This window comes from Pristis pectinata, chromosome 20 (genome assembly GCF_009764475.1).
Source record: "Pristis pectinata isolate sPriPec2 chromosome 20, sPriPec2.1.pri, whole genome shotgun sequence".
Lineage (NCBI taxonomy): Eukaryota > Metazoa > Chordata > Chondrichthyes > Rhinopristiformes > Pristidae > Pristis > Pristis pectinata.
In genome coordinates this window covers 36,905,323-36,966,270 of record NC_067424.1, presented here as the reverse complement: position 1 = coordinate 36,966,270, position 60,948 = coordinate 36,905,323, and the positions used below count along the sequence as shown (strand labels likewise).

At 44.5% G+C, this 60,948-nt stretch overlaps 1 protein-coding gene across 1 annotated transcript; it reads left to right on the top strand.

Annotated features, from left to right (window-relative positions):
• Nucleotides 1–10,388: 10,388 nt before the first annotated feature.
• On the top strand, nt 10,389–47,957 carry shisa4 (shisa family member 4). Its single transcript, XM_052035115.1, has 6 exons — nt 10,389–10,686; nt 23,819–23,996; nt 41,142–41,275; nt 42,259–42,366; nt 46,735–46,842; nt 47,619–47,957. Exons 1-6 carry the CDS (start codon nt 10,389–10,391, stop codon nt 47,633–47,635), a joined length of 843 nt encoding a protein of 280 aa, XP_051891075.1. The 3' UTR covers nt 47,636–47,957.
• The last annotated feature ends 12,991 nt before the right edge of the window (nt 47,958–60,948 follow it).

Below are 60,948 nucleotides of genomic sequence, written 5' to 3'. Positions count from 1 at the left end.
ATCAAACCACAGTAGGACTTTCACAGTGAAATGTAGGACCCCGGAGAGTGTCAGAGAACAGAGGACCTAGGAGTACAGGTTCATGGGAAAGACTTAAAAGGGAGCTGAGGGGCAACTTCTTCACACAGAGGGTGGTGCATAGATATGGAACGAGCTGCCAGAAAAAGTTGTTGAGGCAGGTACAATAACAACATTTAAAAGACAGAAACATGGATACGAAAGGTTTAGAGGGATAGGGGCCAAACATGGGCAAATGGGACTAGCTTAGATGGCATCTTGGTTAACATGGACGAGTTGGGCCAAAGGGCCTGTTTCCATCCTGTATTACTCTATGACTCTAAGTGAATGAATTTGTCACAAAATGCATTCTTAGCTAATACTCATGAAGTAAAAATCAATATTGCATTCATTTAAATATTGATCTCAATGAAAGACATGGCTGTGTTTAGCTCATAGCATTAGTTCTCCATGTATGAACTAATTTCTTCATAGTGAATCAATTGGATATCTCTTGTCTTGAAGTAAAATTCAATACTGCATTCATAGAACAGTTTATCACAATGGAAGCCGTGCTCTGGCTTAGTTGACTGCAAGCTTGGTAAGAAGTGCCTTTTCTTATTTTATTGGGTTGGAAGAAGAATATGAAGCCATTCGCAATTTATGAGCTCATTTCCAATGTATGAACTATTTTCCACCAAAATGAATTGATTTTTGTAAGAAGCATTCCAATCTACTTCTCATGAAGTAAACATCAATACTGCATTAATTAGTGCAGTTTATCCCAATGCAATATATGCTCCAGTTTAGTCAGTGAACAAATGAGGTAAGCAGCACCATTTCTCATTTGATTGGGTAAAAAGATCATATAACCATTGTGAAAAACTTACCCCTCAGATCACCATTAAATTTCTCCCCTTTAACCTTCAGCCTGTTCTAGACTACCCTGCTCTGGCAAAACGACTTCTGACTATCTACCTTATCTATGCCCCTCATAATTTTATAAACCTACAGAAAGTCACCCCTCAGCCTCCTATGTTTCAGTAAGAGTAAACTCAGCCTATCTAATCTCTCCTTATAATTATAGCCCTCCATTCCAAGCAACATCCTGGTGAATCTCTTCTGCACTTTCTCTATCACTACCACATCCTTCCTGTAGTGTGGTGACCAAAACTGTACACAATACTCCAACAACTTTCCTACCATTGATGTAAGGCTCACTGGTCCACAGATTCCAGGATTACTCCTCCTGCTCTTTTTAAAGATGGGAAAACATTAGATATCCTCTGGTCTTCTGGTACCTCACCTGTTATAAGGATAATGAAGATGCAAAATCTCCATCAGGGCCCCAGCAATCTCCCTCCTTGCTTCCCTTAGCATTCTGGGATAGATCCTATCAGTCCCTGGGGTTTTATCCCTTGTCTGGTTCTACTTATCACCCTCCTTACTTATCGGATTCCAGCATCTGCAGCCTCTTGTGTCCACATCACCTTTAAGCTTCTGTCTCTACCTCCATCATTCCCTCCCCCCACCTGGCTCCATCTGCTGCCTTTTTTCTCCTCATCTGTCTCTACCTGTCACCCATCAGCTTCTACCTCTCAACTCCATCCCTTCCTCCTGCCACCTGGCTCATATCCTCCTCCTCACCTTGTTCCACCTATCACCTGTCAGCCTCTGCCTCACCCCTCCCTCTCACCTCTGTATACTGGCTATATCTCCTCTACACTCTCAGTCCTGATGCAGGGTCTCCATATGAAATGTTGACTATCCCTTTGCTTCTATAAATGCTGATCGACATGCTGAGTTCCTCCAGCGGTCTGTTTTTTTGCTCCAGACTACAGCATTTACAGTCTCGTGTGTCTCCAAGATATCACTCCATTTACTTCATTTCAAATCAAACAGGAAGTACCCAATTGTATTTGATCAGGACCGAAGGAGATTATATAACCACAGGCAAAGCTCCTTCTCAATGTTTGAAGTAGTAGGCATCAATTTTTAATTAAAAGCATTTTAATCTTCTCCTCCTCAAATAAAAACAATGCTTCTTCTCCACATATGAAGTAAATTTCATCAAGTGAATTGATTTGTTATAAGGGACATTTGAATCTTTCGTCTCTTCAAGGAAAGATCAATACTGTGTTAGGAAAGTTTATCTCAATGTAAGATGCAACTCTGTACAGTTAACTGCAGATTTAGTATGACACACCCAATGTTATTTGCTTGGGTCTAAGGGAGTCTATATTACCATTGGCAAATCTCATTCTCAATGAATGAAATAATTTCTACCAAGCGAATAAATATGTTACAAGTATTCTGATATACTTCTCTTCATGTACAAACCAGCACTGCATTATTCAATACACTTTATCCTAATGCAATACATGGCTCCATTTTGTTCATTGTAAATCTAGCATGAATCATCCTATCTTATTTGATTGAGTCTAATGAAGACAGTACACACATTGGCAAAATTTATTCTCCATGGATGAAGTAATTTCCACCAAGCAACTCACTCGATTGTTGAACGCATTCTAGTCTTCTACACTAGTAAAGATCAATTCTGCATTCACTATACTTACTTATCCCTATGCAAGCTGTGGCTCTCATAGAATGATAGAAACGTACAGCACAGAAACGGTTCACCTCATCCATGCTGACCACAATGCCTATCTATGCTAATCCCATTTGCCTGCATTAGGCTTGTATCCCTCTACGCCTTTCCTATCTAAATACCTGTCCAAACGCCTTTGAAACCTTGTAACTGAAACTGCCTCCGCTACATCCACTGGCAGCTTGTTTGAGATATTCAGCACCTTCTGATTACCCACTGGATCGGCTTTACAGTTCTCCCCTCTCACTTTAAACTTGTGCCCTCTAGTTCTAGTTCAGTTGCCCTGGGAAAAATACTCTGACCATCTATTCTATCTGTGCCTCTCAATTTTATAACCCTGTATATGGTCATCCCTCAGCCTCCTATGTTTCAGTAAGAATAAACCCAGCCTATCTAATCTCTCCTTTTAACTACAGCCCTTTTTCCAGGCGACATGCTGGTGAATCTCTTCAGCACTCTCTCTATTGCCACCATATCCTTCCTTATGTGGTGAACATAACTGTATATAGTATTCTAAGTGTGCTCTAACCAATTTTTGTACAGCTGCAACATGACATCCCAAATCTTGTGCTCATTGCCTCGGCTTGTGAAGGCAAGAATACCAAATTCCTTTTTTACTACCCTATCCACTTGCATCACAATCTTCAAGGAGCTATGGACTTACACCCCAAGGTCTCTCTGTAGCTCAACACTCCTAAAGTCCCTGCAATTTACTCTATATTCCTACCAAAATTTGACCTCCCAAAGTGCATTATCTCACATTTATCTGCATTAAGTTCCATCTGCTGTGTATTAGATTTGGGATTCAATACCATCTGCTGTTCAGTTAATTGCAAATCTGATTGGGTCTAAAAGAGATAATGCCCATTGTAACAGTAATTTCCTTCAAATAAATTGATTTGTAATAGAGCAGTTTATCCCAATTTAATGTGTGGCTCTGTTTAATTCTTTGCAAATCAAATATGAAGCACAGCATCTTACTTAATTTGAGTGAAAAAGTTTCTGAGGCGATTGGCAAAGCTCATTCCCAATGTATGAAGAAATTCCACCAAATGAATCAACATGTTGTAAAGATATTGTAATCTACTCCTCTTCAGGTAAAGAGCAATACTGCATTAGCTGGAACTTTAAAACTGAATGTAAAATGTTGCTCTGTTTAGTTCATTACAAATCTAGCACGAAGTACTGCATTTTTTTTTAAAGAGATGCCTATGGCAATGCTTTTTTGTCAATTTGGTTTTTGTTTGTCAGTTTATCACTTGTCAATGGCACCACTGGCCAAGCTAATTCTCCAAGTGTGAAGTAGTTTCCACCAAATGAATTGTTTCTTTTATAGAAGTGTTCTAATATTTCTCAATTACACAGCAATACTGCTTTATTAAGAGTTTATCACAATGCAAGGTGTGGCTGTGTGCAGTTCAATGCAAGTATATTATGAAGCAGTCTATCTTATGTGGCCTCCTCTGCACTGGTGAGACCAAACGCAGATTATGTGACCGTTTCACAGAACACCTGCGCTTTGTCTGTAACCACGATCTGCATCTCCCCGTTGCCAGTCACTTCAACTCCCCCTCCCACACCATCACTGATATGTCAGTCCTCGGCCTCCTTCACTGCCAGGAGAATTCCAAGTGCAAACTGGAGGAACAGCACCTCAGTTTCCATCTTGGAACCTTGCAGCCTAACTGCATGAACATTGAATTCTCCCACTTTAAGTAACCCCCACCCCCATCATGCTTCTTCTCTTCTTCCCTTTCCTAGCCTCTTTTTTATACCTTTTTTCCTCTTTCTCCTTACCTTTGACCCATTCCCTGTTGGATCTGCTCTCCCCTCCTCCCCCACACCTGCCTATCGCTATCTCTTACCTGCATCTATGTATCACCACCTTATGCCCACCGCGCCTCTCCTCTTTTGTCCACCTATCACTGCTCTGCTTTTCCCTCCTATATACTGGGCTTCCCCTTTTCCTATCTTCATTCCTGAAGAAGGGTCCTGACCCAAAATGTTGACCGCCTGCTTTTCCCCACGGATGCTGCCTGGCCTGCTGAGTTCCTCCAGCATCATGGTGTTTTTCATCTAGATTCCAGCATCTGCAGTCCTTTGTTTCTCTATCTTATTTCATGGGGTCTAAAGGAGACTAAACTGCTATATGCAGAGTTTATTTCCTTTGAAAATATTTACACCAAGAGAATCCATTTGGATAAGTAGACTTCCAAACTTTTCTTCGAGAAAACAGCAATGCTCTTTAGTTAGAACAGTTTATCTCAGTGTAAGATTGCAGCAACTAGACTAAAAGCAATATCTTAAATTATTGAAAGGCCTGGATAGAGCAGATGTGGGAAGGATGTTTCCAGAAGTGCGAGAGTCTAGGACCTGAGGGTACAGCCTCCGAATAGAAGGATGTCCCTTTGGAACAGAATGGAGGAGGAATTTCATTATCCAGAGGGTGGTGAATCTGTGGAATTCACTGCCACAGGCAGCTGTGGAGGCCAAGTCATTGGATATATTTAAAGCAGAGTTTGATAGGTTCTTGATTCGTAAAGGAGTCAAAGTTACGGGAAGAAGGCAGGAGAATGGGGTTGAGAGGGAAAAAACAGCCATAAACGAATGGCAGAGCAGACTCGATGGGCTGAATGGTCTAATTCTGCTCCTATGTCTTATGTTCTTATGATGGACCTTTAATTGCAAATCTGTTGTGTTAGAGACCAGTGCAGTCTACCACTATTAGCATTGCCTATCCTGAATATATTTATTAATTTTCCTCAACAAGACTTTGTGAAATCATGCTTTGTTAAGCTACTTCCTTTCACATGAGGAACAAGTCTATGTTATTTAGAAGAATCATCATAATCTGCAATGTTGCTTTGTTGTAATGATTCAGATCATGGTACATAGCACTCGCTGTGATAAACAAGGTAGTTCTTCCTCCTGGGTTTACCTAGATTTCATTAAATCAATCATTTAGACAAGTAAAGATTGCCAAAGTACTTGGATTTGTCTACGTTGCAACATGGTGTTATTTGAGATGCCTTATCGCACTGCAATTGTTGTTTCGATCGACATTCCAAATGTGGTATGCTGGAGCATATCTTACTTGGTGAGGACTGATAGAACCACCAGCAGAGATTGTTCTCATTGTACAATTTCCCTGAATGAAGTCACATTTTATAAGCTGCTTCCTTTCAAATGAATAGCAAGGCTGCATCATGATGCGTGACGTTGCTTTGGTGTAATTATTCAAAATGAGAAAAAACATTCCACTGTTTGAGATGATGGAAGTGTAATTCACTATCAACAAATAAGCTTTTCCTTGTTTTACTTGTTTCCGCCAAATCATTTGTTTAGTCAAATGAAAGATTTGCAAACTGCTTGGATGGATCTACATGATAATACTGCTTCATTAACAAACCTGTCCACAATGCACATGCTGCTTTGATCCTCATTACCAATCAGCTCTGTTGTAGTCTGATTTATTTGGTGGGAGATAAAGGTACCTCTACCGCCTGTGCTCAATGCTTGTAGCAATTTCCCTCAAAGCAGTTTGCGATGCGAGGGTTTCTCAGGAGATTTGTTTTAAATACAGAGTAATACTGCATCAATTGCAAGTATTATTATCGTCTACGATGGTGCTTTTATGTCGTTATTCAAATTTAGTTATCCTGTTTTATCACAAGGAAAGCATAGTCTACCATAACGGAAAGAACAATTCCTCATTGTTCTACGTAGTTTCCATTAAATCAGTCAATTTGTCCTACATAGTTTTGTTAACTATGGATTCATTTGTATAGTAATGTTGTTTTGTTTAAGAGACAGTCAGAATGTAAGTTCTGCTTTGATTGCAATTGCAAATTTAGGATGCAAGAGTCAAACTTAATTAGTGGGGAATAAAAGGATCCCTGTCAAAGCTTTATCACAATGTTTGAAGGAGTAGCCCTCAAATAAAGCAGTTTGTTATATTAGGATATCTAACCTACTTTGTTTTAAATAGAGCAATGCTACATTTAAAAAAAAGTTTCATCATTGTTTCTCCTTGGTATTACTATTGCACTAAATAAAAATGATTAGCCAAATGAAGGTTGCAAAATAGTTGGATTGATCCACATGCTCCATCTTATTACAATGTCAAATGTTGCTTTGATCATCTTTCTGGTCAGAGTACGTTTTATTTGTTTGACATTAATACAGTCTGTACCATCAAAACCAATGCTTATTCTCAATTTATTAATCCATTTCCCCCAAAATGAAAAAGATTGTGATGCCAGGATTTATAACCTACTTCCTTTCATATAAGATCAAGACTGCATTGTTTTAAAGGGACCATCATAAGATATTGCTTTTAGTCTAGTTATTCAGAATAAAGCACACCAGCTCTTTAGTGACAATGAAAGAGGAATCAAGTGTCAACTACAAAATTTCCTTTTGGTATTACCTTGCTTCTGACAAATCAATCAATATGTAGTTTAGTCAACTATGTGGATTCATGTACAGAGTAATACTGTTTCATTGAAGACATCTTCTCACAATTTGGCATACGTTGCTCTGACTGCCATTGAAGATCTGGTATATTGGAGCTTAAGTTCTCTGTGATGACTAGAAGGATCTCAACTACTACTGGCAATGCTCATTTCCAATGCCTGAAGGAATTTCCCTCCAATGAAGCAATTTGTGATACGAGAGTTGCTGAACTCTTTTATTTTATATAAAGGGTAAAATGCATCCTTTACTAGTTTCATCATTATCTAATATGCTGATTTTGATGAGATATTCAAAATGTGATAATAAAGAACTCCATTGGTTTGGAGATGGTAAAGGCACAATTTATCATCAAACAGAAATCTTTTCTTTGGTGTAGTCATTAGTTTGCATCAAATCACATATCCCCAGTGATATGAAAGTTTGCAAGCTAATTGGAACCACTTACCCAGTAATACTGCTTCATTTGGGGCACCTTATCACAATGCAAGATGTTGCCTTGTTCATCATTCCAAACGGGAGATCTCAATTTATGGATTCATTTGCTTCAGTGAAACATTTTGTAAATCGAGGCTTTGGAAGCTGATCCTTTTCAAATGCAGAGCAAAACTATTATTTAAATGGTCAATATTAAATCTAAAATGTTGCTTTGGTGTAGATATTGCAAACGTGGTATAAAGTACTCCATCATTTTAGCAACAATGGAAGCATAAACAATGGTCAACAGAAAGCATTTTCAATCTTCCATCTAATCAATTTGTCATATGTTGTTTTGTGGATTTCAATCAGTGCCCCTTAGTCACCTAATCTCAGCCAGAATCTGTCACCTAGTATCATCTCCTCTACCCCAGTGACTCATGCCTTTTCCATCAGGGTCTCCCACCTAGTGTTAGCCAGTGTGTCTCACCCAGATTCACCCTGTGCCACTGAGCGTCTCACACACAGTTCAGCCCAATTTACCCAGCATCTCTCATCCCAACTCACCCAGCATGACACTGTATCTCTTACTCAGAGATACCAATATTACCCACCCAGGTAGTTCCAGTATCCCTCAGACCCAGTGCCATCCAGGATCTCTCTCCCATTGTTACCTGGCATCCCTAAGCCACACTCGCCAAGTGTCACTTGGTATCTCAGACCCAGTGCCATCCAGGATTTGTCACCCAGTTTCTGTCACCCATTATCACCTGGCATCTCTAATCGAGACTCATCCTGTGTCACTAGTACAGACATTTCAGTTTCATACCCAGTGTCTGTCACCCACATTCTGTCACCTACTCACACAGCATCTCAGTGAAGGTTCAACCCAGAGTGTTTGAAGATATCACAGCATCCAAAAAATATCCATCCCTAGAGTACTGCTCATGTATCCAAAGTTGTGGCTGTGCATGTGTTAAATTGAAGCTATTGACCTGAAAAGTTTCAGACTCAGCTAAATACAAAAGTTCTCATGTGGTTCTCTTCTTTCCTCCTTGAATGACTAGGTTTCATATTCAATCTTTCAATCCTTCATCAAATATTAGCCAATCAATGTCACCCAGTCAACATCAAACTTGACTCATCTGATATCACCCATTCACCAATGCTCACCCAGAGCCACTCTCCCAGTATCTCCCAACCAATATCACTCATCCAAAGTCAACTGTTGCTACGCTCTATCCCTGAGCCAGATTTTCTCACTACTTCACATCTTGAATCACCCGGCATTACTTACCCTGCATTGCTCACCCAGTATACTTTAGACTCAACAAGCATCTTTCATACAATCCCTCTCATCTAGCATCTCCCAGTATCTCTCACTCAGTGCCATGCTGCATCTTTCACCCAGGTGCTTTCACCAATATCACTCACCCAAATGCATCCAATGTCTTCCAATTCTTCAGCAAATGTCAAACTGTTCTCCTCCTGTGTCATCTGTTCAGGGTCATTTGTTTAGAGCCTCACTTCAACCTCATTTACACAGAGCCACATAACAGATCATGTATCCAGACCTCTGATCTAGAATTGCTCACTGAGAATCCCACACCCATACACACTCACCTCAGGTCTCTTAAGCAGACTCAGCCAATATCTCACACTCAGTACCTCTCAGCCAGACTCTCCCAGGATGTCTTACCCAATGTTTCTCAGCCAGATGCACCCAGTGTAATAGAGTCACACCAGTGTAATCTGGTATCTCTCACCCAGAAATACCTAGTGCCAAATTGTGCACCTCAGCCAGATTCAACCACCATCTAGCATCCAACATCAAAAATGTTACTCACCCAAAATTGCTCATGTGGTGCCTCTCACACTTTGTTGTTTACCCATTTATTTTATATGCAGAGAATCAGCCAGTATCTCTCAGTCATAGTTAATCAAAATCTCTCACACACGTGTCTCTCACTCAATCTCATCCTCTATCCTTCTCAGACCCTCACTCTCTTACACATCCTGTCTTCCACCCAGAAACACACACAAACCTCACACAATTTCTTTTAGTGTCTCTTACTAGACTTGATCCAATATCCCTGTGTCTCCCTTGTCCATTATCCCCCACTCTGTGTCACCCTGCATCTCACATTTAATGCCAAACAATATCACAATGTCACACAATTCTCCTCTCACACTCTCTTGCACCCATATTCACCCTGTGACGCACAGCATCTCTAATCCTAATTCCCCAAAATTATATTCATCCCTCATCAATACTGCTCACCCAGTGCCTGTCACCTGGTGTAGCCAGGTAACTTTTACCTGTTTCAATCAGCAACCCCAAGACTCGTCCGGCATCTTTCATACAAAAAACAGAAAATGCTGGAGGTACTCAATACCTCCGACTGTGTCTGTCACCCACAGTTTGTCGTACAAACTCACCTAGCATCTCTCACCCAGTTTCTTAAACTCCCACTCACCCTGTCCCTCTCACCCAGACTAACACTTGTGTCAGCTAGTGTGACCCAGTGACTCCCTCACAGCATCTTTCACTCTCCCCCCCCCCCCCCCCTTAGTAGTCTCTCTCCCCCAGCTTGTGTCACCCGGGACCTCCCTCTTTCTCTTTCTATCTGGGCGCAGGGGTCAGTGATGCCGCTGATTCTGACTTTAGGTGCCGTCCGTCTGGAGTTTGCACATTATCCCTGTGACCATGCAAGATCCTCCCCCACTCCCCACCACCCCCGGGTGCTCTGGTTTGCACCCACATCCCAAAGACCTGCAGGTAGGTTAACTGGCCGCTGTCAACTGCCCCCACTGTAGGTGGGTGGCAGGAGAACCGAGGGTTGATGGACCTGCGAGAGGAAATGGCCAGTGGGGCTGGGAAAGGGGACCAATGGGAATGCTCCCACAGCCAGCGTGGACCCGACGGGCCGAATGGCCCCCTCGTACGTCGGGAGGGGAGTTAAAAATACTTGCCGCTCGCTCGCTCCCTCCATCGCCTGCAGGTCGCGCGCCGCCGCTCTCGGGCACGCGCTGGCGGGCGGGCTCCCGCGGGCGGGTGGGTGGGCGCGCTCCGTGGCTTCGGGCACCGTTTCCGCTGCTCGCGCGGATCCACGTCTTCCGTTGGGGGGAAATGGGCCTGGTCCGGGCCGGCGGGCCGCTGCTGGCGGCGCTCTTCGTCGTCGGCCTAGGTAAGGAAAGGGCGCGGCGCCTTGAGCGGACACAGAGGGAGAGCAGTGCAGCGCGGACACCGGTCCTTCGCTCCACCCATGTCCAGGCCGACCACGGTGTCCACCCATCTCATCCCAATTTCCTGCGTTCGGCTCATATCCCTCCAAGCCCCACCCTCCATCTACCTATCCAAGTGCTGAGGTGACAGCATTATATCTATCCAAGTGCTGCGATGCTAGTATTATACCCACCCAAGAGCTTAAATGCTAGTATTATACCTCCTCCACCACTTCCTCTGGCAGCTCATTCGTATACTCAGCACCCTCTGGGTGAAAATTTTGCCCCTCCCCTCCCCTGACCTTTTTTAAATCTTTCCCCTCTCACCGGAAAGCTATGTCCCCTACTTTTGGACTCCCCTACCCTGGGGAAAGCACTGTTACCATCCACCTTATTGATACCTCTCATAATTTTATAAGGTTGCCCCACGGTAGCGTAGCGGTTAGCGCGACGCTATTCCACCGCCGGCGGTCGGGGTTCAATTCCCGTCGCTGTCTGTAAGGAGTTTGTACGTTCTCCCGTGTCTGCGTGGGTTTCCTCCGGGTGCTCCGGTTTCCTCCCACATTGCAAAGATGTACGGGTAGGTTAATTGGGTTTAAAATGGGTGGCGCAGACTCGTTGGGCCGGAAGGGCCTGTTACCACGCTGTAAATAACATTTTTTAAAAAATTTAAATTTAAAAAGTTCAAAGGAATAGAGACTTAGCCTGGCCAACCTCTCCCGATAACTCAGACCCTCTAGTCCTGCCAACGTGCTGGTATTAGTATTGGTTTATTATTGTCACTTGTACTGAGGTACAGTGAAGAGCTTGTCTTACAAACCGATCGTACAGGTCAATTCATTACACAGTGCAGTTATGCACTTTTCTTCCAGTTTAACCACATCTTTCCTATAACGGGGTGACCAAAACAGTACACAGTACTCCAGGTGTGGCTCCACCAACAACTTATATAACTACAACATAGTGTTCCAACTCCTATACTCAATGCCCTGACTGATGAAGGCCAGCATGCTAAACACCTTTTTCATCACCATCTACCTGTGATGCCACTTTCAACGAACTATGCACTTGTACTCCTGGATACCTCTGTTCCATTACACTCCCTTGTGCCCTACCGTTCATAGTACAAATCCTACGCTGGTTTGACTTTCCAAAATGCATTACCTCACACTTATCTGTATTGAAATCCATTTGCCACTCCTCAGCCCACTTCCCTAACTGATCAAGATCTCCCTGTAATATACAGTAACCTTCTTCACTATCATCAACACCTCCTAATTTTGTGTCATCTGCAAATTTACTGATCAAGCCTTGTGCATTCACATCCCACTCAATTATATAAATAACAAATAACACCGACCCCTGTGGCACATCACTTGTCACCAGCCTCCATTCTGAGAAACAATCTTCAACCACCACCCTCTGCTTCCTACCTTGAGCCAATTTTGAATCCAGCTCTCACTGGATCCCATGAGACCTAACCTTCCTGACCAGCCTGCCATGCAGGACCTTATTGAAGGCCTTGCTAAATTCCAAATGGACAACGTCCATTGCCTTAACTTCGTTTACCCTTTTGGTTACCTATTCAAAAAAAACACTAAAAGATTCGTCAAACATGACTTCCCATGCACAAAGCCACGCTGACTCCTCCTAATCAGACTGTCTATCCAAATGCTGGTAAATCCTGTCCCTCAGAATTCCTCCAGTAACTTCCCCACCATGAATGTCAGGCTGACCGGCCTGTAGTTCCCTGGCTTGTCCTTAGTACCCTTCTTAAACAATTGAACGGCATTAGCCACCTTCCAGTCTTTAGGAACTTCACCAGTGGTTAATAGTGAAGCAATTATCTTCACAAGGGCCTCCACAATTTCTTCTCTAGCCTCCCACAAAGTCAGAGGATGCTCTCAGTCAGGCCCTGGGATTCATGCACCTTAGTGCATTGGAGGGCTGCAGATACCTCCTGCCCAATTATATGAATGTTCTCCAAAACATCTCCACTTGTTTCCCTTATCTCTTGAGCAACCATGACTTTCTTCTCAGTAAACACAGGAAAAACATTCATTAAAAATCCCACCCTTCTCCTGCAGCTTGAGACATAGGTGGCCCTGCTGATCTCTAAGGGGACCTACTCTCTCGCTTGCCACTCTTTTACTCTTAATATGTCATACAACCTCTTGGAATTTTACTTAACCTTGCCTGCTAGATCCATCTCATACCCTCTCTTTGCCCTCCTGATTTCCCTCTTAAGAGTATTTTTAATCCTTTTATAGTCATCAAGGGACTCGCTCATCCCCGACTTCCTAAACCCAATGTATGTTTCCTCCTTTTTCTTGACAAGAGCCTCAGTATCTCTCGTCAGCCAGGGTTGTCTAAACTTGTCAGGTTTACCCTTCACCCCAACAGAAACATGCTGATGCCGAACTCTTGGTATCATACTTTTAAATGCCTCCCACTTGTCATTCGTTCCTTTCCCTTAAAATAGGCTTTTCTAATCAACCTCTGCTAGATCCTGCCTAATTCCCCCAAAATTAGCCCTGCTCCAGTTTAGGACCCTGACCTGTGGACCTGTCCTATCCTTTTCCATCACTATCTTAGAATTAGTAGAATTATGGTCACTAAAGCCAAAGTGCTCACTTACTGCCGCTTCAGTTACTTGCACTGCCTTGTTCCTTAAGAGGAGGTCCAGTATTGTACCATCCCGAGTAGGGCCCTCAATATATTGACTCAAGAAACTTACCTGGACACATTTCACAAATTCCACCCTGCCCAAGCCCTTAACACTCTGGGTAGCCCATTCAATACCGGGGAAATTAAAATCTCCCACTAATATGACCCTATTATTCTTCCAACTGTGAATAATTTCTCAACACATCTGCTTCTCAAGTTCCCACTGATGATTTGGGGGGGTGGGGGGATGGTCTATAATATAGACCCAGTAGAGTGCCCCTCCCTTTTTTCTAAGTTCTACCCATATGGCCTCACTGGATGATCCCCCAAGAATGTCATCTGTAAGCACTGCTGCAACATCCTCCCTTGTCAAAAAAGCACCCCCTCCTCGCTTACCTCTACCTCTGTCACACCTGCAGCATCTGTATTCTGGAGAAGCCCAGGGACTGCTGGTAATCCGAAAAACACCCAATGCGACCCCCACCCTGCCCCCTACAAACCCTGCCCTCCCCACACACTCTGCCCCCTCCCTGCCCCATACAAACCCTGCCCACCCCACAGAGCACTACCCTGCCCTACACCATAACCCCACTCCCTATGTAACACTAGATTTCCTCCTTCCACTCCCCCATAAATTCCTCCCTACACCATGCCCCTTCCCTATATAGACATGATCCTGCCCCACACAGTAGCCCTTTTTTTGTGTAACCTCTTCCCTGCCCTATGCTGTAACCCTTTTTGTGTGACCCTTTCCCCGCTCCACACTGTAACCCTTTTTCTGTTTAACCCCTTCCTTGGCCCACACTGTAACCCTTTTTCTGTTTAACCCCTTCCTTGCCCTATGCTGTAAGCCTTTTACTGTGTGACCCCTTTCCCACCCCACACTGTAACCCTTTTTCTGTGTGACCCCTTTCCTGCCCCACACTGTAACCCTTTTTCTGTGTGACCCCTTTCGCGCCCCACGCTGTAACCCTTTTTCTGTTTAACCCCTTCCCCACCCTACACTGTAACCCTTTCTCCGTGTAACCCTTTCCCCATGTAAACACTACCCGGCCCTACACTATAACCACCAGGCTCAAGGACAGCTTCTATCCTGCTGTTATCAGAATCTTAAACAGACCTCTCACATGCTAAAGATGGACTCTTGATCTCCCAATCTATCTCGTCCTGTCCCTTTTTGTCAGCCGTACTACAGCTTCTTGTAACTGTAACATTACATGCTGCATTCTGTTTTTCTTTTTACTACCTCAATGTATTTGTGTATGGAATAGTCTGTCTTTCACTGCATCTCAGTGCATGTGATAATAAACCCCCTTCCCTGCCCGACACCTCAACCCCTTCCCTATATAATACAAACCATACTTTACTCTGCACAATAATCCACTCTGTACACCATGACTCAGTCCTCATAATACACACTTCCCCACACCATAAACTACTCCGCACTCTACACATCACCTCGCCACACCAGAACCCAATCCTCACATAAAGCAGATCTTTTCCCCAACGTGGAGACACAAGAGACTGCAGATGCAGGGATCTGGAGGAACAAAATCTGCTGGAGGAACTCAGCAAGGTTGAGCAGCATCTGTGGGAGGAAAGGAATTGTCATAGTTTTGGGTTGAAACCCTGCACCAGGACCTCTCGCCAGGATGCTACTTGACCTGCTGAGTTCCTCCAACAGATTGTTTGTTGCTCCTTTCCACTTTATGCTTTCCTTCCCTGTAATGTAGCCCACAAAGCACAACCTCTTCCTCCAAAACAGAGAAAATAAACCGCTCAAAAACCCACACTACTCATAGCACAAAGCCTCACCCCACAAAACAACTAGACACAATACCACATCCTCCTCATAATATAAAGATCCTTGCATAACAATCATAAATAGGATCGCAAGATAAAGATCCTTATCTTACAATAACTAACCTTCCTGCAACATTAATAACACCCCACAGTCCTTCCCCTTATTCTAATCTCCTTTACCTCATCTCCAGAAAGTACCCTCATGCTATAATGCACAACCTCTCACCCATCCATAAAACAATTCCATTCCACATAACACAGTTTGAGTATCCATACAAACCCTTCCTGCAGTATTGTGCCCTCTCCACTTAATCCAAAAGTTCCACCCAAAACATACAAACATATACTTTCCATAACACCACCATGTCTGACACGAGACATTCCTCTCACTCTAAATCCCACTCCCCACATAACACAAACTCCTCCATCATAAAGCTGACCTTCCTACACAATATAGAAACCCTGCAACACCAAAGCCCACTCCCTGTATAAAACAAACACTCCTGAAACAGAAACAACTCCTTCCCAGACTGCAACCTACACCCCACCTAACACACACCCTCCCATCACAACATGCAACCTTTCTCCATTGTGTAGCGCTTGACCCACAGAACAAATGTCCTAATACCATGACCTAATCCACACACATTTTCCTTCTCCTCATTACCCCCACAATAATCCACTCACCAATACACAACCCTTCCTCACACTGTTACCCACTCCTCACACTGTTACCCACTCCCCACATAACACAAATCCATTTAGTACATTATCACTTCCCACAATAGTCCTGCTCCCAAATAAATACTTCTCCCACAATATAATTGGCATGTAATTAGTGTATAACAACCTTCCAAAACACCAACCCTCCCCCACCAAATAACATCTCCTTTCCCACCCTGCCCTCACGATAAACAACTCTTTGTGGCACAATGATTCCTTTCACATAATATCCCACTCCCAACACAATCCCTCCCATCCAACCATTCAACTCTCCCCACCTAATTATTCCATAACAGTAAATAGCCCTCTCCCCTCGATGCGATCCCAATTTCTGCTCCTGCCAGATAATTCAGCAAAACACTTCACGCTCAAGCAAACCCCACAACATATCTAAAATCCTGAACCACAAGCACACACTGCCCACAGTGATGCCCCTCCAAACAAACTTTCAGCCCTTAAACAACCCCCATAAACCCATCACTGTTCACTTCCTCTTCCTTCATACTAAACCTACTCCCTCATAAACCCTTTCCATCTCCCCTAGACAGCTTATTAACTATACAACATGCTCCTCCTACACAGACTAACCTTAACCTATGCAGTTATACCCATCACAAACCTTCCAACTTTGCAGTCCGCTATTCTTCTCCTAAAGTGAACAGCTCTTCCCCTACAAATACTAATCAGCAAATAGCTCCACACAACCTCTTCTCCATCCTCCCCAATGCAAAATATAAATAATTAATTGGAATCAGGCCACCTTCAATGGGATGAGAGTGGATCTGGCCCAATTAAAATGGAACCAAAAGTTGACAGGAAAACCTTGAACAGAATGATGTGCTGCCTTTAATGACGAAATGGTTCAGGTGCAGTTGAGGCATATTCCCCTGAGGAGCAAAAAAGAGAACAAACAAATCCAGAGCTCCCTGGCTCAGGTAAGAGGCAGAGGAAAATAAGGCTTAAATAAAGACTGCTGGTGACTGGCAAAGGTGATAAAATTGATGAGTTGTGCATGGGTGCAAGAAGCAGAGAAAGAGTTGGGGAGTGGTACTGGAGAAGGTTTGGAACAGGGACTGTTCCACGTAGCCGACAAAAAGACAGGCATAGCTGTGGCCCATGTGGGTGCCCACGGCTACACCTTTGATTTGTAGAAAGTGAGAGCCGTCAGGGCAAGAACAAGTTTAGCCAGGCAAATGAGGATGTGGGTGGAGGGGAATTGGTTGGATCTTTGTTGTAGAAAGAAGCAGAGGACTTTAAGACCTTCCTGTTGGGGGATGGAGGTGTACAAATTCAGGACATCCATAGTAAAAATGAGGCATTCTGGGCTGGGGAATCGGAAGTTGTCCCAATGTTGGGAGGGCATGCGAGGTGTCCCGGAGGTAGGTGGGAAGGGACTGGACAAAGGGAGACAGGATGGAGTCGAGGCATGAGGAAATAACTTCAGTGGGGCAAGACCAGGCAGAAACAATGGGCCTCCCAGGACAGTCCTGTTTGTGGATCTTGGGTAAGAGGTAGAATTGGGAAGTGTGGGGTTGGGGCACTATCAGGTTAGAGGCTCTGGAGGGAAATCTTCCGAAGTAATGAGATCCGCGACAATCCCTGGTGTTTGCTGGCGGGGTCATCGTCCAGGGGTTGGTAAGTGGAGGTATCCGAGATCTGTCATCTGGCCTCCGCAAGGTAGAGGTCAGTCTGCCAGACTACAACAGCACCACCCTTGTCTATGGGTTCAATGACTAGGTTGTGATTGGTGCAAAGTGAATGGAGGGCTTCACATTTGGAGGGGGTGAGGTTAGAGCAAGTCAAGGGAGTGGAGAAGTCGAGGCAGTTGATGTCATGGCAGCAATTGTAGATGAAAAGGTCGAGAGAGGGTAAAAGACCCAGAGGGGGGTGCCCAAGAGGAAGGGGAGTTTTGGAGACGTGAGAAGGGATCATCAGTCGGGACTGAGGACTCCTTGCCAAAGAAATAGAGGCGGAGGCGAAGGAAAAATAACTCCACGTCATGCTGGGCCCAGGGGCCCTTGAGCCGTGGCCACAGGTACAAAGGTGAGGCCTTTTGCTGACGACTGACTGCTCAGCTTCAGAGAGGGGAGGTCGGGGGGATGGTGAAGACCTGGCAGGGGTTGGAGCTGGGGCAAGGATTGGGGTCAGAAGAGGGAGAGGAGGGTAATGGGAGTGGGGTGAGGGGAGGGGGGGATCTTGGGAAAGAGGGGAGGAGAAAGAAGTGTATTGTGTGGGCTGGGGGTGGGATATGAGGTCAGAAGGTGGGGCGAGTTTCTATTGGTGAAAACATATGAAGAAGGCAGCTGGGTTAGTGTAGGACCTCTAGAGAATGAGGCTGGTGAATCAGTAATAAGAAACAGTAATGTCATATATGTTAAATCAACTTTTTGATTTGGTCTTCACTGTGGAGGACACTACAAAAAGTCCCTAAGACAACAGATGGGCTAATTTCAAATAACATAGAAGAAATTGTAAAACTCCCAATCATGGGGGATAAAGAATTAGAGGGACTTGCGGAGCTAGAGGCAAACAAATCACCTGAGCCCAAGCATTTTAAAGTGGCTGCAGAGACAGTGGACCCATTGATTGAAAATTTTCAAAACTTTCTAAATTCTTGAATGGAAAACAGTCCATGTGACTCCCTTGTTCAAAACGGAAGACAGAAAGCAGAGAACTATAGGCCAGTTAGTTTAATATCTGCAGATGGCAGGATGCTAGAATTGATAATCAAAAAGGAAATAACTATTCATTTAGGAAAGCTGAATATAATGAAACCTAGTCAACATGGTTTTATGAAAGGTAAGTCATGTTTGACAAACTTGTTTGAATTCTTTGGAGATGTGATAGGGAGAGTTGTTAGAGGAGAACCTATAGGTAGAGTGCATTTAGATTTCCAAAAGGCATTAACAAGCTGCCACAGAAATTGCAGAAATTAAGAGCCAAGGTATTGGAAGAAGTGTGTTAGTATGGATTGAAAACTTGCTGCCACAAAGCAAAGAGTTGGAGTCTGTTTCAGGCTGGGGAGCTGTATCTAGTGGAGTACCCTAGGGATCAGTTCTTGGCATTCATTTGTTTACTATTTACATTAATGATCCAGAAGATGGAACAAAATGTAAGGTTTCCATGTTTGCCAATGATTACAAAAATAGGTGGAAGGGCATGTTGTGATGAGAATACTGTGATTCTGCAATAGGATACAGATTGTTTGAGTGACTGGATGAAAACCAGACAAATGGAGTTTAATGTGGGGACATGCACATCAGTAAGAGGCATCAAGAAGTGGATTATTATCTAAATGGGGAGAGAGACTGCAAATAAGTGAAGTTCAGAGGGATCCAGGTTTTCGAGTACATGAATCACAAATAGTTAGAAGGCAGGTCTAAGAAGTAATTAAGAAGGCAAACAGCATGTTGGCATTTATTGTGAAGGGGTGAGGGGATAAAATAGTGAAGTTTTGTGACAGTTGTACAGGGTATGATGAGGTCACACTTGGAAAACTGTGCACAGTTTTGGTCCCCTTACTTAAAAAAGGATACAGTAAAAAAAAGGAAAAAGGTCTGACCTAGAGACTGCAATCAGTGAGGATAAGCAGCAACACCTCCAGTACTATTATTCTCAACACTGGTGCCCCACAAGGCTGCATCCTCAGCCTTCTACTCTACCTATATAGTCATGACTGCGTGGTCTGATTCTGCTCTACCTCCATCTACAAGTTTGCAGATGATACGACTGTAGTAGGCCATATCTCAAATAATGATGAGTCGGAGTACAGTAAGGAGATAGAGAGCTTGGTGTTATGACAACAACCTTTCCCTCAATGTCAGCAAAACAAAAGAGCTGGTCATTGACTTCAGGAAAGGGGGTGGTGCACATGCACCTGTCTACATAATTGGTGCTGAGGTTGAGAGGTTTGAGAGCTTCAAGTTCCTAGGAGTAAACATCACCAATAGCCTGTCCTGGTCCAACCACATAGACGCCATGGCCAAGAAAGCTCACCAGTGCCTCTGCTTCCTCAGGAGGCTAAATAAATTTAGCATGTCCCCTTTCACGCTCACCAACTTTTGTCGATGCACCATAGAAAGCATCCTATCTGGATGCACCACTGCTTGGTATGGCAACTGGTCTGCCCGGGACCACAAGAAACTGCAGAGAGTTGTGGACACAGCCCAGTGCATTACGGAAACCAGCCTCCCCTCCATGAACACTGTCTATACCTCTCGCTGCCTAGATGAAACAGCCAGCATAATTAAAGACCCCACCCACCCGGGTCATTCTCTCTTCTCTACTCCCATCAGGCAGAAGATACAGGAGCCTGAGGGCACATACCACCAGGCTCAAGGACAGCTTCTACCCCACTGTGACAAGACTATTGAACGGTTCCCTTATATGATGAGATGGACTCTTGAGCTCACAATCCACCTTGTTTGACCTTGCACCTTGTTGTCTACCTGCACTGCACTTCCCTGTAGCTGTGACACTTTACTCTATATTCTGTTATTGTTTTCACCCTGTACTACCTCAATGCACTGTTTAATGAATTGATCTGTACCAACGGTATGCAAGACAAGTTTTTCACTGTACCTCAGTACAAGTGACAATAATAAACCATTACTAATACCAGTAGCATTGCGAGCAGTCCGAAGGAGTTTCACCAGGCTAATTCCTGGAATGAAAGGGTTGCCCTATCATGAGAGGCTGCACGGTTTGGGGCTGTATTTCATGGAGTTTAGAAGAATGAGGGGGGATCTTATTCAAATACACAAGATCTTAAGGGGGCTTGACAGGAAAAATGTTAAGATGTTTTCACTAGTGGGAGAGTCACAGACAAAGGGCCAGTCATTTAAAACTGAGGTGCATAGGAATTTCTTCTCAGAGAGTTGTGAATCTCTGGGATTCTCTGTCTCTAAGGGCGGTAGAAGCCAGATCGTTAGATATAGTTAAGGTGGAGTTAGATAAATATTTGAAAGGAATTGAGGGTTATGGGGAACAGGTACAGAAGAGAAGTTGAGGCCAGCATAGATCAGCCATCATCATATTCAATGGCAGGGCAGGCTGGAGGAGCCCCTTGGCCTGCTCCTGTTGTGACTGCTATGCAGGGTTCTCTATGCATGGACCTGATGAGGCATCCCACCCACACAAACCCCTGTCATTGTACAATCTCTCTTCTGAACACAAAGACTTCCAGGCAGAGAACTGGATGGACTGAATGGCCACCTTCTGACCTGTAATGACTTTAGAAACTCCCTCCCCCACATTCCTCTCCCACAAACTCACTCCCATGCACCCACTATCCATTACGTTTCTTCCATCGCCCAAACAACCCATCTCCCTACTTAACCCCTTCTCTGACACAGACCCTCCTCCATGTAAACCACTAATGCCTACCGTTTCCATCATGTCCCTCTAGCCCAAATATACTCTCCCCCTGCAATACAAGCCCTCCACGTACACCTGACATAACGCTCAACTATGACACAATTCTGCCTCTGCATCCACTCCCTCTAAACTCCATTCTTTCCTATATGTAACTCTTTCTGCCCACAAACCCCTAACGTAAACATAAACTTTGCCCCTCCCCCCCAACTCATGTCCACTTCCCCACAATAGCACACTCATCTCCCATGCAAACCTTCCCCCAATGCAAACACTCCTGCAACAGCATTAGTGCCCAAGTGCAACACCTTTCCTGGTGGTCCCACGCAATCCAGTCTCCCGTGTATTCTTTCACCCCTCCCACAGGGGCTGCTTCTCTGTCCCCCCAACCTGGGGCTGGCCCTCTCACCTCCCCTTAAAAGATATTCCATGAATAAAATTAATGATGCTAATTGAGAGAGGAATTTTGCAAGTTTTTTTTATAATGTTGAACAAAAGAAATTTAAGTTACAAAGAGAAAAATCAGGTTTTTCTCTGAGTATTTTGAGTGAGTTGTTTGTTGATATACAAACTATAGCAGGCAACAATTTACATCGTGTTTCAATTATAAATATTAATGTGACAAGTAGTACTATAGGCAATACTGGTCTGTAATAAGATTAGTGGTAGATATTGAAGCCCAGATCTGATGGGGTAAATGCTGGGGAATTGCTGCTTGGATCTTGGATTTTGAGACGATCAGATTCACCGCAGAATCCAAGACAAATTAGGCGACCATATTTGGTATTGGTATTGGTTTATTATTGTCACTTGTACCGAGGTACAGTGAAAAACTTTTCTTGCATACCAATCGTACAGGTCAGTTCATTAGACAGTGCAGTTACATTGAGTTAGTACAAAGTGCATTGAGGTAGTGCAGGTAAAATCAATAACAGTACAGAGTAAAGTGTCACAGCTACAGAGAAAGTGCAGTGCAATAAGATGCAAGGTCACAACAAGGTAGATCGTGAGGTCAGAGACCATCTCATCGTATGAGGGACACAATGTTCCAGCTGTCAGCTAATAACAGTTTTATATCGGCTCAATATAACATACCGACTTTTGTACTCCTTGCCCCTATTTATGAATCACAGGATCCTCATAAGACGTTTTCCTCATTCCACAAATTAACTCGGTGAACCCATACTGCACCACTGCTAAGACAAAGTTTATCCTGATTCAGATGAAGAGACCAAAACTGTACATTGTACTCCAGGTCACCTTACAACTAAGTCTCTGCACTGGCTATTAGATCAAAGCCAATTGTATCTAGTTATGCCACTGATGCATATATATTGCTACAATTGCTTTGTTTATTAAGAGAGCCTTTAACTTTGACCTGTTTCCATTTTGCCCTCTTTTTATGTAGTTGTTATATGCACTGTCCCTTCCTATCATATTTTGCGCTCAGTATACTGCACTATCATCTTGTCATCTCTTTAAATTTCAGAAGTTTTCCCTCATCATCAAACAATTTAGTGTGTTGTCTGCAACCCCTGACAATTTAAGTGAAGCCCAGTAGAACAGCTCTTTTCCCAAGAGTGCTGCCTGTGCCCCATTTTCCTACACTGCACTTTGAGCCACAAACCTGCCTCTGATCTGTTTGATCCTGTCAATACACATGTGTTTGAGGTAGTAATTTGTAATTCTGCTTGTTAATTTAGACTCGTACTCCCTCCATAGCACCTTTCTCTTAGTTTAACCAATGTCACTGGTTCCCACATGGACCACAGCTGGATCCGCCCCTTTCCATTCTAGGTTCCTCTTCAGCCTGAGGAGATGTCAGTCCTGGCACAAGGTAGGCAATGCAGATTTTGGGACACTTGTTCACAATTGCATGGAACAATATCTATCCCTCGAATATATTGTTCAACCTCCCCACACTTCCTGAATACCACAGTGCCATGGTTGGATTGTCCCTTGTCCCTACAGGCTGTACTTGTGTCTGAGCATGCACTAAACACCCGTACAGGTGGACAAGATCAAAGGCTCAGACTCCTGCCCTCAATGTAAAAAGCAGGCTTCACTTATCTGGCTGAATGTGTGTTTTGTTAAAGCTTTTGAATAGTATTAAATTTCTTAGATCGTCCTTTATTTCTTTACGCTTTTGTTCTCTAACTTAAAGATTGCACTTGCGAAAACTTAACAAGATCTCAAATATCAGAAATACCAGAACCTTTTTGACGATAGCCATATAAGTGAAGTATTATGTTAATCATTTTCCTGCATCCTATCAGGTAGCAGTTTATCTCGAAAGCTCTGAGTGATTATTTTGTTCATTATTTATCTGTGAGGGAATTAACCACATCAAAAGAATCTATAGAACTTTTTTTGATTAAAAAGATAAAAATCAACTTTTTTTTGGAACAAAAGCTCTGATTTTTTTTCAAACACCTTTGTATCTATTCCCAGATTTTGTCTGTAATGAACACTGCATATATATTTGATCCTTTTCCTTTCCATTGCTATTATGTTGTCCTTTTTTTCCAGTGTCTGCAGACAATGACTGCTTGTGGTATACCGACAAACAAGGAATGTGGCATGTTGGCTTTGACTGCTCATTCTTTCAGTTCTGCTGTGGAAACTGCACACACCGTTATTGCTGCCTGGATCCATTGCAAATGATCACTGAAAGACAACAGAAGTACTGTGTAACCACGAACATCAGGTCAGTCTCTGTCGTCTTTTCTATTCCAATTAATACTGAAGAGATATGTACCCTGAAAGGTCAGCTGTTGCTTACGGCAGAAGGTTGTAAGTAAACTCTGCTTTCGCTTTCGGTGTAATAGTTTGCAAATATTGATGCCTCTGTTGAAAGGAACAACGATTGGAGGAGCCTTTGAGATTTTTAGGCTGGTAGCAATTAGACTGAAAGTAGATTTCTTTGTTACTTCTGGTGTTCAAAGCATGTAATGAATGGTTATGGCCTTCATCCAGGAGATCCACTCTCTGAAATAAAAACCTAGAATGCTGGAAACACTCAGCAGGTCAGGCAGCATCTGTGGAAAGAGAAGCAGACTTAACATTTCAGGTTGAAGATTCTTCGCCATAACGGAGAAAGAGAGAAAACAAATTAGCTTTAAGTTGCAGGAGCGTGGGGGATGGATAGATAGGACAGAAGGAAAATCTCTGATACTTTCTCTCTTTCCCAGTCCTGATATCCCCATCGTCCTACCCATCCCATTCCTCAACAATCCCTCTACAATTTAAAGCTGACTTGTTTTCTCTCTTTCCCATTTCTGACAATGGGTCTTGGATCTGAAACACTTGCTCAGTTTTTTTTCTTTTCACTGCTTCTGTCTGACCTGATGAGTGTTTCCAGCTTTTTTTGTTCTTATTTCTGATTTCCAGCATCTGCAGTTTCTCTCTTATTATCAGCCTCCTGACTGATAGTGAACACATGGGTTGAATTAATTGGATTGTCAAGGTTTATTGTTTATAATGGCAGACAGATTGATCTCTCTCCCTTTGTTCACCTTTCCCAACCCTCCCCTCTCCTCATTACCTAGACCCATCACCCTCTTCTACCTGGTTCCTTGTGCCCATCACCCACATACTAATCTACTTGGGTTTCACCTTTCTGATCACCTGCCCATCATCCCTCCCTTATCAGGTTCCACCTATTGCCTCCCAGTCTCTGTCTCCAAATTCCCCTCCCCCTTCCCCATCGGGCTCCATCTGCCCATCATCTCCTCCACCCTCCACCCCCCCCCCCCAACAGTTCCACCTATCACCTACCAGCCTGTCTTGCCTCTCCTTCACTTGATATTGTGGCCGTATTCCCTCTACATTCTTGGTCCTGATGCTGGGTCTTGACCCAAAACGTCAACCATCCCTTTGTCTCCACAGATGCTACTTGACCTGCTGCATTCTTCCAGCAGTTTGTTTTCCTCCTGGTTCCATCATCTGCAGTACCTCGTCTTATCTGACTTCTGTCTGTCTAGAACAGGATCGAAGACTCTTTATTGAAGTATCTTTGCCTTGTATCCCGCTGTTTCACACAAATGATGTTCAGAGTCATACAGCACAGAAGCAGGCCCTTCAGCCCACCAACCGTCAAGCACCCACTTGCAATAATCCCATTTTGTTCTCTCCACACTCCCATTAACTCGCTGCTGATTTTACCATTCTCCTGCAGGCTGCGGGCAATATACAGTGACCAACTAACCTACCAACCTGCGCGTTTTTATGATGTAGGAGGAACCTGGAGCACCTTGAGGAAACCCATGTGATCACAGGGAGAACATGCAAACTCCACACAGACAGCACTGGAGGTCAGGACTGGATCGCTGGAGCTGTGAGGCAGCAGCTCTGCTAACTGCACCACTGTGCCGCCCAGAGTGCTGCACCTCTGACATTCGCAGACATTATTATCATTGCCAATCTTTAACAGTAAGTCATATCCCTGGGCATTTTCCATCATGAGAAATCATTAGCTGGACCAGGTGAGCAGTCTTTAGAATGGCTCCTCCTTTTTGATCTATCTGGCTGGTAATCCTAGCAGTAATTCTTGACTCTGCAATATGGCCTCAAAGTAGTATGTAAACCTTCCCACCCCCACCCCCACCCCCCCCCCCCACACACACACACACACACACACACACACACAACCCTCCACATCAAGGTGCCCACAGAATGCATCTTATGAAATATTTATTTCATTTTCTCCATTTAATGGTCAAGGTGTGCAGTTATACTAGGTGCAGTGTGTTAAGGTCAGCACTCAGCCAAATCGCCAGCCAGAACGTGTCAACAGTCGAGAAAAGACACATTTCTTTCTTGGTTTTCAGCACCTCAGCTAATGAAGTAGCTTTGATATTTAATCACCATGATAACCACGGAATTATGATTTGTACACAGCAAATTCCCATATGAGTAGTAGGATATCGATCAGATAATCTGTTATAGTAATGTTGGTTGATGGAGAAATATTGAACAGGACATTGTGGAGGATTTTCCGTGCATGCTGCCTGACCTGCTGAGCATTTCCACCATTTTCTATTTTAATTTCAAATTTCCAGCATCTGCAGGTTTTTGATTTTTATTAAGATAAGATATCTTTATTAGTCACATGTACATTGAAACACACGGTGAAATGCATCTTTTGCGTAGAGTGTTCTGGGGGCAGCCCGCAAGTGTCGCTACACTTCCGGCGCCAACATAGCATGCCCGCAACTTCCTAACCCATACGTCTTTGGAATGTGGGAGGAAACCAGAGCCCCCAGAGGAAACCCACGCAGACACGGGGAGAACGTACAAACTCCTTACAGACAGCGGCCGGAATTGAACCGGGGTCACTGATGCTGTAATAACATTATGCTAACTGCTACTTTCTGCCATTTTTGAAAATAGTCCTGTGGGAACTTGTACATTCACTCAAGAGAGCACAGAGGGCTCAGAGGGTTTAATGTTTCTAAAGAAGGATGGCACCTTGGATAGGGCAGCGTTCCCTTGGCCAAGCACTCGAACTGAATTGGGGCTCTTACCCTGTGCGCCAGCCAGTCCAACTTCCTTGTTTTCTAAAAAGAATAATGAACCATGTTTTCAGCATTGCACGGAGTCATGTTCACCATAAAAGGCGAAATTTTCAACACTTTTTTCTCTGAACAACCACAGACAAACTCTCTCACATATGCTTAGCTACATCAAGCAAGCAACAGATGCAGCATTTTCCCAGGCCAAGAATTTCATTACTGAAGAGCCCTACATTTTAACATTCTCTGCATTTCTTAGTGAAAACATTGTTGAAGGCACACTTGCAGCAATTGGTAGTCATGGTAATATACTGGTGCAGATTGATTCGTTAATGGAAAGAAAGCGGAGTGTGGGAATAAATGATTCATTTTCAGGTCATAAGACTGTGAACAGTGGAAAACCATGGGGATTAGTGTTTGGGGTTCAGCTGTTCACAGTCTATATCAGTGATGTGGATGAGGTGATCAAGTGTCCATTTTGTTGATGGTGCTGAGCTTGGTGGGCTATAAGAAGGATGCAGGCCAGACCTATATACAGTGTTCTTCAGAGGGATATAGACAGGCTAAATAAGTGGGCCAGGGCAGGGCAGATAGAATATAATGTGGGAAAGTGTGAGGTTGGTGTTTGGATGGCACATAAATCACTGGAAGTTAAAATGCAGATTTTCCAACCATTAGAAAGGCAAGCGATTTCTTAAAAGGCATCTAGTTCTAATTATACAGGGTCCTAGGGTCTGGTTTTCTGAAGGAATTCTTGCGATCAAGGGAGTGTAGTGAAGGTTCAATTTCTTGCTGCTTTAAAATCTTGACCACCTTTCATTCTTTCACTGTTGTAGTCACTCTGCTGTTTGCTTTCTTTAAGTACTCGGCCTGTTCTCTTGTGCTCTCACTACTTTAAGTACACAGTCCATGTTTGCTCCCTTGCTGCATAACTCTTTGGTCTGCTCTGAGTGTATAAAGTTCTTAGTTTGTTGTTGCTTTAAACTCTCAGACCACTCAGCTGTTTTAAACTTGACTTGCTCCCTCACTGTTATAATCACTCACCCTGCTCCATCACTGATATCTTGGCTACTGTTTTGCTTTCTCACTGTTTTAAACTCCTGTCTGGCTCTCACTCTGTCACTTATTTAATTACCTCTGCTGGCTTTCTTGCTTTCATATTATCTTTAAACTCTCAGCTTATTCCCTTGTTCTGTCATTGCTTTTAATGCAAAGTCTGTCCACAAGCTATCTTGCTACATAATTCCCAGTCTGCTCCCTTACCATTTTAAACTACTGGTCCAGGCTAGTATTATACCCTGGACCTGCTCTCTCACTACCATAAGCTTGTGGCCCAATTTCTCAACCATTTTAAATTCTCAGCCAGAGAATTACTGATTTAACTCTCATCATTGTTCTAATATCTCGGGCCACTGGCTTGCTATCTCGCAGCTGTGAACTCTTGACCTGCTCCCTCCCTACCTCCCAGATTTGATCACACTACTTACTCACTCTCCTGCCCCCTCACTGATTTGCACTTTTTGCTGCATAATTCCCAAGGTCACTGTCTCACTGCTTTAAATTCCAGGCCAGCAATCTCACTGGTTTAGACTTGTGGCCTGCTGTTTCAGGCTCTCTGGCTGCTTTAAACGTCCAGTCTATTCCCACACTGCTGTAAATAATTGGCCCAACTTTTCACTGCATTAAACTTTTGCTCCATTGTCATACTGCCTTAATTTCTTGTCACTTGCTGTTTTTGGTAATTGGGTTGCACCCTTAGCTGTCAAAGATTCCTCCTTTGCTTTTGTGGTGCTCTAAGCACTCGCCCACTTTCTCACAGTGTGACACTCCTGGATTTCTCTCCCAACACTGCAAATACTTAACTTAGTCTCTTGCCACATGAAAACTTTCCACTTGCTCTCTTAAATTCTGGTATGAATCCTTCATTGCTTTAAACTCTGATTGCACTCTCCCCTCCACAATAGTTGTGTTAAGTTCTCGGATTCCACTCCCTCCCCCACCCCACCGCTTCAGCCACGTAAACCACTTGCCCACCCTACACCCCAGTTGTTGGCTTTCTCTTTTTTTTTGCTTTTTCTTTTTTTTGTTTTTCTTCCACTCTCTTTCTCCACATTAAACTCTTAGCTTCCCTGCATTCTCCGGCTGCACTCTTGCTGTTTCGCACTCTTTGGCCTTTCTCTTTGGTTTTATTGCTACTTTAAGCTCTCAGCTGTTTGGGCCACTGTCTTGCTCTCTCAGTGCTTTAGGCACTCTGTTCACTCTCTTGCTATATCAACCTCCTAATCACTCCATTAAATTCACGGCCCACTTATTTGCTTCGGCTGTTGCGCTGCTTTAAGCACTGAATTCGTTCAGTCTGCTTTAAACTCTGATCTCTGCCCGCTAAGCTTTAAACCATCATCTGCCTTCTTGCTGCTTTAAACTTGCTCTTTGGGAATGTCTTATTGCCTTAAATTCTCAATGCTTGCTCACGGTTAAATTTTCATTCCATTATTTTGCTGCTTTAAACTTGCAGCTTGCGTCTCTTGTTTTAAACTTGTGCTATTGTCTCTTGCTCGCTTGGCTGACTCTCTCTGGCGGCCTAAGCTCTTGCCTCTCCCTGTTTTAAGTTATTAGCCCACTCAGAAGGTTTTGACCAATTGACAACACCCTCACCTTTTATAATTCTCAGCTCTTTCTAACTGCTTCACGGTATCTTTTCAGCCCTCATGATGCATTAAATGCATGACTGTGATCAGACTGCTTAAAATTCTCAGCCTGTTTTTTTTTGCTGTTTTAAATATGTTTGAATGTGACTTTGTTAAAGCACTCAACCTATGCTCTTGTTGTTTTGTGCTCTCTGCCCACTCTCGCGCTGCTGATTCTGATTCTTGGCTGCTCACCTGCTGTGTTAAACTCTCGACCCACGTTCCTGTTTTAAATTCCAGGCCACTAATCTTTAAACTCTCAACCCACATGTTCTCTCAGTGCTTTGCACACTTGGCCCATGCTCTTGCTTTTTATAATTCTCAGCCTGCTCTCTTGCTCTCCCACAGCTTTTGACTCCCAGCCCACAGCCTCTCTTCTTTAAATACTTGGTCTAAACTCTTGTCGCTAGCAGTGATCAGCCAGCTCTCTTGAGGTTTTAAACTCTGGGAACATTATTTTCTCAGTCAGTGTCTCAATTACTCCCTCACTGGTTTAAACATTTGCCTCTTTTATTCCATTACACTGTCAGTCCACTCATTCATTGCAACCTTACCACATTTAACTCTTGGCCCAAGTTCTCCCTGTTTTAAATTCTCACCCCACCTCTTGCTACTTGAAATTCTCAGCTGCCCTCTTATAACATTAAACTTCCAAACCACTGTCTTGTTGTATTGAACATTTCATCTGCTCCCTCAGCAGTTTTATACTCTTGGTCCACTCTCTCGCTGCATTCAACTTTCAGTCCAATTTGTTTAGCACTTTAAATTCTTTGTTGGTCTCTTATTGCTTTAAACTCTCCCACTGTTTTAAGCTCTTGACAGAGGTGAGCATCATCAGAAAGGTAAAGAACGTTGGAGTGGTCAGAAAAAATATTAGGAAGAAAAAGTGTAGCTTTGATTTAAAAATGACCAAAGAATGCAAAATAAAAATATTCTACAAGCATATCACAAAAAAAAAGCAAAGTCAGAATAGAAATAGGACAACTAAGGAACAGAGACTATAAAATCACAAATATTGGCAAAAAAAGTTATTTTGATATTGGTGTTTTAGCAAGGAGACAGAAGGAGAATGTGACTTCAGAGGTTGTCGCTCCTGGGAGCTTGGCTTAAGCAAGTATCCTAAGTCTTGGAAGTAGTGATAGTCATTTATAGGGAGGTAGGTTCTGTGTTCCAAATTAGGGTCTTGCTTTACACAGGAACCCAGAAGCAGGAATAGACCACCTGGCTCCTCAAGCCTGACCCACCATTCAATGTGGTCACAGCTGATCTGCTGCAGGCCTCAACTCCTCCTCTGTGCCAGCTCCACATAGTCCTCAATCCCCAGATCTTTCTTTCAAAGATGTATCTACCTTCTCTTTAAATACCGCCAATGATCCATCCTCCATAACCCTCCAAGGCAGAGAAATTCACCACCTTCTGCAAGAAGAAATTCCTAATCACCTCAGTTTTAAATGACTACAGTCCTTATCCTGTAACTTTGTCCCCTTATTCAAGGCCTTCTCACTAGTGGAAACATGTTAACATCCACCCTGTCATGCTCCTTTAGGATCTTGCATGTTTCAGTAAGTTCAACTACCATTCCTCTAAACTGCAAAGAACATAGATCTAACCTTTTTTTTGGCTGCTTGTGATAAACAACCCTCTCATCCCAGGAAGTAGCATGGTAAATCTCTTCTGGGCTGCCTTAAATTCAGGTATATCCTTTCTTAAATAAGAGGACCATAACTGTACAGAGTTCTCCAAGAGCAGCCTCACCAACACTGGAGAATTGCAACAATTTCTAAACTCCACCCTCCTTCCATTGAGGCCAGTATGCAATTTGCCTTCCTAAACTACTTGTAGCAGTTGCATGGTAACTTTTCATGTTTCATGTACAAGAGCACCTAGATTCCTCTATACTCCAATCATTTCTTTCCATTTAGGTAAAGTCTGCCTTTTGATTCCTCATACTAAGTGCATGACCTCACATTTTTCTGCATTCAAATGTGCTCATGACAATGAAGGAGGCTATTTGACCCATTGAGACTATGCCATGCAATCTTGCTCCCCCTGTGATCTTCCCTGTAACCCGTTCTCCCCATATTTCCCTCAATTCCCCCATAACACCCACCCCACATATTTTACCATCTACTTACACTAGAGGCAACTTACAGTTGTCAGTCAACCTACCAACATGCATGTCTTTCAGATGTGGGAGGAAGCTGGAGCACCCAGAGGAAACATCTGCAGTCACAGGGACAAAATACAGACTCAACACTGGCAGCACCAGAGGTCAGGATTGAACCTGGGTCACTGGAGCTGTGAGGCAGCAGTTCTGTTACCTGCGCTATTGTGTGCCCAAGTTCTACAAAGCTTTCATCTGCCCACTCACTCAATCTATCCTGTTAAAGAGTCCAAATATTCTCATTGCAGCATGCCCTCACATCTGTTTTCATGTCAACAAACTCTGATACCTTACACTCTGTCCCCTCCTCCAAGCCATTTCAATGGATGGTAAATAATTGAGGGCCACAAACTGATTGTTGTAGTGCTCCACGAGTTACATCCTTACAGCCTGAAAAAGACTCATTTATTCTGACTCTCTGGTTTTTGTATGCTAACCAGTCTTCAGTCAATGTAAACATATTTCCCCCAAACTGTGAGCTCTTATCTTGTGCACCAGCTTTTCATGTGGCACCTTAACAAATTCTGGAATTCCAAATACACTGTATCTACAAATTCCCCTTTATCACTTCTGCTTGTTACATCCTCAAAGAACTCTCACAAATTTGTTAAACATAATTTTCTTTTATAAAATTATGTTGACTTAGCCTGATTACATTAAGCTTCTCTAAATAACTAGCTATTATTTCCTTGATTATAGACTCCAGCATCTTGCCAACAACAGATGTTAAGCTCACTGTCCTACAGTTTTCTGTGTTTTGTCTCCCTCCCTTCTTGTACAAGGCAATGACATTTAAGGTTTTCCTATCCACTGGCACCCTCCCGGAATTCAGTGAGCTTTGAAAAGGTCCAATCTGAGCATCTACGGAGTCTGTCGTCATTTCCTTTGGATGTAGGCCATTAGATTCTGGTGACTTCTATACCTTTAATCCCATTACCTTGTCCCTTATAATAGGGATTGTTACAAGTTCTTCCATCCTGTGAAACTAAATAGTATGTTTTATCTTTGAGGTATTTGCAAATGTCCTCTGTGAAGACTGATGCAAAGTATTTGTTTAAAGTATCTGCCATTTCCTTATTTCCTGTTATTAATTATCTTGCCTTGCAAGGCTCCCACACACACCTTACTGACTCTCTTTTTATGTATCTATGAACGTTCTTGCTGTTTGTTTCTTGCCAGTTTCCCCTCATAATCAATTTTCTCTCTCCTTATTAACTTTTTAGTGTCTTGCTGCCGATTCCTGAAAAAATCCCCAGTCCTATAGTCTACCACTAGCATTTGCCACTCTGCTTTACTTTTTGATTTATTATTTTTCTAAAGCTCTTTCTCATGTTTCTCATCGAGTTCCTCATTCTAATTGTAATACATTCTTGCTGAGCACTGCGAAATAGCTGCTTAAATATTTGCTGCTGCTCATCTACTGACCTTTCCTTTAGTCTATTTTCCCAGTCCACTCTAGGAAATGTTTCCTTCATACTTTAGCATTTGCCTTTATTTAAGTTGAGGACACTGGTTTTGGACCTAAGCTGTTCATCCTCAAACTGTATCGGGAATTAATCCCTAACTACAAGGTCCCTAAGCTTGTCACACATCAGTTCTGAAACAGCATGTTCCTGGGTCGATCCTATAACACAATGCTCTAAGAAATAAGTCTTTATGCACTCCACAAATTCCTCTTCCGTAGTACCCTTGTCAGTATGATTAGTGAATTCAAAATGCAAAATAAAATCATGGAAATCGCAGTAACCCATTTGCATGCCTTTGATATTTCTGGATGTATGCTTTGTCTTTGTAGAGTCATAGAATCGTACAACATAGAAACATGCTCCCTTGAGCCACCTCATTTGTGCAGACCATGATGTCTATTTATGTTAATTCCATTTGCCTCTCTCAGGCCTGTATCCCTCTATGCCCTTCATGTCCTATTAAATGTTATAATTGTTTCTGCCTCTAGCACGTCCTCTGGCAGCTTGTTCCAGGTAACCACTACCCTCTGTGGAAGAACTTGCCCCTCAGATGTCCTTTAAATTTCTCCCCTCTCACCTTAAACCTGTGCCCTCCAGTTCTGCACTCCACTACCCAGGGAAAAAGACTCCCTATCAATGCCCCTCATGATTTCTTGACCTCTATAAGGGCACCCCTTCAGCCTTCTACATTCCAGTGAGAACAAACCCAACCTGTCCAATCTTTCCTTATTACTACAGCCTTCCATTCCAGGCAGCATCCTGATGAATGCGCTCTCTCTATTGCTACCACATCCTTCCTGTATGGTGACCAGAATTGTGAACAATATTCCAGGTGCAGTGTAACCAATGTTTTATACAGCTGCAACATGATGTCCCAACTCTTATACCTCAATCTATGAAAGCATACCAAATGCCTTCTTCCCTACCCTATCCACCTGTGTCGCTACTTTCAATGAACTATGGACTTGTATCCCAAGGTCCCTCTGCGCATCAGCGTTCTAAGTTCCCTGCCATTTTACTTTGTCTTAAGCAGAATTTGACATCCCAGAGAGCATTACCTCACACTTGTCTGGATTAAGTTCCGTCTGCCACCACTTCACCCTTCTTTCCAGCTGTCCTATGTGCCCCTGTATCCTCAGACCTTCCTTGCAGTCTAGGGCTCCACCAATGTTCACGTCATCTGCAAACTTACTAATCAGACCATCTATATTCTCATGCCGATCCCTTGTGCTTAAGGTTCTGGACAAACCTATCATGGGGGACCTTGTCAAAGGCATTGCTGTAAACCACATCTACTGCTCTCCCTTCATCAAAATTTTAATTACCTTCTCAAAAAACTCGATCAGATTGGTGAGGCATAATCTCCCTGGACGAAGCTATGTTGATTTCTCCTAATATCTCCTTGCTTTTCCCAGTGAACATAAATCCTGTCCCCTGGAATCTTCAATAATTTCCTCACCATTAATATAAGGCTCACTGGTCTGTAGTTTCTGGGCTTCCCTCATTCAAAAAATGCATTAGGGATAATATTAGCTATTCTCCAGTCTTTTGGCACCTCACCCATGGCTAATGCAGATACAAAAATCTCCATCAGAGCCCCAGCAATCTCCTCCCTTGCTTCCGGGATAAATTCTGTCAGGCCCAGGGGATTTGTCCATCCTAAGGTGCTATTGAGAGGCAACAGTTTGGGGAGGCCTGTAGACTACTCCCACTCTTGTCTTCCTTCCCCTGCTGTTCCTTCTTTCTACCTAAGCTGATTCTGCATCTACTGTATATCACTACTCACCACTGCACTCAGACCTTCTTTGATTAGCAATGCTGCCTACTTCATTGGTTCTTTTGGAACATCCACTAACCTAGAATATTGAGTTCCCAGTCCTGGTCACCCTGCAACCATATCTCTATAATTGCCATTAAATCAAATTCATTTGCTTCTATTTGTGCCATCAACTCATCTAACTTGTAACAAATTCTGCATGCATTCGGATAAAGAGCCTCAAACTTCGAATTTTTATGTTCTCTTGATTCGCACCTTTGCCGATATTTTCTGCCCCTTTCTGTCACACTTTGATTCTTCTCTTCACTATCTTGTGTTGCTGTTGTCTCATTTCTGTTTGATTTATTAAACTGTACATTACCAGGGTGCTCCCCCCCCCCCCAACTAATTAGCTTAAAGCTCTGGGAAATAGAGTTGCCAATAGGAAGTAAGTGCAGGGTAGGAGAACAGTGATTGGGGGGTGGCTTGCTATTCACTAAGTATTGAAACACAGAGTACAACTTGAGCTAGATGTAGAATTCTTGAATGTAGGAATTTGATATAGAGAAGGTGTTTGATGCTTCCAAAAAGTAGAGATACCTGATTGTGGGAACAAAACTGTGATTGTTCCAAGATTTGAAAGAAAATTAAAATGACATCTCTACTCAGCAAGAAGGTGAGGAGCACAGCATTTTTTCTGGTGATTGGGTTTTTAAGTCTAAGTAGTGCTAGTCCAGTTAAATACACCTCCTGTGCCTTAAGTGAAATCTAGGATACCTCCTGCATCATGGGTTTATGAAAGGGAAGCCTTAGAGTTGTACAGCACAGAATCATGTTATGAATTATGTTAAGAAATTATAATTAACAAATCTACTAGGGTTTTTTGAGGATGTAATGAGAAAATAAGTAAAGGAGAAACAGTGGATGTGATGTATTTGGACTTTCAGAAGGCTTTTGATAAGGTCCCATGTAAGAGATTCATGCGCAAAGTTTAAACACATGGGCTTGTGGTAACATACTGGCATGATTGGGAATTGGTTGACAGAAAATGGAGAGTAGGAATAAAGATGCCTTTGTCTAGGTGGGATGTAGTGATTAGTAGGACGATGCAGGGACTGGTGCTTGGACCCCAACTGTGCACAATGATTGGATGGAGGAACTAAATGTAACATTTCCAAATTTGCAGACGTACAGAACCGAGGAGGAGTGTGAGCTGTGCGAAGGATGCAAAGAGGTTCCAATGTGATTTAGACGTGTTGGGTGAGTGGGCAGAAAAATGGCAGATGTAGTATAATGTGGATAAATGCAACTGTGGATAATTATCTGAAAGATGATAGATTAGGAAAGGAGGAGGTGCAGCAGCACCTGGATGTCTTTGTACACCGGTCACTGAAAGCAGGTGTTCAGATGCAGCAAGCAGGTCGGAAGTTAAATATTATATTAGACTTCATTGTAAGGGAATTTGAGTTACATGTGTAAGGATTTTTTTTGCTGCCGCAGTGATGTGGCCTCTGGATAAGGTCTCTTTAAGGACTGGATCCCTGATATACAAGTTGCATGTCAAAGTTTCAGCAGCTATGCATAACATAATGGGACTCAGTTCAGAAATATACCTGGATCACAGTTGAAAACCACCACCTCAATTCACCACTCTGTATCAGTGCAGGTGAGCTGCACAAGCTGTTTTAACATTCCTATTAAGCAACAATTGAATTTCTAGATAATTTTCCCCCTCTCTGTGCTCTAGCATTAACATTTGGGCCCCTTTCTCTGTTTCTGTCCTGTACTCAGAGACTTTGAGTGATAGCTGAAGCACTGACTGCCAAAATGTTGCTATCCATAAACCTACACCCCCTCTGCAGCAGTGCTGTCACTTTTGAATTGCTCTCTCAGTTTTCCATGTTCAGCTTGTGCTCTGACATTGCCCTTGCTGTCACAGACTCTGCTTGTGTTGGTTCTCATCTTGTGTTGTTTCCCATTCAGCTTGCCTTCTCCTGCATTCACAGATTCTCTCCTGGCTGGCTGGCCTTTTCCTGTTCTCATGCAGTGTTTCCCCTTTCCCCTTGGGTTGCCCACTGCATCATCATGTGGTAGAGTGGGGTTTTGCTCTTTTTCCTTGGGAGATTTCACAGGCTTCTAGGTCAAAATGGCTTCATGTCATTAATGGCAGTAAATTTGATTGGCGCTCAGTTGACCAGCCCTTGACACCAAGCCTTGTAAGGGAATGAACTGTCAGATGAAAAGGGGTGGGATAAGATGAGTAGCAGATCAGACTTGTAAATACAAAATAAAGATGTTGAGCTGGAGACAGAAATCATTTTAAAGTGTGGCATAATGTGACAGGCCATTGACTTGGAGAGTGTGGGGAGCTGAACATTCAGGCTATAAAGTATTCAGAAAGAAAGGATTGAAAGAAAGGGAGGAGCTTGTATCAAAGATTACACTGACAAGCCAATTTACCTGTTAAGAATTTCCAAAATGTCATTTTTATCAGGACTGTCAATTAATCACTGTTAATGTGCATAATTAATATGGTCAAATTGTACATGCAAACTGGAAAAGAGCTGGAATCAGACCACAAACCTGCATTGTGCTGACCCATCACTATGAAAATCAGCAGACCACCTCTTCACCCAGCATCATCAGTCTCACCACTACATCCTCAACCCTCTCCCTCCATCACTCCCTCTGTCACCACAGCCTCCCAGCACCGGACACCCCAGACCCACCAAAACCTCCAACCATCACTGTCACCACACAGCCCTACCACAGCCACTGCACCACCACTACCATCACAACCCTCCCAATGGACGCCACCAGGGAACCCTCTTCATTACTATCAAACCCTGGACTTCACCAAGCCCTCCAACACACCACCCCTCCCTTACCAGAACCACCTGCCCCAGCACCACCCAATGTCATCAGTGGTGCCACAGTCACGCTGTCGGACCTCAGCCCTCCAGCTCAATATGACAATTGCGTTGTCAGTCCAGAGACTCTCGCCCTCTGCTGCAGGATCATGGACAAACTTCCGCCCTTCTCTGTCTTGAAATGCAAAGTGATGGGAGAAGTTTGTTGACTGCAGAGAAATCAACGGACTTCAAGTGAGGAGAAAGAAAGAGTGGGAGATGGGCAAATGGGAGAGAGAGAGATGTGGATTGAAAAGAGAGACACGGCTGAAGAGGGAGAGGGTGATGGAGAGAGAACAGGGGAAGAGAGAAGGGGGCCTTCTACCCAGCACTAGCACTCTTCACCTTGCTCTCCCCGCTCTGTCTTCCTTGTCCCTCCTATTTCCCCCTCCCTTCTGCTTTTCGTATCACAGTCTCCTTTTGATCAATGGTTTTTCAACACGCACTCCAATCCCAGTGAATTTATGGGCCGTCATATTCAATGTCATCATTGACTGTGAGTTTACCCTCCGCATTCCTACATAAGTGACAATTTGGGCTCTTCACCACACACTGCATACTGTAGTGAATGTATGCCTGACCACAACTCTGCAAGGTACCATTAACTGCATTGTCTGCCCACCACTTTCTCCAATACCACTGCATGGTCTATTCACTGCTCCCTTTGGTTACTTTGGCTATGTGGACTGATCCCATATCCTCCAATACCATTGCCTTAAATGATCTGTGTACATGCTCTCTAATACCATTGTTTGCATGACCTACCTAACACACTGTCCGATACCACTGATTATTGTCTCCTTATTATTTATTATTGTCACTTGTACCGAGGTACAGTGAAAATCTTGTCTTGCATACCGTTCGTACAGATCAATTCATTACACAGTACATTGAGGTAGTACAGGGTAAAAACAATAACAGAATACAGAGTAGTGTCACAGCTACAAGGAAGTGCATTGCAGGTACACAATAAGGTGCAAGGTCATAACAGGGTAGATTGTGAGGTCAAAACTCCATCTCATAAGGGAACCATTCAATAGTCTTATCACAGTGGGATAGAAGCTGTCCTTGAGCCTGGTGGTATGTGCCCTCAGGCTCCTGTAACTGTCACAGCAAGCATAATACGACAGGCAGTAAGGGCAGGCTGCATGTTGACAGAGTAGCTACCCACAGTTTGTCCAAAGCCATTGACTCTGGACTGTTGCATATTTTTCAATACCATTCATGAATGAGTTGTCCAACACTCTGTTCAATACCATTTGTTGCATGGGCTGCCCACACTCACTCCAGTACCACTCACTCTGTACACCTTCTGCAATGCCATTGACTATATGGGCTGCCCAGACCATCTCCAATACCAATGTCCATGCTTTCCAACACCACTTTGAGTATTTTGGTTGTACAACATAATACTATTGACAGCAAATCTAATACTGTTGACTGCATTGATTGTCCACACACTGTTGACAGAATGGGCTGCTCACCAAACGCTCCAACATTGTTGAGTCAATGGGGAACACCTGCTCTCCAAAATACTATTAACTAGATGGGTTTCTCTCCAAAACCAGAAACTCTAAGCCCACACCAGGTATGGGCTATTATCCTTCAAAACCATTATTGGAATTTGGTGAAAATCAAAAACAAAACTGCAAATGCTGGAAATCGGCAATATTTCAGCAGGTCGCACTGCCCACATTATTTCACCCTGTCAGAGAAATTCCCTTTGTTCAACCCATTGCCTTCCCGCAGCTTCTCTGCTACCCAGACTAACTTGATTTCCTCTTTCTCAATTCTGATGAAGGTCCTGATGTGAAACCTTTCTCTTTCCACAGATGCTGTTTGACCTGCTGAGTTTTCCAGCATTTTCTGTTTTGTATTATTGGAATGGTTTTTATTATTGGTATGGTCAGTCCAACAGATTCTTCAGCACTGTCCACTCATTTGACTGAATGGCTATCCAAACTGCCTTCAATACCAATGCCTTGCCTGTTTACGTTCCTGTCTAAATGTCTCTTAAGTTAGTAATTGTATCTGATTCCACCATTTCCTGGCAGTGCATTCCAGATATCAACCACAATTGTAGTATTCTGCACAATCACCAGTACCATTGTTAGTATGGACTGTGCACCTCAAGTACTTTGCCATTAATTTCATCCTAATACCATCTTCATACAATATAGAAGGAGGCCATCCGGTCCATTGAGTTTATGTCAATTCTAAGACAATCCCATTCCTCTGTCAGACTAAAGGTAAATTAAAGTAACGATTTAACTTACCACCTAGCACATCTTTGCGACGTGGGAAGAAACCACAGCATCCGGGGAAACCTAAAGAAATGTGCAAACTCCACACAGAAGCACAAGGTGGACAGGTTTGAGTCCTGGTCGCTGGAGCTGTGAGGCAGCAACACTGCCTGCTGTGTCACTTTGAGTTGCCCAGTTGTCCATTGTAGGTTGCAATGGCTGCCTATACACTATGTAATACCAATGACAGTGTGGGCTTTCTGCATACTTTCCAGAAATGTGCTATTCACCATGTTCTCCTTGTACAGGGCATTTTACATGCATTATCTGCATTTGGCCAGGAGACTTCTGTGAAAAGAGTGAACTCATTTGGGGATACAACTGAGAGTTTTGGTTGTGCAGTGATTAACATTGTAGCCCTTTGGGAATGGGGACAACAAATCATTGTCTCCCTTTCCTGGGCTATCTCTATTCATTAGAAGATATCTCATAAATTGAGATAGATGGATGGTGGGGTGGGGGAAGGGGGAGGGCAGTGGGCTGTACCATTCCCAGCCTCCCATCTCAATAATCCTCTTCTCTGTTGGGAACTACTGTTTCTGTCCATTAGCCAACCCTCAATCCATTCCCGTATATTACCCCCAATCCCATGGGCTCAAATTTTGTTTAATATTCTCTTGTGTGGCATTCTCTCGAAGACTTACTGTATGTTCAGATACACCACATGCTCTGGTTCCACTGTGTCCATTCTACTAATTACAACCTAAAAAGTCTTTAAAAGGTTTCTCAAACATGATTTTTCTTTCATTCATCTATGTTGATTGTACCCAATCATTCTTATTCTAAATGCCTTGTTACCACTTCCTTAAGATGACATGTTCTTTTGTGATAGCAGCCTTAACTTCTTTTCAGCCGCCTTTCAACTTCCTTCTGCCATGGCACTGATCATATAGTAGATGAAACTCCGAGTTTATTCATTGGGGAAAAATATGCAGCATGCAGCGTGCAGTGTTAGAAACCTTGCAAAATTTAGGAGCAAGGAAATTGAAACAGCTGTTATGTGTTGGACACCGCAAGTTTTTGACACAACGTTTCTGCTTTTGTCTTTAACTAGTCCTACCACTATTGCTGGGATTGCCTCTGCTATCTTTCTATTTATTGTTATCATCGGAATTATCATTTGCTGTTTCCTGTGTTCCTGCTGCTATCTGTATCGACGCCGACACCAGCTGAGGGAGCACTTCACAGGTCAGTGAACCAATCAGAGTTTGCTATTCATCTCAGCGAGCCTATCAGAAAGTACCAATAACACGCAATGAGCAAATCAGAACTGTAGGACTGAATTACTACATGGACTGGAGTGTTTCGAGGTAGCTTACCATGATGGGAGGAAGTTAATGCTGAGCGTGCTAGCAATGCCTATGTCTCAAGACAGAATTAAAAACAATGCTGTCCATGGGTCAGTGAGTCAAAAGTGCATTCCTTTGGAACATCAGTGAGCTAACCTGTCAAATGTTATTGAGCCAATCACAACACACCCTTTTGAGAAGATTGAGCCAATCAGAATGAATTCTGCAGAGAAGAATCCTCGTTCAAATTATTTCTGAGGAATTTTGTGAATGCACACATCTGGTAAACTTAATTTCCTGCTGTCATGTGCAAGGAATAGAAAAATCTGCTTGCTTTTGGGTGAAGAGCAATACAGTAAAGCTCTGATAGTCTGGCACACTTGGGACTTGGGTGGTGTCAGACGGGTGGACATCCAGATTGTTGGATATTATTCATGTTAATACCCCAGTGTACTTTTAGTTAATTTTTTCACATTAAACAGTATCATAATACATTTTCCAGTGAACCAAGTAAGCTTAAAGAGGCATGGCAATCAGGGCCCCAGTGAGTTTAAAGAGAGTATGGAAAATGTAGTCTGGTGAGTTTAAAGGGTGTGCAGAAAGTGGGGCCTGATGAGTTTAAAAGAGAAAGCATCACCTGGTGAGTCAGATGCTGAACGGGATTTCCAAACTGAAAGCGGATTATCGGAGTTGTACTGTATATTTATTGTAGCCAGTGTCATTGTTTCTCTGTTATTAACTTTATGCATCACTTGGGCAATTGAGCTGATCCAGTTGTGCAGAGTGACATGTTAGTGTATGCATGCATGTGTTAATGAATGTTCATTCCTTAAATGAACATGAAATTTGCATTTCTGTGTATTAATTGTATATCTTCTCTAGGTCCAAGAGAGGTGGTTCACAGCTATCCAATGCAGCCAGCTTATCCAACAAACGTGCCACCAGGAATGCATGCTCCATATCCGACTGCTCCAGCCTACAGTGCTGCAAGTAAATTCTCATTACTGTTACTGTATGTGCAAAACTGTGAAGAAAAGACTTGGCATTTTTGTAGTCTCAAGAATGGGCAAAGTTACACTATTATTGAGGAGTAGCTGCAATGGTTATAGGACTGAACTTCAACTGCATTTCCAGCCTTGGCAAAAGGGATGTATAAGTGAGTGATTCACAGATGAGCACATTGAGTTCTGCAAAAAGTTCTATGACAATCTGTAGTTTCCCTGAATCGCTTGCACTCATTGTTACTTAGAATATTTCTTTTCATTTAGATTCAGCTGAGGTCACTCCATGGAGCACAAAGTGGCACAGTGACCCACTGGTAGAACTGCTTCCTCACAGCTCCAGTGACCCAGGTTTAATTTTGACCTCCAGTGCTGTGTGTGTGAGATTTGCATGTTCTTCTTGTGGCCACATGGGTTTCCTCCAGGTGCTCTAGTTTCCTCCCATATTCCAAAGGTATGTGGGTTGCTGGGTTAGTCGACCACTGTAAATTGCCTCCAATGTAGGTGAGTGGTAGAATCTGGGGGAGTGGGGTTGTTGATGGGAATGAGGGGAGAATAAAATGGGAACAGTGTAAATGGGTGCTTGATCAGTGGGCCAAAGGGCCTGTTTCCATATGGTATTGCTTTTAGCAGTGTAGTAATTGGGGCAGACTTTGGTTGCACCTATTCCTGCTCCCTCTGCACTACCACTGCCATTTCTTTAGTCAACGTGACTTTCTTCGGAACAAGTTCTTTCACAGTTTCTGCCAAACCATTTGAATCAGGATAGCAATGAGGGTGATTGTTGTTGTCTCCTGATCTGCCTCCCATACCAAGAAACTCTGCTTGCTGCCCACAGTCTGCAGAGTGTTCCAAATCATCTCCATTTATGGAACAGATCCTTTATGAATCTGGCTTCTAATGAATTAAGCAGACAACATCCAGGGCATGGAGAACGATGGAACGTGACCTGTGACTCTCCTGACTTGCCCGTGGCCACCTCCCAAAAATGTCATCTTAAAGTGGCTATATTGTAACAAGTGGATTGCCAACACAAATTATAATCAATGCCCTCCTGTAGTGAGTGAAATGTCGATCGTGCATGGTGATCGTAACATAGGCTGAATTATCATAGAATCAAAGAACAGTACAGCACAATACAGGCCCTTTGGCCCACAATGTTGTGCTGACCTTGAAACCTCGCTTAAGACTATCTAACCCCTTCCTCCCACATATCACTCTATTTTAAATTCCTCCATATGCTTATCTAGCAATCTCTTGAATTTGACCAACGTACCTGCCTCCACCACCACCCCAGGCAGCGCATTCCATGCCCCAACCATTCTCTGAGTAAAAAACCTCCCTCTGATATCTCCCTTGAACTTCCCACCCATTACTTTAAAGCCATGCCCTCTTGTATTGAGTATTGGTGCCCTGGGAAATTGGTGCAATTGGTGTCCACTCTATCAATTCCTCTTAATATTTTGTACACCTCTATCATGTCTCCCCTCATCCTCCTTCTCTCCAAAGAGTAAAGCCCTCGCTCCCTTAGTCTCTCCTCATAATGCATACTCTCTAAACCAGGCATTTGTTCCATTACAGATAATAGCAATCTGCCTTTTAAACTTAAAGCAAAAATTGATTACAGGCCATCTCTAGGTTACAGACACTCGACTTATGGACATCCCTACACATGAACAAGACAAAGCTAAATGGATCTATAGATATTAAGGGAATCGGGGTGGGGGAGAGGGGGATATGTAGTCAGTGCATGAAGGTGGCATCGCAGTCAAGGTCAGCTTTGATCTTGCTGAATGGGGGAAAGGCAGAGGGGCTGAAAGGCCCACATCTGCTTTTGTTTCCTGTGTTCTTACGTCTGCGTTATCAGACGATGTGGTCCAATGTTACACGCTCTCCTATTTTCTGACATTTGAGATGCTTCTTTGTGAAATGAAGGTGGCATTAAATTCTGTTCAAAGCTTGAGATCACACGTTAAAGACTGTTAGAATTAAGGCTGGCGGTTCTGGAGACAGAGCTCACTCTCTTTGAGATCCACTTGGAAGGAGTTCCAAGAATACTCCCTCTTTCTTCTCCCTTTGTGGGTGAGCTATGTGGTGTTGCCCCTCCTATTCCTCCCACCCTGCCCTTCAGTGTGATGGATATTGTCACCAATGTAAAAGGTAGACTTTGTGAAGGAGAGTAAAGGAGGCAAGTTATTTGCCTTCACTTATTTTTACTTCGACATAGATCGCTTTCCTATTCTCCAAGATGAAGACCAGTACAAATTTTGTACTATACTAGTCTACCCTTTCCTTGATTTCAATTTCAAAATCAACTGTACCTTTCATGATACCCTTAATTTTTACCGTTTTTGTTCTCAAAACTCGTGAAACCCTTCAGTCTTGTCCATAATATCCATTGCAAGCTTCTTCTCATTTAATACAAAAACAGACAATGTTCAAAATACTCAACAGGTCAGGCCTAATCTGTGGAAACAGTTAACGTTTCAGGTCAGAGACTCATCTCATATTTCTTTTGTGCAGCTTTTAATATTTACTTCATATTCTCTTGCTGTTCCTTGTATTTCTCAAAGTCTGCGGAATCTCTATGTTCTCCATTTTCTGTAGGCTCCTTCTTTCATAGAATCATCATAATATACAGAACAAAATTGCTGGCCTAAAGTGGATTTAAGTTCATCCCACTACCCATTCTTGGTCCACAGGCTTGCGGGTTATGGTTCATTCAGGTACTACTTAAATGCAATGAGGGTTTCTGCCTCCACTACATCTTCTCAGGCGCATCACTCCTTAAGTAAAATTATTTCCCTCAATTTCTCTGTGATCCTTTTACCAATTAACTCAAGTCTAGGTTCCCCAATTACTTGCCTCTCTGCTAAGAGAAATAGAACTTCTGTTTCCCCTCCCTCGAACTCTCATTTTTTTTATACCCTTCAATTAAAACTCCCCTTGGTCTCCTTTCTTCTTTTTAAACAAAAAGCAAACCCAGTGTAGACAGTTTCTTCCCCCAATATAATTCTCCAGCCCTACCAACAGCTTCATAAATCTCCTGTACACCATCCACAGTACTACCACATCATGCCTGCACTGTGACCAGAATTGTACTTGGTCCTGCAGCTGTGGCCTAACTAATGTTATACACCATACTTGCATGAGATCCTTATCGTTCCTCAGTTTGCTGAAGGGGATACATCTCTTGAATGTTTTAAGCAAAATTTCATAACTCAAAAAGGCAGGGCAAAATTCAGCATGGGCATATGGTTTGCGATGAGTTTGGTATTAAATATGTGAGAGAGAGAGAGATGGTATTTCTATGCAGAGTGTGGCAAAAGTAACTTTGTTAACTTTATAGTCAATGATGTTATAGTGAACAGATGTAAAACAAGGATTATTATAGTCTGTGCCTCCACAGTCAGTGGCACTGTGGCACAGCTAGTGGAGTCACTGCCTCCCAGCACCAGTAACCCAGGTCGCTTTCTGATTTCTGGTGCTGTCAATGTGGAGTTTCCACGTTCTCCCTGTGACTGCGTGGGTTTCCCCCGGGTGCTCCAGTTCCCTCCAACGTTCCAAACGTGTGGGCTGGTAGGTAAACTGTTCCTAGTGTGTAGGTGAGAGGTAGAATCTGGATAGTGTTTATGGCAATTTGGAGATAATTAAAAATATGGGATAGTGTGGACTTGGTGGGCTGAAGGGCCCCTTTCCACACTGTGTGACTCCAAATAATAAAAGAATGTTTCCCATTAACCTTAGCTCCCTGTCCTGCCTTGTTTGTCCTTTCTTGACGCGTTACCTAACATCTCTTTGGAAGGAATTCCAAATTTTCAGACTTCATCATTGTGGTTCCCACACTCGAGTGCAAATCACTTATGCGTTTCGTGACAAGCAGTGGGCCTAGTCTTGAGCCATGTGGAACCACTGTATACATCCCTCCAGTCACTAAAATTCCCTTCAAACGTTACCCTCTGCTTTCTACCACTATGTTCTATGCTTTCCACTTTATACTATCTCCCACTTCCCCCATTAACCAGATTATTTAATTACATATTACACAATAATCGTTTATTTGCACCAGTATAGTTATATACTAGCCTTTACTCTACCAACTGCTATTATAATAATGTCCCACTAATAGTCCTAACTGGTTTATAGTATTAACTCCTGTTTCACCAGATATAGCCTGATATAAATTTAAAATCTTGGTTGGTGATTTAACCATCTCCTTCCCATACATAATATCAAATTCATCACAAACGACCCAAGTTTGTAACGATAGGTGCCAGACTGAGTTGGACACTTTCAAATATAAAGCAAAATTGCATTCTTTATAGTTTGTTTTAAAGTGTGGTTGTTTTTCTCCTAGGCCCAGGAAGGGAGTATCACAGCTACCCAATGAACCCAGCATACCCACCTAACATGCCTCCTGGACCGTATGCTCCGCACCCGACAGCTCCAGCTTACAGTGCTGCAAGTAAGTCCTAATTAGTCGTACAAGCAATGAGAAAACTCTTGCCAGGGCTGTAAATGAGAATGAACACAAGTGGGGTTAGCAAGTTACTGGATTAGTATCCAGAGTTCAGGGACCTGGGGTCGATTCCCACTAGAGCTGGGGGGAGTTTCAAATCATTTAATAGGTCTGGAATTTTTTTTAAGAAAATCAGGAATAGTTAACAGTGAAACTTCCTGATTGCTATAAAAATCCATCTGCTTCACTAAAGTTCTTCGGGAAAGGCAGCCTGGGATCTATAGCCCATCTGTTCAATAGAGTTAAGATGCCTTTAAGGATGGACAATAACAGCTGGCATCTCCTGTGACTTCCACCTCCCATGAATGAAGACAAAAAACAGCTGAAAATGTAAGGTAATGTTAAAGTATCCTAATTTTCTTTGCAGTGGGAACAAAATGAGTAGAATATGAGGGGCAGCATTGATTGATTTGTTTAATAGCCAAAATGATTTATTAGTAGGCTGGGATTCCACATTCAGCTGCAGACAGCTTGGAAGCCCACAGTTAGGGAATCAGTGTAACCGAGACTTGAAGTCAGTGTGAACGTTTCAACGTGTTGATGTAAAATTGATGTAGAGGAGACAGAGCGTTGTTGTAGAGGAGAAGAGAGTTAGACTGGAGACATTTGGGAGTTTGCCTCAAGGTCAATCTGTGTGTGTCTGGGGATTTCCTGGATGTCATCTTGTTATCTACACTGCTGTGTTCAAGATGAATCTGAAATACCTGACTTATTTTTTGCAGCTTCTCCACCGTCCTAGTCACAGCCATTATGAAGAGGGGCTGCTGCACGTTTTCTGGTACAATTTCCATTCATTCAATGTGCAATTAGCTGGTGACAGGCCTGTTTGCTGACATAAGCATGTTTGCCTTGGATTCCTTGTTTGATCGCAGTAGATTCCTCGACTGACTGTCCCAAATCCTTGATTTATCATTGCAGATTCATTGTTGACCTAGAGCCCTTAATTGATTGCTGTAGATTCCTTGTTTATGGAAGTTGTACTTTGATATTCAGATTATGCCCTTCATTATACTGCATTACAATAAGCTCAAATTTTACTTGTATGTCTTTACATAAATTATTAATTCATACTTTTTTCCACCAGTGTCATGTTTTTTTTATAAGTATTGTGTGGAAAGTGCTGCCAGTGGACCTCCAGAGCGTCACACATTAACAGCCAATTCAGAAACCTGATGGAAGTGTAGATTTTATGTGAGAAATGAGCTTCATCAAAAACATTAAGCACATCTTTGGTGAGAAAAATTGTTACCTTTTTAGATTGAAGTCCTTTCATCAGTTGCAACGAAAGGTCATACGCCTGTTCCTCATTCCATTAATGGAGCCCAAGTGTTCAGTAGTTCCAGGATAGAGTTATACAGCACTGAAACAAGTTCTTCGGCCCAACTCATCCATGCTGACCAAAATGCCCCATTTGCCAGTGTTTGGCCCATAACCTTCTAAATCTTGCCATCCATGTACCTGTCCAACTGCCTCAACCACAGCTCATTCCACATAGATACCACCCTTTGTGTATCTAAAAAAAATACCCCTCAAGTTCCCATTAAATCTTTCCCCTCCCACCTTAAACCTATGCCTTCTAGTTCTCGATTCCCCAACCCTGGGAAAATACTGAGTACATTCACCCTATTTATGCCCCTTGTGATCTTATACACCTCTACACGATCACCTGAGTCTCCTGCGCTCCCAGGAATAAAGACCTAACCCGTCCAACGTCTCCCTGTAACTCAGTTCTAGAGTCGTAGAGCAATACAGCACGGATACAGGTCCTTCGGCCCAATGAGACCAGGCCGACCACGGTGCCCGCCCAGCTAGTCCCAATTTCCTGCATTCGGCCCAAATCCCTCTAAAGCCCCGCCCTCTATGCACCTATCCAAGTGCTTCTTAAATGATACTATTGCACCTGCTTCAACCGCTTCCTCTGGCAGCTCGTTCCATATACTCACCATCCTCTGCGTGAAAAAGTTGCCCCTCAGGTCCCTTTTAAATCTTTCCCCTCTCACCCTAAACCGATGCCCCCTAGTTTTGGACTCCCCTACGCTGGAAAAAAGACTGTTACTGTCCACATTATCTATGCCTCTCATAATTTTAAACATTTCTACAAGTCCCGGCAACATCCTTGTAAATCTTTCCTGCACTTTTTTCCAGTTTACTGACATCTTTCCTGTAGCAGGGCAACCAAAACTGAACACAATACTCCAACACACCTCTGGTAACTTCTTCGTTCTAACATCAGAAGCATTTGTTGCACCCTTCACTTGGAGTTTAGTCTAACATCTCACATCCTATAGACAACTCCCCATCTCTTCTACACCGATTTTCCATCATGACCACAGGAACTCATTGAACCGTACAAGTTTGAAGTTGAATTCTGTGTTCGTAGATACGGGTGCATGCACCTCGCTATGTATACAAGGCATACGTGTGGAGCTGTGTTGTTGGGAAAGAGTGAGCTCAGGTGTCTACGTGTCTTGTCTTTGTATAGGAGAGATATCCAATATGTGTCCGTAGCAGAGAGACGTGCATGTGTTTGCATAGGATGGGGGGGTGTGTGTGTGTGTGTGTGTGAGACATCAGAATGTGCATGTGTGTACACACGTGTGCAGATCTCATTCTTTGCCTTTGTATAGGTGGCATACCCTTGGAGGCGAGTGTTTGGGGTAAGAGTGAGATCAGGTGCCTCTGTGTCTTTGCTTAGGGGAGAGAACTGTCTGTCTGTTTGTGTATAGACATATGGCTTACCTGTGTGCATACAGAACCACAGTGTGTAATGTAGACCACTGGAAATGCTACTAACGTCCGTGGAGCACTGCTGGGAGACAGATACCGCTCAGAGCTTCAGAGTAAAACGCAAGCCAAGTCCGACGGAGTCTGCAGAATATGCAGAGAACAATAGAGGGTCACTGAGTGCCGCACAATAGAACAACGGTCTGACAGAGCCGCAGAGTGTAACGGCGAACCACATCATTTCACAGAGAGGCATAGAGTGTTATACAGCCGCAGAGAACTGGAGTGTACAACACAAAGCTGCAGAGTGTAGCAACGATGTCACAGCGAGGCGCAGTATGTTACACAGCTGCAGAATAATCTCAGAGAGCCAAAGAGTTTAACTCTGAGGTCCAGAGTATAAACAGTTTAAAAGGGAGCAATAAATTGTCACAATTTGATAGAGACGTGCGCACTGCTACTAAGAGCTACAGCCTTCAACCCAGAGGCTCAGAGTACAACAGAGAAGTCTGCAGACTGCAACAGAGAACTGCAGGATGTTATATGCAACCTTGGAGAGTCGCACAAAGCTGCAGACAGTAACAGTGAGTGAACAATAGAGTGCCACAGAGAGTCGCATAGTATTACAAGTGGTGCTCTGCTTCCCTCCACCCCCCCAATGTCCCAAAAACATGCTGCTTGGTAAATTGTCCCTGGTGTTGGTGAATAGTAGAAGAAACAACTGGGAGTTAATGGATAGGTGAGAGAGAATGAATTATGGAAAAATGTGATGGAAAGACTTGATGGAATTGCTCTAAGAGCTGGCATAGACTCAATGGGGTGAATGGCCTATGTCGTAAGGAACTATGAGAAAGGTGCAGAGGGTGACAAAGCCACGCAGTATAACACAAAGCTGAAGGACTTAAAAAGGGAATGTACTGTCACAGAGACTGCAGGTGTCACAGAGTTGTACAGAGCCACAGACTGTAATAGTGAACAAGTGTGTCACAGAGGCTGTGGAGCTGTAAAGTGTCACTGAGAACAGAGTCGGAGAGGATTGCAGACATTTACAGAGACGCAGAATGTCAGAGAGGTTCTCTGACTACAAGAGGTGGAGAACATAGGACCTCAGCGATCTCATGGTATCATGGAGACAACGTATAATAATGAAAAAAAGAGCAACTGAGGGCAAAAGAGTGCCAGAGAGAGTCAGAGAGACAGGAAGAGTGTAACACAGCTGCCAAGCGTTAGATTCGCTGCACGTTGAAGAGAGCTGCAGAGGGACGCAGAAGGACGCTGTATCGCTGGGAAGTACAGAGTACTAAAGGGAGATGCATGTCGTAACAGAGCAATAGGGCATCACAGAGAGCAGCAGAGAGGTTTAGAGAGAGTAACACAGAGACTTAGTATAACAAACAGATCTGCAGACCGTAACGGAGAAGCAGAGTATAACAGTGAGCCACAGAGAGTGCACAACATCATAGATTGCAAAAGGAAGCTGCAGCCTGTAACAATGAAATAGAGTGCCACAGAGAGCTGCAGAAGCTTCAGAGTGTAATGGAGAGCCAGAGGATTTAATCATGGCAATTAGTGTCATAGACAGCAGTGTCAAACTAGAACAGAAATTCAGATTATAACAATGTCACAGAGACTGCAGAGTGAATAAAGAGCCCAAGTGTGACAGAGAGCCCCACAGTATCACAGGGTGCTCTGGTTTCCCCCCACATCTCAAGACTTGTTGCTGTGTTATAAACTCATAGAGCAATACAGCAAGGATGCAGGCCCTTCGGCCCAACCAGTCCATACTGACCATGATGCCCACCCAAATTGTCCCAAAATCCTGTGTTCGGTCTATTGGATGGTGCTCCTATGAGTACAAACTTTTAATTCACTTTTTTGTTTCAAAGAGCTGTTACATGATGGAACAATAAATGTTCCCGTGACCCCAGCGAGTTCAAAGGGAGCGTGCAAAACAGGTGAACAGGGTGCCAAACTGTCGGGATTTCCAAACAATGAGATCAGGGATCATTGGGAGTTTGGCTATATCTTGTGTGATCGGGGGTGGGTGGGCAGGCAGGAGTGATGACCAATTCAATGTGCTGACAGATTCCCTGATCCGTCATGTCAAAGGGAGGAGGCCCACTGTAACAGTAAGTACCTGCCAGACAATTTACAAACAGCAAGCTCCCATAAACCGCAATGTCACAGTTATTCTCAACACTGGTGCCCCACAAGGCTGCATCCTCAGCCCTCTACTTCGTATATACTCATGACTTTGTGGCCAGATTCTGCTCCAACTCCATCTACAAGTTTGCAGATGATACCACTGTAGTAGGCTGTATCTCAAACAACAATGAGTCGGGGTACAGGAAGGAGATAGAGAGCTTAGTGGCATGGTGTGTTGACAACAACCTTTCCCTCAATGTCAACAAAACTGGTCATTGACTTCAGGAAAGGGGGTGATGTACATGTTCCTCTCTACATCAGTAGTGCTGAGGTCGAGAGGGTTGAGAGCTTCAAGTTCCTGGGAGTGAACATCACCAACAGCCTGTCCTGGTCAAATCATGAAGATGCCATGGCCAAGAAAGCTCACCAGTGCCTCTACTTCCTCAGGAGGCTTAAGAAATTTGACACTCACCAACATTTATCGATGCACCATAGAAAGCATCCTAACTGGATGCACCACGGCTTGGTACGGCAACTGCTTTACCCAGGACCGCAAGAAACTGCAGAGAATTGTGGACACAGCCCAGCACGTCAAAGAAACCAGCCTCCCCTCCTTGGACTCTGTCTATACCTTTCATTGCCTTGGTGAAGCAGCCAGCATAATCAAAGACCCCACCCACCCGGGTCATTCTCTCTTCTCCCCTCTCCCATCAGGTAGAAGAATTAGGAGCCTGAGGGCACATACCACCAGGCTTAAGGACAGCTTCTATCCCACTGTGATAAGACTATCGAATGGTTCCCTTATACGATGAGATGGACTCTGACCTCACAATCCACCTCATTGTAACCTTGCACCTTATTGTCTACCTGCACTGCACTTTCTCTGTAGCCATGACACTTCACTCTGTACTGTTACTGTTTTTACCTGTACTACCTCAATGCACTCTGTACTAACTCAATGTAACTGCACTGTGTAATGAATTGATCTGTACAATTGGTATGCAAGACAAACTTTTCACTGTACCTCGGTACAAGTGACAATAATAACCTAATACCAATACAGCACAGAAACAGACCCTTCGGCCCAATTGGTCCATGCTGACCAAGGTGTCTTCCTGAGCCAGTCCGATTTGCCCGTGTTTGGCCCATATCCCTCTAAAGCTTTCCTATCCATGGACCTGTCTGTCTTTTGAATGTTATGATTGTACCCGCCTCTAACACTTCCTCTGGCAGCTCATTCCATGTACTGACCACCCTCAGTGTGACGAACGTGCCCCTCAGGTCCCCTTTAAATCTCTCACCTTTAATCTGTGACCTCCAGTTGTAGACTCCCCTACCCTGGGAAAAAGCCTGTGACCATCCACCTTATTCTCACCCCTCATAATAGTATAAACCTCCATAAGGTCACCCCTCAGCCTCCTTCACTCCAGGGAAAACAGCCCCAGCCTGAGCCGCCTCTCCTTATAGCTCAAGCTGCCCAGTCCCGGGAACATCTATGGGCCAATCAGTTCTCTGCTTTCTGGTGGGTTGAAGATTGGAGCAGAGGGAGTGGAACCAAACATCAGTGCTTATTGGCTGTTGTTAGCCTGAGAGTTGGTAAGGGGCAGGAAACTTTTGGGGGGGGGGTTGTTGATGGACATGTGAGAAAGCAGTGTTTTCGAGGAAAGCGGGGGAAGGAGTTGAAGCGATTGCTCTGAGAGTTGGTACAGACTCAATAGCCCCTAATGTCTTAAGGAAGGAGAGGTGCAGAGTGTAACAAAGCTACAGAGTATAACAGAAATCCAGAGGGCTTAATAAAGAGAAATGAGTGTCACAGAAACTGCAGGGTGTCACCGAGCACCAGAAAGTGTCACAGAGAACCATGGAATGTAATAAAGAGCTGCAGAGTGTCACTGTAAGTAACAGAGAGCAATAGGGTGTCATAGAGAGTCCAATTTCACAGACGCAGAGTGTTAGCAGACTGTAACAGAGACCAATAATGTCAGAGAGCTACAGAATGTTCCAGAGAGTGGCAGAGTGTCACATAAATCCACACAGCTAAAGCTGAAGAGTGCCGGGGGAAGCACAAACTGTCACAGAGATTTGCAGAGCATATCAAAGCGTGGCACAGAATAACACAAATCCGCAAGGTGTCACTGGGAGCTACAGAGCGTTAAAGAAAGATGCAATGTTCCATAGAGGTGTCACTGAGAGCTGCAAGTCCAACTGCCCCATGCGCACATCCTTTGCCAGCGATTGATGATCAGCCTCTTTTCTGTGATTCTATGTCCTAAAAAGCCTACCCCTTACTCTGAGCACTAGGTTCTAGCTCCTCAGCCAGAGGAAATAATCTCCCTGCATCCAGCCAGATGAGACATATTAAGGATTTTGTAACTTTCAATGAGATCTCCTCAACTCTTAACCTAAACCTGCCTAGTCTGCTCACTCTCTTCTCATCCTGCAAACTCATCATTCGTGGAATGAGTCAAATGAACTTCACTGCATTCCCTCTATGACAAGTACATCTTTTGTCAGATAAGGAAAGAAATACTCCAGGTGTGGTCTCACAATCTCACTAAGTAAGTGCAGTAAGACATCTTCACTCTTGTACGGAAATCATCTTGAAGTGAAGTCCAATATACCATTTCCCTTTGCAATTGCTTACTGAATCTGCATGTTTGCTTTCAATCTCTTTTGTACAAGGAAACATGGAGCCAATCTCTCACCATTAAGAAAATGTTCTGCTTCCCTATTTTTTGTGTCATAAAGTGAATAGATTATTTTTTTTCCTCTGCCATGTTCCATCTGCCATGTTCCTATATAACTCTTCTCTGTGCCCTAGATGCATAATTCTGCATCATTTTTGTTGAAGTCTACACCAATTTGCCTCACATTGTAAAGTTACCTCCTCCTTAAGATGAAAAGTCCAAGAACAGATGTGCAATTCACTGCTACACTAAGTTTTTACATCATTTCTTGGGATTTTCCCCAGAAATGCACTGCATCTTTCCTTGTTAGATCCCCGAACAGCTTCACCATTTCTTATACTGAAGGAGAAACAGTGGATCCCTGCCACATCCATCACTGTTGGTATCTCTAAACGTTTAACTGAATCTATACAAAGTTCCTAGTCCATAACCACACATCCAAACAAAAAGGCTCTAAACTTTCACTACTACTTGCTTTCTGTAGCCATTTTCTGAAACCTACAGCCACAAAATCAACGTCAAGTCCCTAAAGTCATCCACCAACTCATCCTTTGGAAAACATCTGGTGCAGAAATGATCCCAAAAAGAGTACGGAAAAGAGTTAAGTGTGGCGACTCACCGTCTAGTCGGGCGAACCGGCTCAGCAGTCGGGTCGCGCGGCGTCGGAGCGACGAGGCCCAAGATGGCGGCGGGCCTCGTCTTTCCGAGCGACGGGGAGAACCTGCGCGCGGGAAAGTCCTGATGACGTAGGACTTACGTCATTGCCGGTTGTTTTGGGTGGGAACATTCTCCCTTAAAGGGCCCACGCAAGGCGGGAAAATAAACCAGTTCTGTTTGGCAATCCTCCGAGTAGAGTCTTGTTTTATTCCGCGGTAGCAACCGCTACATTGGTGACCTCGACGGTCCAAATGGCTTTTGGACCCACGAAATGGACGACAGCGCAGCAGCCAACGCAGTGGCCCTCAAGCTGCCCACCTTTTGGACACTTCGGCCCAGCGTCTGGTTTGACCAGGCCAAAGCGTAATTCCACCTTCGGCAGATCACCTCCGACTCCACGAAGTACTACCATGTGGTTAGCTCTCTGGACCAGGAGACAGCCGCCCAGGTTGGAGACTTCATCCAGTCGCCTCCGGAGGAAGATAAGTACCCGGCTTTCAAAGACCTTTTGATCCGGACCTTCGGCCTCTCCCGTCGTGAGCGCGCCGCCCGCCTGCTTCATCTGGATGGCCTGGGGGACAGATCCCCATCCGCCCTAATGAATGAGATGCTGGCATTGGCCGAGGGACACAAGCCCTGCCTGATGTTCGAACAGGCCTTCCTCGAACAGCTCCCCGATGACATCCACTTGTTGTTAGCTGACGCCGACTTCAGCAACCCCCGTGAGGTGGCCGCCTGGGCAGATGTCCTGTGGAGGGCCAAGCGCGAGAGCGGTTCGTCCGTCAGTCAAATCACCAGGCCGCGAGCCCAACGCCCACCTCGCCCGGCCCCAGCAACCGAGCAGCCACGCCCCAGGAACGCAGACGACGACACGGGTGACCAGCTGTGCTTCTACCATCAGAGGTGGGGTGCGGAGGCCTGTCAATGCTGCCCACCCTGCAAGTTTCAGGGAAACGCCAGGGCCAGCCGCCGCTGATGGCTACGGCGGCTGGCCGCCGACAGAGCCTCCTCTTCGTTCAGGACAAGAAATCTGGACAGCGTTTCCTCATTGATACTGATGCGGAGGTCAGTATTTTGCCCCCGACAGGCCGCGACACTCGTGACAGGCCACCAGGTCCTCTACTCAATGCCGCCAACGGTACAACGATACGGTCTTTCGGCACCCGTACGCTTCAATTACACTTTGGCGGCAGCCGTTTTACCTGGACCTTTACCCTTGCCACCGTCAGCCGACCACTCCTAGGAGCCGATTTCCTTCGGGCCCACAACCTGTTAGTCGACCTGCGAAGGAAGCGGTTAGTCCACTCTAGCACCCTCCGGACCTATCCCCTGGGAGAAATCAGCCCACCAGCCCCGCGCCTGGACTCCATTTCCCTTTCTGGCGACGATTTCGCCAAGCTCCTAGCCGAATTCCCATCGATTTTGGCACCTTCGTTTACAAATTCTAGGCCCACACACGGGGTACGACACCACATCATTACCACAGGGCCACCCCTTCATGCCCGAGCACGACAATTACCTCCAGACAAGCTCCGCCTGGCAAAGGAAGAGTTCCGTCACATGGAGGAGCTGGGGATTGTTCGCAGGTCAGACAGCCCCTGGGCCTCCCCCCTGCACATGGTCCCCAAAGCCACCGGAGGGTGGAGGCCCTGCGGCGACTACCGCAGGCTGAATGACGCCACCACCCCAGACCGCTATCCCATCCCTCACATCCAGGACTTCGCAGCGAACTTACACGGGGCCTGCATCTTTTCCAAAGTGGACCTCGTTAGGGGATACCACCAAATCCCGGTCCATCCGGATGACGTCCCCAAAACTGCGATTATCACCCCATTCGGCCTGTTCGAATTCCTTCGGATGCCATTCGGCCTTAAGAACGCTGCGCAGACCTTCCAGCGGCTGATGGACGCGGTAGGCCGAGACCTGGACTTCGTGTTCATTTACTTGGACGACATACTGATCGCCAGCCGTAACCGCCAGGAACACCTTTCCGACCTCCGCCAGCTGTATTCCCGCCTCCGCGATTTCGGCCTCACGATTAACCCGTCCAAGTGCCAATTCAGACTTGACTATCGATTTCCTTGGCCACAAAATCGCCAGCGACAGGGCAACACCCCTACCCGCCAAGGTGGATGCTATCCGCCATTTTGCCTGCCCCGACACAGTCAAAGGCCTACAGGAATTCCTTGGGCTGGTCAACTTTTACCATCGTTTCATCCCTGCAGCAACCCGTATCATGCGCCCTCTGTTCTCGCTGCTGGCTGGTAAGGGCAAGGACATCACCTGGAATGACGAGGCTGCGGCTGCTTTCATTAAGGCCAAAGACGCCCTGGCAGACGCCATGATGCTGGTACACCCCAGGACTGACGTCCCGACTGCCCTCACGGTAGACGCGTCCAACACCGCGGTGGGTGGGGTACTGGAACAGCTACTCGAAGGCCGCTGGCAACTCTTGGCATTTTTCAGCAAGCACCTTAGACCGCCCGAACTGAAGTACAGCGCTTTTAATCGGGAACTTCTAGCGCTGTATCTGGCAGTCCGGCATTTCCGATACTTTCTAGAAGGCAGGCCTTTCACCGCTTTCACCGATCATAAGCCTCTGTCCTTTGCCTTCTCCAAAGTCTCCGATCCCTGGTCAGCTCGTCAGCAGAGACATTTATCCTACATTTCCGAGTTCACAACTGACATCCAACATGTCTCCGGAAAGGATAATGTCGTTGCTGATGCACTTTCCAGACCAACCATCCACAACCTATCCTTGGGTGTCGACTACACGGCCCTAGCTGACGCACAGCAAGCTGACGACGAACTGCCCAGCTACAGAACCACAGTCTCGGGTCTGCAGCTCCGAGATTTCTTGGTTGGTCCAGGTCAGCGGACCCTACTTTGCGACGTTGCGACTGGTCAGCCCCGCCCTATAGTCCCTGCAGCCTGGCGGAGACGCGTTTTTGACTCAGTACATGGGTTGGCGCACCCGTCCATCAGATCTACTGTCCGACTGGTCGCCAGCAAGTTTGTCTGGCATGGCCTGCGCAAACAGGTCAGTGAGTGGGCCAGGACTTGTCCGCACTGCCAGACGTCAAAAATCCAGCGACACACCAAGGTCCCACCACAGCAGTTCGAGCCTACCCGTAGGAGGTTCGACCACATACACGTCGACCTCGTGGGCCCTCTGCCGGTTTCAAGAGGAGCCCGGTACCTCCTTACCATCGTGGACCGGTTCACGAGGTGGCCTGAGGCAACCCCCCTGACTGACATCACAACTGATTCCTGCGCCCGGGCGCTGCTCACAACTTGGGTCTCACGTTTTGGCGTTCCGGCCCACATCACTTCAGACAGAGGCACCCAATTCACTTCCAGTCTCTGGGCTGCATTAGCGAACCTGCTTGGGACGCAGCTGCACACCACCACGGCCTACCATCCTCAATCAAACGGGTTGGTGGAACGTTTTCACCGCCATCTGAAATCGGCCTTGATGGCCCGCCTGAAGGGTCCTAACTGGGTTGACGAGCTGCCTTGGGTCCTGCTCGGCATACACACTGCCCCCAAAGAAGACCTCCGCACTTCGTCAGCTGAGCTTGTATACGGGTCGCCACTAGTTGTCCCCGGGGATTTCATACCTGCCCTTCGGGACCAAGGGGAACAACCCCCAGCAGTCCTACAAAGACTGCGCGAGAAGCTTGGTGCCTTAGCCCCGATTCCCACCTCACGGCACAGTCAAGCCCCATCCTGCCAGCCCAAGGAACTACGGGACTGTAAGTTTGTTTTCGTTCGCAGGGGCACACCTCGGGCGCCATTGAAACGACCATATGAGGGACCGTTCCGAGTCATACGGAATAATGGATCCACTTTTATTTTGGACATTGGAGGCAGGGAACAGGTTTTCACGGCGGACCGCCTCAAACCAGCCCATTTGGATCTGCAACAGCCTGTCGAGGTTGCCACGCCGCGACGCAGAGGCTGCCCCCCTAAGCGGCAGCTGGCACAGCCCACGGACCTTGGGGACTGTCTCGCCGGTTCTGGGGGGGATTGTGTGGTGACTCACCGTCTAGTCGGGCGAACCGGCTCGGCAGTCGGGTCGCACGGCGTCGGAGTGACGAGGCCCAAGATAGCGGCGAGCCTCGTCTTTCCGAGCGACGGGGAGAACCCGTGCGCGGGAAAGTCCTGATGACGTAGGACTTACGTCATTGCCGGTTGTTTTGGGCGGGAACATTCTCCCTTAAAGGGCCCGCGCAAGGCGGGAAAATAAACCAGTTCTGTTTGGCAATCCTCCGAGTAGAGTCTTGTTTTATTCCGCGGTAGCAACCACTACATAAGTATGATAATTGTTCTTCTAAACTCATGTGCCTAAAAACAATTTGAACATCAATAATCAAGTAGCATTATGTAGGTGCAGTTACATCTTCAATCATTGGCAGTAGATAAGGTGGGTTTATCCAAACCTTTAGAAACTAAGAATATACTCATTGCCAATCTATCTGACATACTACTGCCATTGAACTGACTCAAGCATTTATTGAAAACTGGGATATCTTTTCAGACTACGCCATGTAGCCTTCCGTTCAGCTTATCCCTTGTAGCAAACAGCAGTGTGATTTATTGTTTCATCAAACCTGATTCAGTACTCTGCTTTTTAGCTTGTCTAGTTTCAATGCTAAACACTTTATGGTTACTGGCTTATATCCTTTACTGAGTTGCTCACGACTTCAGCAGATGCAGTTCTATTAATTGCTTCATTACCATTACACTTGGTAACATCCCAGCTCAAACATGCACATCTGTTCAGCAGAAGACTTTACATTCATGGCAACCACAAGATCTAAAGACACTTTGACAGTTTCCGATTTCCTGTTCCCAATCAGCTCATCTTTACCGTTGATGTAAACTCCCTCCCACACCAGGATACCCCGAGGGCCCTCTGATCCTTCCTTGAACAAGGTACAAGCCAGTAGCACTCCACCAACATACTCATCCACTAGACCGAATTCGTTATCACATTTCTTCGACTCCACTCACGTTTGCCAGATCAAAGTTGCAGCTATGGGCACTCCCATGGGCCCAAGCTACAGCTGACCTTCAGTGGGACACATGGAACAGTCTTTGTTTCTCTCCTGTTCAGGCCCTCGGCCTCAATTCTTTCTCCGTATATGAATAACTGCATAGCAATGCTTCCTGCATTCATTACTTTTGCTGCCAATTCCCACCACCATGTGCTCCATCTTAGACTCTTCCCTTCCTTGGCTCTGCCTCAGGGGATAGGTCAGCAACAAACATCCATTACTCGCCCACAGAGTCCTACAGTCGTCCGGGCATGTTGCAGCCTACTGAACTAGATATTGAATTCAACAATTTTAGATAACTCTCTTTCTCTGCATGAGAACTAGCTGGTTCTGCTGGGGGTTATCCATCTGTAATATTAACAAAGTTTTTCTCTCTCTGACGTTCCTAATCTGCTGGGCATTTCTGGCATTTACAGCTTTTGCATGTTCTTCTTTTCACCCACTACCTTTGTAAACCTATCAACCACATGGCTTCATCAACAGCTTAACCCCACAGCAACCCTGGCCTCACCCTAGCAAATGATCTCCTCTGTCCTTCCCCATCCTCTCGGCAACTTAAAACTAACTTTGTTTTCTTTCTTTCTCAGTTTCGACGAAGGGTCTTCAACCTGCAAGTTTGACTTTGTTTCTCTTTCTGCGGATGCTGCCTGACCTGCTGAGTATTTCTATCATTTTATTTTTATCTCAGATTTCCAGCATCTGTTTCTTCATTCTCATTTACACTGAACCAACAGCTCTACCTGTCCTCCAACAGTCTGCACCATATTGCAGATTAAATG

Coding starts and splice junctions, on each gene's coding strand:
- shisa4 (XM_052035115.1), top strand. CDS start 10,389: ATGGGAATGCTCCCACAGCCAGCGTGGACCCGACGGGCCGAATGGCCC. Junction 10,687..23,818: donor GCTCTTCGTCGTCGGCCTAG/GTAAGGAAAGGG, acceptor CTTTTTTTCCAG/TGTCTGCAGACAATGACTGC. Junction 41,276..42,258: donor GCTGAGGGAGCACTTCACAG/GTCAGTGAACCA, acceptor TATCTTCTCTAG/GTCCAAGAGAGGTGGTTCAC.